Source organism: Beta vulgaris, chromosome 5 (assembly GCF_026745355.1).
Source record: "Beta vulgaris subsp. vulgaris cultivar EL10 chromosome 5, EL10.2, whole genome shotgun sequence".
NCBI lineage: Eukaryota > Viridiplantae > Streptophyta > Magnoliopsida > Caryophyllales > Amaranthaceae > Beta > Beta vulgaris.
The window spans coordinates 33,187,134-33,259,222 of NC_079206.1; the positions used below are offsets into that span (position 1 = coordinate 33,187,134).

Genomic DNA, 72,089 nt, shown 5'->3' on the forward strand with positions numbered 1-72,089 from the left:
GCAGCAATATGGAATCAAAAGGAAATTTTTTGAAAAAAAGTTGACTATTTGACCAGAAATATTGCTGCGGTTTTTGGGAAAAACCGCAGCAATATATTAAAATAATATTTTAATATATTATTGCGGTTTTTATGAACAACCGCAGCAATATCATTAAAAAATATTAAAAACAAAAGTATATATAAAACATGCGGGTCACTAGTAGGGTTTTTATTAGCGTCCTCTCGCCTCTCCTCTAACCCTCAGCATCCTCTCTCCTCTAACCCTCAGCGTCCTCTCGCCTCTCCTCACTCCTCTCTCCTCTCTCCTCACCTCTCCGGTCGTTTCTCTCAACCCTCACTCTCTCCTCTCAAACCCTCACTCTCTCTCGCTCCAGATCTACTCATCGCCACCCTCGATTTATTCGTTCACTCCCGCAACAAATCTACCCTCTCGCTCCAGTTCGTTCACTCTCCTCGTCGGTCCAGTTCGTTCACTCTCCTCGTCGCTCCAGTTCGCAACAAACCACTTGATGTTAAATATGATTTGTTCGTCCACCCTCGATTTGTTCGTCTTCTTTCTCAACGAGTTCAGATCTGGGTCGCTCTCGGTTGGTTAGTTGTCGGCGACAACTCTTCGCACGCGCATCGAAGTTTCTGTTGGTGGCCGGCGACAAGGACGACGTGCGGATGGTGGCCGGCTTTTTAAATTTATTTTGTTTCCTTTATTTCTTGGATTTGTTTGATTTTAACACTCGTTTTTTGGGTTTCATACTTTCTGTTTTTTAGCTTTCATTCGTTTTTTGGGTTCTGTATTTTTTTTTTCCTTTTTCCGTTTCTTTCGTTGTTTTAGATTTGTGGAATTTTTATTTTAGGATTTTTTAATATAGTTTTTGTTTTTTTTCTTTTAGTAATAGTCATTGTAATTAAAATTTAAGTTGTCATAAGATCTAATAAACAAATTTATTTTCATCCTTCATTTTGAGATATTGTGCACATTGAACTTGCGTAAATTCATATGCGTATTTTGTGAATAATGGATTGGTTTGTTGTCTGATTTTAATTTTTCATATGGGATTGCAAAATGTCAAAAAAAAAAAATTTTTTTTTGGTTACCAAGACCTATTGCTGCGGTTTTGGGCCCAAAACCGCAACAATAGTTTGACATATTGCTGCGGTTTTGGCCCAAAACCGCAGCAATACTCTATGTTAAATATGTAATACATAAAAATATTGCTGCGGTTTGGCCTAAAAAACCGCAGCAATATTGGTATATATTGCTGCGGTTTAAAACCGCAGCAATATTATTAATACCTATTGCTGCCCCCTTAATTGCTGCGCGCCCAAAACCGCAGCAATATGGCACTTTTTAACCGCAGCAAATAGCATTTATTCTACTAGTGTTCTGTAAATTATGAACATTATAGTGTTCGTCTTTCTAGTCTAAATTATTTTATGCTTGTGTTACCTTTTTTTGGGATATATTACATGTGCTAATTATAATTTTGGTCTTATTTTTCAACTTTTGAAGGTACTCAAAAATAATAATAAAAGTCCAACAGATCAAGAACAAGAGGACACTACTTGAGGCTTCAAATTGACTACCATCATTGTTTTGCTAGATCTTAGTATTATTAGTTAGTTTTGTAAGGCTACATGCAACTACATTTTTAGTGTGTTTTAATTTTGTGGTATTTTTAGTAACATATTAGTTATGAAGTATTATTGATGAACGTGTGTAGGAATTTTAATTGTGCGAACTACGTTTATGATTTATGATTACATATTGTTCGAAGTATTTTTATGTAATCTTCAAGCTTCATTGTTGACTTTATATTCTAAATTACTATATATTATATTATTACTGTATTATTATATATAATTATTTGTTAATTAATTATGAAAAAAGTACCAAAAGAGTCCATACAAAATCTAGACGCTTTTCCTTGTCAAGAACTTATGACAAATATAAGATTAATTTTCCAGCCAAATTTCTCTCAACACTAAAAAGCGTCGTGACTAATTATAGTCGACAAAAAGCGTCTCGAATTAGGACACTTTAAAGCGTCTATAAATTAATTGATGGCACCCCACTAACCAATGTGGCGACGGCTATACGGGTAAGGGAGACGCTTTTTGGTGATGCCAATGGCGACGCTTTTTGGTGACGCGAATTGCCGACTGATTCTGCTCGACGCTTTTTGGCAGCGTCGACAGCAAATTTCGCGACGCTTTTAAGCGTTGCCAAATGGGTTAAAAAGTGTCACGATAACACTCCTTTTGTAGTAGTGACTCTGTGCATTAGACTTAAGAAATTAATTGTAACCCCCCATAATTTTAAAGGATTTTATAAATATATTTTAGTATTTATATATTTATATTTAGTATTTATATATTTATATTTAAACATAAGTTAGTTTTAAATGATTTGATTATTTAAAGAAGGTTGACTATTTTAAAAGTCAAAAGGATTTAAGAAAGTTAAAAATATTTTATTTAGGCATGTTTTGAAAAAGGTTTGAAATACGAATTTGATTTGGAAAAGAAGTCTAAGTGGGCTTGAGAAACCCAAATTCTAAGTAGATTAGGGGAAAGGAGTTGCATTGATGTTAGGAGTTCTAATTTTTTTTATCCTATTCATCATCAAGATTTGTTTATTATTGTTAGATTGAAGTTTTAATCATTAAAGTATGGATTTTTAGGGTGTTAATTATTAGAAAACCATAGTAGTATGTTGTATATGAGATTGTTTTAAATTATGAATTTAAGCATATTTACATATGTTTAAAGAGGATTTTATGATTTTATAAGTTGCTGAAATTTCTTTTTTTTTTTGGACAAAGGGGGAAAAACCAGAAATTACAAACTAATAGTGGTGAATTACGAACAAGTTCTAGCACATTGTTGAGTTATATCATGCGCTCCTTGAAGTTGTTGGCGATTCAACTTTAAGAGAAAATGTAACACCCCGACCCATACGGAGTCGAGTATATTGTCACCAATGCGCATCCAGGGCCAACAACTGTCCTCAATAACCAACACAAGTTCTTCCGGCGCATTTTGTCCTCACTCATGCGCACCCTGAGAAACTTCCCAGGAGGTCACCCATCCCTGAACTACTCCCAGCCAAGCACGCTTAATTGTGGAGTAACTAAGGAAATAAGCTCCCTAAAAGAAAGATGCATCCTGTTAGAATGAGTAGCTTGCTAAATCCCTTTAAAGCAATCATGAGGGGTATTACATACACCCCCACTTGAGAACAGCAACGCCCTCGTTGCGCTTGAGGACTCCACATATTCGACCACAACGACCTGTGGGTCGCCCCCAGCCTGGAAACTGATGGCCGGAAACTCCAGATATTTGGTCTTGACTACCTCTGGGTCGTTCCATATGACAATGCAGCCCCAGAATCCTCCCCCACTAGGCGCTTGAGGACTCCTAATATTCAGCATGACGGCCTTAGGGTCGCCCCAACACACGGTCGTAACCTGGCTCTGATACCATTTGTAACACCCCGACCCATACGGAGTCGAGTATATTGTCACCAATGCGCATCCAGGGCCAACAACTGTCCTCAATAACCAACACAAGTTCTTCCGACGCATTTTGTCCTCACTCATGCGCACCCTGAGAAACTTCCCAAGAGGTCACCCATCCCTGAACTACTCCCAGCCAAGCACGCTTAACTGTGGAGTAACTAAGGAAATAAGCTCCCTAAAAGAAAGATGCATCCTGTTAGAATGAGTAGCTTGCTAAATCCCTTTAAAGCAATCATGAGGGGTATTACAGAAAACACCATGAAAAGGATAATGATTCTTTCTTGATCGTGTTGATAGTCGAGAAGAGCGATGTTGGCACCGCTAAGGAGGACTGTAGCGTAGAAATAAGTGTTGGTTATTCCTCCTTAATTGGAAAAGATTTAATTAGAAAAGAACAAGAGAAATAAAAGGAGAGAAAAAGAAGGAGAGAAGTGAGAAATAAAGAAACATTTATTGGCAAATGTTTTGCGATAATTTGCATCATTATTCTTAGTAATAGGGTGAGTATAAATATGTAATCAGATTGATAGTTAATAGATTCAGAAAATTATAACATTGTAAGATAGTTCATATTTATTGAGAAACATTACATTTTGAGTTATACCATCGAATATTAGTTTATATTTTATAAACACTTTGTGAGTTGTTTTATTATATCATAGAGATATAATTGTTAGCCTATTTTGTTTATACATAGAAGAGAAACGAATATTATTCCGCTGCAAGATTATTTGTGATCTTTCCCAACAGTCTGGTATCAGAGCCGGATACGTACATACACATTGTATGAAACAAAATGGAAGATTCGATGGTTAGCATATCGGGAATGATTAAATTGACGTCGTCCAACTATTCCATGTGGAAGTCTCGAATGGAGGATATCCTTTATTGTAAGGATTTGTATAAACCCATCGAGGAAGAAAATAAACCGGAAAATAAAACCGAAGATGCATGGAAATTGGATAATCGAAAGGCAGTCGGGTTGATAAGACAACATATTGATCAAAGCATTTTTCAACATGTTGCTAATGATACAAATGCCTATAAGCTTTGGAAAAAGCTTGAGTCAATGTATGAGAGGAAGACAGCTTTAAATAAAGCTACATTGGTGAGAAGGTTGGTTCGTCTTCTATACAAAGAAGGTAAAAATATGGCTGAACACATGAATGAATTTCAAGGCATTGTTAATCAACTAACAAATGTTAGCATGACAATTGAAGATGAAGTCCAAGCCTTATTACTCCTTAGCTCATTACCCGATAGCTGGGAAACTCTTGTTATCTCGTTGAGTAATTCAGCTCCGAATGGTAAACTCACTCTTGACATGGTGAAAGATAGCTTGTTTAATGAAGAAGCTAGAAGGAAAGAATTTGCCTCCACAAATAATCAAACTGAAGCACACATTGTTGAAAGTCGAGGGAGACCAATTTTTAGAAGCTCCCAAAGTCAAGATAAATCGAGAGGCAGATCGAAATCCAAGAAGAGGTTCACTTGCTTTTATTGTCATAAGGCAGGACATAAGCAAAGTGAATGTAGAATATGGAAGCGGGACATGAGGTCAAAGAATGACAAGAGTAGTGATAATGAAGACAAGAAAAATGTCATGGCTACAGCAGTTGGTGACGAAGTTTATTTTGTAGGTGATGACTCATGTTATAACCTTACAAATGAAGATTGTAGTTGGGTGATTGATACAGGTGCTTCATATCATCTAACTGCAAACAAAATTACTTCACATCTTACACTAGCGGCAATCTTGGCTTTGTGAGGATGGGAAATAATGGATCCTCCAAAATTATTGGTATTGGAGATGTTTGTTTGGAAACCAATACAGGTTGTAAGCTTACACTACACGATGTCAGACATGTTCCAGATATTCGGCTGAATTTGATTTCAGCTGGTAAACTTGACGATGAAGGGTATGCAAATCACTTTTCAAATGGAAAGTGGAAATTGTCAAAAGGCTCGCTGATTGTTGCTCATGGAAAGAAGCAACAAACCCTTTATGTCACAAGTGGGAAGCTCAGCTCACAGTTGAATGTAGCTGAAGAATGTTCGACCGAGTGGCATAAGCGACTCGGACATAGAGTGAGAAGGGATTGCAAATCCTCACTCGAAAGCAACTCCTTCCATTGAAGGATGTTAATTTGAAATCATGTGTTGATTGTTGGCAGGAAAACAACATAGAGTTTCATTTCGAAGAAATCCACCATCTAGAAGACCCCGGGTTCTAGATTTGGTTCATACAGACGTTTGTTCTATGACAGAGAAATCTCTTGGTGGTGCATCATATTTTGTTACATTCATTGATGACCATTCCAGGAAAGTGTGGGTCTTTCTTTTAAAAAGTAAAGACCAAGTCTTTGACGCGTTTAAGGAGTTTCATGCAAAAGTAGAAAGGAAATTGGCATAAATTGAAATGTGTGCGATCCGATAATGGTGGTGAATATAGAGGTCCATTTGAAGAATATTGCAGGAAGTATGGGATAAAGCTTGAGAAAACTGTCCCAAAAACACCTCAACAAAATGGTCTTGCTGAGAGAGAATGAATCGAACGATCACGGAGAAAGTTCGTTCGATGTTATCACACGCAAAGTTACCCAAATCTTTTTGGGGGGAGGCAGTAATGACTGCAGTTCATTTGATTAATCTTTCTCCTTCAGTTCCCCTTGATGGTGATGTTCCACAAATGATATGGTCTGGGAGAAAAGTTTACTATGAAAGTTTAAAGGTGTTTGGTTGTAGAGCCTTCGTCCACATCCCGAGGGATGAAAGATCAAAACTTGATAGCAAGACAAAACAATGTATTTTTCTTGGCTATCCCGAAGATGAGTTCGGTTATAGGCTATGGAGTCCTACTGAAAGAAAGATAGTCAGAAGTAGAGATGTTGTCTTCTTTGAAGATCAAACCATTGAAGACACACAAAAAGTGGGAAAATCAACAACATCCCATGAAGAATCACCTATAATCATGAATCCAAGTCCTTCTCAGGATATTATTAATGATCACGGGGGAGAAGTACACCAAGAAGATCAACCTCAACATATAGATGATGACGAGGATGAAAATAATGAGAATGTGGAACAAATGACACAACAAGAGAGTCAACCACTACAATTAAGAAGGTCTAGCAGAGATAGACGACTTCCAGAAAGACTTGCTAGTGGTGAGTATCAATTGCTTACTGAAGGGGGAGAGCCAGAGTCTTATGAAGAGGCTATAAGAGATAACCACCATAAAGAGTGGATGCAAGCCATGCAAGATGAGATAAAATCCTTGCATGAGAATCATACATTTAATTTGGTACAATTACCAAATGGTCGACGAGCACTCAAAAATAAGTGGGTGTTCAGATTGAAGACTGAACAAAATAATCCGCAACCAAGATACAAAGCAAGGTTGGTTGTGAAGGGGTTCAGTCAAAAGAAAGGTATTGACTTTGAAGAGATATTCTCACCAGTGGTGAAAATGTCGTCAATACGAGTTGTTCTAGGGATGGCAGCATGCATGGATTTAGAAATTGAACAGCTAGATGTGAAAACAGCCTTCCTACATGGGGATTTGGAAGAAGAAATATATATGGAACAACCTGAGGGATTTCAGGTTAAGGGAAAAGAGCACATGGTATGTCGTTTAAATAAGAGCTTGTATGGTTTAAAACAAGCTCCACGCCAGTGGTATCGAAAATTTGAATCCTTTATGAAGGACCATAACCACCACAAGACGACATCAGATCATTGTGTGTTCATTAAAAGATTTACAGACGGAGATTTTATCATTTTACTCCTCTATGTTGATGATATGTTAATCATTGGTCATGATACTAATAAAATCGCCAATTTGAAAAAGGCGATGAATAAGTTCTTTGCCATGAAAGACTTAGGACCAGCAAAACAAATACTTGGCATGAAAATCTCCCGTGACAGGAAAAATAAAAGGTTATGGTTGTCACAGGAAAGATATATAGAGAAACTACTTGAGAGGTTTCATATGCATAAGGCTAAGCCGGTGAGCTCTCCACTTGCAGGTCATTTTAAATTAAGCTCTCAACAATGTCCTACAAGTGATAAAGAAAAAGAAGAGATGGATAAAGTTCCTTATGCATCTGCAGTTGGCAGTTTGATGTATGCTATGGTTTGTACAAGACCAGACATTGCCTATTCAGTAGGTGTTGTTAGTAGGTTTCTCTCTAATCCAGGAAAAGAACACTGGGAAGCGGTGAAATGGATATTAAGGTATCTACGTGGCACGTCAGAAATGTGTCTATGCTTTGGTCAAGGAGATCCTGTGTTAAAAGGATACACAGATGCAGATATGGCAAATGATATTGATTCGCGAAAGTCAGTGTCAGGTTATATGATGACTTTTGCAGGGGGAGCTATATCATGGCAATCAAGATTACAAAAATGTGTTGCTTTATCAACAACAGAAGCTGAGTATATTGCTGTGACAGAAGCTTGCAAAGAGTTGTTGTGGATGAAGAATTTCCTACAAGAGTTAGGAATTATACAAGAAAATTATATACTTTATTGTGACAGTCAAAGTGCTATTCATCTGGGGAAAAATCCCACCTTTCATGCTCGTTCTAAACATATAGACGTAAGGTATCATTGGATACGAGAGGTCTTTGAAGCCAAGCTATTGCATTTGGAAAAGATCCATACTGACCACAATGGCTCAGATATGATGACCAAAATATTGACCGTTCAAAAGCTTGATGTATGTCGAGGGGAAGCGGGTTTATCAAAAATTTATAATAAGTCGGAAGGGGGAGATTTTGTTGGTTATTCCTCCTTAATTGGAAAAGATTTAATTAGAAAAGAACAAGAGAAATAAAAGGAGAGAAAAAGAAGGAGAGAAGTGAGAAATAAAGAAACATTTATTGGCAAATGTTTTGCGATAATTTGCATCATTAGTTTCTTAGTAATAGGGTGAGTATAAATATGTAATCAGATTGATAGTTGATAGATTCAGAAAATTATAACATTGTAAGATAGTTCATATTTATTGAGAAACATTACATTTTGAGTTATACCATCGAATATTAGTTTATATTTTATAAACACTTTGTGAGTTGTTTTATTATATCATAGAGATATAATTGTTAGCCTATTTTGTTTATACATAGAAGAGAAAACGAATATTATTCCGCTGCAAGATTATTTGTGATCTTTCCCAACAATAAGGTTTGAGTAGTCAGCGAGAAAGGTAATATGTTGCAAGTTTTGCCTGTGGGCCCACTGTAGAGCTTGAAGAAACGTCTGGCTTTCTGCATGGAGTGCTGAACTAGCTAAACCACATATGCCACCTCCCTTTGCTATAAACTGCAAGGAAGAAGAGGTGAAGTGAATATTCCAAGCACCACCCATCACCTTTGTTTCTTTCTTCCATGTTGCATCAAAGATGATTACATATGTGGGCTCCTAGACTAAGCTTTCCCTAGATGAACCCCAAGAAAACCTGGCGGAGAATGCAAATCTTGTTTCGGTGGATGAAGGAACCTGAGATTATTAAAGCACGGTAAAGTTGCAAGTTGAGAGTACTTGAGTAATATCCTGAAGTTGTCTTAAAACACAGGTCATATCAGGGTCTATACTCTGAAATAGGCGTTCATTGCGATGCAGCCATAAGCTCCAAAGGGTCCAAATAAACCTCTTTAGGTTTGAAACCTGCGTATCATCCTTGCTATTAAAAAGCTGGATATGTGTAGCAACCCAATCAGAGCAATGTATTGGGCTACCATGTTGAATTTGAAAAGGAAGAGTGATCTGTTGCCAGGTTCTTTGAGCTATGGGACACACTTGAAAAAGGTGATGTAAAGTTTTAGTTTCTTGATGGCAAATATCACACGAAAGATTAAAAGGGACCTTTCGTTTAACCAGCTGCTCTTTGTAGGTAATCTATCAAGCAAGATTCTCCAGAGAAAGTATTTCCATTTTGGCAAGGTATGGAGATGCCATAGAATCTTATAAACCTTTATATTCACTTCCCTTAGACGACTAGAAGAATGAGTAGACACTAGTAGAAAAAGGACGATTTGCGTCGGACCCTGGACCCCTATTTGCGTCGGACTTGGGTCCGACGGCACAGGTCACGACGCAAATGACCTGAAATTGATCTGCGTCGTATGCGAAAACGACACAGATTAGTTAGCTATTTGCGTCGCACATTGTATACGGTGCGACGCAGATGGCTACCCCAGCCCAACACCAAGTTCAAAGGGTAATGTGCGTCGCACATTGCCTAGGGTGCGACGCAGATGAGTGATTTGCGTCGCACCTTCCTGCGTCGCACCTTGGGCTACGTGCGATGCAAATTGCAATTTTTTTTAAAAATTTTTTTTTTAATTAAAAAAACTTGGAATGAAGGTGAACTTTTCGAGTGCAATAATACTGAATAATATTAGGAGAGGTCGATGAAACGAACAAAGAAATTAATTTCGTGAACCATAATTTAAGTTAGTGGACATGAATATTGCAATTGAAAGGACGAAAATCTCAAAATGAAAATTATACAAATCATCAAAATAAAATAAAATAAATTAACCAAAAAAATTAAATCACTTGTACATCCAGTATAGAATGAAAAAATCTGGAATAATATGAATTGTTCAGCGAAATCCTAAAAAAATCGAAATATAAAAAAATCTGGAAATCCTACGCTAAAACAATAGAAATATAAAAATCTGAAAATACTGAAACAACCGAAATGTAAGATCTTGTCTGCAATTTCTTCTCTTCCTCCTTCAGATCTGAAAATTCAATGAATTTCATTATAATGTATACGAGAAATTAAAAAGAAAAAAACCAAAAATTTATCTTTAGCAAAACTGCGTCTTAGAGTTCAAAAATTTATCAGATCTTGGAAAATGACAAAAAATAAGAGAATTACCGGAGTTAGAGGATAAAATTCCTCCTCAATTTCGATGCGTCTCCTCCTTCATCGTTGTGTCACCGAAAATTGTTGAGCAATCTCGGTGTTGAGACGGTTGTTCTTCAATTCTCTTTCTTGAATTTGAGAAAATAGACGGCGAGAACAAAGTCGCCGGAGTCGTCGGTGTTTGTGTTGTCGTGTCAGTGCGAACGGATCGAGTTTGGGAGGCATGAGAAACGAACGGAACTCGAGTTTAGGGGGCCTGAGAAACGAACGGATCTAGGGTTGAGAGTGAAGGCTGAGAGCGAAGGTTGAGAGTGAAGGCCGAGAGTGAAGGTTGAGAGTGAGCGGAGTGAGAAAGTGAGGGGCAAGATCTAGGGTTTTAGAGGCCAAGTGAGAGTGCGGTTGAAATGGGCCTTTTATGTTGTGAGGCCATATGCGTCGCACTTTGAACCCATGCGACGCACCATCATTTTTTTTTATTTTGGTCATTAATTCACCCAACACATCTGCGTCGCATGGAGCTCTTCGTCCGACGCAAATCATCCTTTTGCAATGCACCTTCATAACGTGTGATGCACATTGGTTCAATAATCTCTCCAACTGGTGCGGTATATGCATCGCACCTTCGCGACAAGCGACGCACATTGTTAATTTGCGTCGCATGTGAGGAGGGTGTGACGCATATACCGCGCACCTGCTGGAGAGATTTTTGTGATTTGCGTCGCACAGCTTCCCAAATGCGAAGCAAACCCCAACTGTGCGTCGTTTCCGTTTCCATGCAACGCAATTGAGGGGACGCAAATCATCCTTTTTCTACTAGTGAGAGTTTTGCTGTTGCAGCAAACATGCATAAGCTGTTTTAGTTGTAAATTGACCAGAAGGGTGATGAGTCCAAACCATAAAATCATCCCTTGATTGGTAGGGGAGTTTCGTTGAGAGCACATCTTTAGCATCTTTGAAAGAGAAAAAGGACCTGACCAAAGCTGTTTTCCATACTTTGTTTTCCACATCTATAAAATCTCTAACACGAGAGTGTGCTATATGACGTAGAGAAACTGAACTTTTCGCGATTGGAACTTGCCCATATAACCAAGCAGTAGAAAAAGTTTTTAAGGAAACCCTATTTCCAAGCTTCTAAGAACAATTTTTAAATAATGAACCTTCTGCCATCTGAAGACCTTTAAAGCCCCAAGATCTATTTGCTCCTAACTCGCGAACATACGAGCCAGTAGATAAAGATAATGGCTTGATAGAGCGGTAGAAAGTAGACAACAAATAATTTGGTTTGGTATGCATATAACAAACTATTTTCATAAGGTATGTTTGATTGAGAACATGGAGGGACCGAACTCCAAAACCGCCTAACCCTTTTGGTAAATGAACTTGTTCTTGTTTAACCCAATGAATACTTGATCTATCATTATTTGACCATAAGAAAGCCATTATCATAGAGTCAAGGCGGTTCGTTATCGATATAGGAATAACAAAAACATATAAGATGTGGGAAATCATAGCTATTATAATTGTGTTGATGAGAATCACCTTAGTTGGCATAGAAAGAAACATAATATTCCAACTTAGTAGTTTCTGCGAAAGTTGCTGGAATTTCATAAAAGACTTTATTAATGGAGTTTTAAGAACTTTAATTACTAGTATGGTTATGCTAGGAATTAAAAGTAATTGAAGTTTTGATAGTAAAGTCAACTTTTGAATATGTTTAAAGGGGATTTTAAATATTTTAAAGTTGTTGTATTTTTATTTAAGAGTATTGATTTTAGTTTATATTGATTTCTAGGCAGATAATACTCTATAGGGGACTTTTAAGGAATTAAAAGTGGTCTGTCAACTAGTTTACACAAGATACGTAAATACATGTGTGCTATGTGATTAGTATCATGATTTGAGAAGAAAAAGTTATAGTATCATGTATAGGAACTTTATAAGTTCATATGTGATTTCTAGTATGATTGAATTTTACATGTTTTATGCCTCTGTGCAAGAATGTTAATTATGAGATATATTATGAGTTAAAGATTGTTATGTTTGTATGGAATTATTGATGCAAGCATGTGGATGGGAAATTTATTGTTAAATTCACATAGGAGAATTAATATTATTGAGATTGAATCATGTTTATTCATGTGTTCCTTTCAAGTATTGATTTCACTACTTTATAAGGATTGTGGGCCTTATCTGGTAAGTTGACAAGCTATGCCTTTGAAAGGTAAGATTGATTGTTGGCTAGGTTCAACCAAATAAGAAAGATTGAGATTAAAAAAAAGTAATCTTGGGTTGTAAGTTATGTGATCACTTATTAAATCCTAAGATAAAAGAAGTTCAGTTGTGAATGTTTGATTTGTATTTCAGTGTTGCTTGTATGTGTGTCATAACAAGTAATTATTTGTAAATAACGTAAAGTGTAACGAGGATAGTTATAGACTTTAGACTGGTGCACATCTAGAGTTGGACATTAGGAGTTGGGGTACATGGTGAGCGAGCCATGGCTTTTTACGGAAGATGGATTGGTCACCATCCTTATTACAGTTAGCAAAGGTTCCTCGGTATCGCAAGTCATTCTAGAATACGTGGTAGCTCCCGTATTTCGTCTTCTTAGTGAAGGCATTAGTACATAAGACAACTCAAGTTCAATAACTATTCCATTAAAGTAATAAAAAGATGTTTAGAGTTTAGTTTAGTATAAGTTATCTGCAGAATGTTATATGATTATATTATTATTTATCCCTGTATGTTATTTATTTAGTATCATGTTAGGAATGCTTATGTATTAGTATGTAGTACTCAGCTTTGCTGATTACGTGTTTTGTTTGTGATTATGATCATGGCTTTGCCTTTTGATCCTGTGATGACCCAATTTTAGTGAGTAGATTCTTTAAAGCGTTGTATGTGCATCATTGGGAATCTGGGAATGGAGAGAATGTGTAATCTAGTATACCTTATTTTGCATTAGTAGGAACGTACTTTAATAAGTTGTTTGAATAGAAATATTTAGAATGTTTGATTTGAAAGTACTTATTTATTTATTTATGATAATAAAGTTAAGGTTTAGTTATATATTTTCCGCTGTAAAATCTCTATTATATAAGGCAACACATGGGGGACACCAAAAAATAGAAAAAGGAAAATAAGAAAAAGAAAGAAAGAGGATAACTAACTGTTTCATTTGAACGAAAAAAGGGGGGAAAGTAGGACATTTAAACTCAACATCAGTTTTTTGAGAACATAAAATGTAAAGATAGTTTTTCTATCCAATTAATTTTATTTTTTCTACTTTATTTGTTATCACGCGTTCGCACGCATTGCGTGCATGTAAGACTAGTTCTGAATAAGCCGATACGTTATCACACGGACGATAATGCTTTGGTAATTCTCTAAGTTTTATATTAAAATATATTTTTGAAAAGAGAGAATTATCGGGGTATTACATTAATAGCCTGCGCACAAGACATAAACTTTTTCACCTCCGCCATTTTTTTCAGGCCTCCCCTACGAGGTGAAATGTAACAGCCCTAGTTTTTAAAACAACTTTAAGTTAGACTAATTATATTTTTGAAGTATAATTATGTATATTAAAATTTGCTTTGAGAAGTCGATGTTATTTTGTTTAGCTTAAAAATCTGATTTTTTGGAGCATAATTGTAGATTCACTAATTTACCCTTAGTTGTTTTTCTCAAAATAATAAAGTAAAATATGAAGGAACAAAAATGGGTCAAAAACTTCTTATTTCTCCTCTTCGTGTCATTTCAAGGAGTTGCCACCAAAGCTAATTATTGTCAAATTCTCAAATTAAAATCCTTTGAACTCTATGAAATATAATTAGCTAAACTTCCATCTTTCCTAGAAACTAACCCAAAAAAAATGTGTTGGTGAAGTTGAAACCACAACACTCATCGTCTCTCTTCTCCATTTTCATCATAGTGCTACCGACTTCTTTGCTCAGAATTGTCAGCTTGCAGCTGGTTTTGGGGAATATATGTTGCATGAAAGTTGTAGATCTCTTCGAATTAATGAATTTAGACCCAAAAATCACCTAATACGGAGTTGTGAGCTAGAAGATACACCCTTTGCAAGTTTAGTACTTTGTGTTGCGCTGCTGCCCAGTTTTCTCTATCCCTCAAGCCTGTTCGTCGTCGCTGCTGCTACTCTTCATCTCTCCTAAATTTTTGTTAGTCTATTGGTGCTATTGTTCTTTAGCACTTAATGGAGGTATAATCAAAATTTTGAATTTGTTTCTAATAGTTTTTAAGAATTGAAATTTGAAATATGGTTTGAGATTATAGTAAAATCAATTTGTGAATCTCTGTATCATGCTTCCACAATTGTTCTCTATTTTGAGTTGAAGGAATTTATAAAATTCATAAATCAAACACTTGTATTTCGTTTACAAGCTTTATAAATTACTTATGTTATAAATTCTAATATTTGAATATGATTTGGACTTATATCTATGGTTGCAAAGAAATCAATTTTAGAATATGTGAGGAAAGAGGAGATTTCAAGTAAGCTTGGGAAAATTATTATAATTGGGTAGGAGGACTAGTATATGAAGATTAATTGTGGTATTGTTAAACTTATTGTGAATAGAGAAGGTAGAGTAATTGAGTGAATGAATTACAAAAATCTGTCTATTGGATTAGTTTGAAAGGGAAATGAATTTTCATAAGGAAGTTTAATCAGATTGGAGAATAATTATTAATGATAATTATTGTTTTGTGGTGAACTATGTAGAGTTCAAGATTGAGTTGGTGATCAAATATCGGGATCTCGGAGGTTTGGTAATAGAGAATTGGTTTGCGATTCAGGCAACCTTTATGTTCAGCAAAATCTATTTATATGCCCGTGTATGCGTTATATTGAATTTTAAATATCATATATCTTTTATGGTCATGGCCATGGTTATAGATGCATTTACATGTGTGAGTTATGAAATTATATTGATTAATATAAATTATGTTTGGCTTAGTTATTGAAATTGTTCGAAAATATTTGTGTTCTTGGAATATGATTTGAGTATGATAATGAGAAAATGATTTCGATTTTTTTTTTAGTTGGCTTAGCTTATGAACTGAAATGAAAAGTGGGCAAGGTACAAGTGGAGAAAAATGACGAAGATATAAGTTCAGTTAAGACCAGAAAAGGTCGAATATTATGTTATGTTATGTTATGTTATGTTATGAGCCTGTACTTGCCAACGTTTTGTGTTAAGTGATTGAGCTATGCCATCGATATATTTAAAAGATGAATTTTTTTCCGAATAATTACCAAGTTGTTTCTTATATGAAAAAGGGTTGCGAACCAAAACCGTTTTGACGGGCTGAAGTAATGTTACTGAGTTTTTCGCTCATTTTAGTTTTTGTTTGTCTTGTATTTTCCTCTGTAATGTGCATATGTATGTTCGAGTTTCGGAATGAATCAAGAGAAAGAATTTTCAAGTACAAGATGGAAATCAAATTAGTGATTCGAATTTATATTTAGAATATAAATTGTTGAGTACCAAGTTCTCATTTGATGTTTAAGTATTCTATTGTTTTTGAGAATAAAATATTCTTCGCTTGGGATGTAGCAAAGTAATCTATAGTATGATATTTGGGTTTCAAGTTATTTTGTTGTGGACCCTGACCCACAGGTCCAGGATCGTATAAAAAGGGTTTTGTTCCGCTGCAAGATAATATAATTCGAGGTTATTAAGTGTTAAATGTGATTAATGAACGTTAAGTGTGATTAGGTAGCAACTCGGAAGTGCGGGCTGTTACATGAAACCTTAAGCCATGGCCCCCATTGTTTTTCACCCCTCGTTCCTCCTCCTCCTCCGTAGTTAAACAATCTCTCTCCATATGGCGTAGTTTGCCACACGCATTACAAAAAATAGGTAACCTCTCGTACTTCACTTCAATCACCACAATCCTCCCATTGCTACTCTGTATTTTAATTATACCTCGAAGAGGTTTTGTGATGTTCATCAGTATTCGGATACATGCAGATTTGTCCCACATAACTCCATTTGATTCAACCTCCATATAACTCGTCCAAGGTTATCTTCTATCATACGAATATGGTTCACAGATCGAGAATCAAGGGGTAGGTTGTATAATCTTACCTAAAAAGGGCACCAATCCAATACAATCTCCAACGACTGCAAGCCTCCTTCAATTACATCCATCGCAACCGGTTGTTGGTAGAAGGTCCATGGGAGACCCTCCAAAACCTTCACCTATCACGCTTCTTAGCAAATTGAATCACAAATAGTCCGTTTTCAATTGTGCAAAACAAATTATCTTTTGCAATCACCCAGATTTGATTCATCGTACGTTTAAAAGCCTCGAAATTATAAGCTCTCATAGTCATAACCTTACCCACAACTAGGGGTGATAATAATGAGCCTAACAAGCTCGCGAGCAGGTCGGGCTCGACTCGGTCAAAGCTCGACTAGTTGAAGCTCGGCTAGACCTCGGGCTCGGAACGAGAATTTAACGAGCCGAGCCAAGCTAGGAAAAGGTCGGCTCGTAAAGCTCGTGAAAACCTCAATTATTATTTTTATACTAAAAAAATATTTTATATTAAAAAATATTTTATATTAAAAAATTATTTATATATTAAAAGATTATTTATATATATTAAAAATTATATTAAGTATTTCTTTTAAGATATTAACTAAGGTATACAATAGAAAAAAGATAAAAAGAAAAGGTAAAAACAATTATAAAGAAAAAGAAAACAAAAAAGATATATAGAGCTGAGCCTCAGCCTAATCGAGCGCACGAGCCGAGCTCGAGTCGAGCTCGAGCCGAAAATTCTAATCACGAGCTCGAGCCGAGTCGAGCCCATGAAAAGTTAAACGAGCTCGGGCCGAGCTCGGTGAGCTCACGAGCCAAGGCGAGCCCATGAAAAGTTAAACGAGCTTGTACCGATTCCCAGTGCTATCCGAGCTTGACTCGCTCGATAAATACCCCTACCTACGACAACAAGCTCCATGCTAGGGTTAGCGTCATCGGTTCTAATGTCATCAAGGGGAACAATACTATCTTCGTCCTTAGTTATTTTCAAGGCCGAACATCGAACAACAATTTCATCATCCATATTGGAAAATTCAGTGAAAGATCCTTCACCAATCACCAAGAACCCGTAACTTACCTCGAGAGACAAAAGATTCGCAAAATAAGACCGGTACCCTGAAATCCTAGTTTTTGCGTAGGAAAAAGACTCTCGCTAATTTCCTATATATCAAACAATTAAATATTTGTTGTTTTCATCCAAGTTTAAATAAACGTTTACACACGAAGCAGAAAGAATATATCCTTTCTCGTAGCCAACGGCTACTGGTTTGGTAAGTAATCATAATTCATAAGCATCCCATTCACCTCAGATTTTACAAGAAGCTGATAGTGCTACTACTATTTACTTGGAAGCCGAGCCGGTACTATAAATATCCTTCTCTCTCTCTCTCTCTTCTCTTTTCTCCCCCCTCAGTCAGTGAGTCAAACGGCGGGAAAACGGAAGTGTTTTTGGCGAAAATCTGAAATCTCAACCCCCTTTCAAAAACCAACACACACCCAAATCCCGCATTTTCAAAACCCTAAAATTTGAGAGAGAAGTTTCTCTCTCTTCTCCTCTTTCATGGCGTTTTCTGCCTCGCAAACCTTAATTCAGGAGAACTGCCATGAACAACACCTCCAACAACAACAACAACAACATCATCATCATCAACAACAACAACAACAGTTGCCAGATTTACGGAAATTGGCAACTGCTGAAGAAGATATCGACAATCATTACGCTGGAACTCCGATTAAGTTTCTCCCTCTTTGCCATGTTTACTCCGCTACTTCGCCATGCGTCAGTGCTAGCGGTTCCTCCAATGTGGTCTCGAAGAAGGTTCGAGCTCGTAAATTAACCCTAATTGACGGCTGTCTTGACGATCACCAGCATGATGATGATGAGGAGGAGGAGAAGAGAGGAGTGGGGGAGGAACTTAAGAGTGAGCCTCAATCAGATTCACGGAAGGTGATTCGGGTTTACTCTCGGCGGGTGAAGAAGAAGCCTGTTCAGGAGGGGGAGGGAATTGCTGTGAAAGCGGAGCCGGTTGAGGAGGAAGGTTTTGTTGGGGATGTATTGGTTGGTTTTCCTAATAAAAGAAGGCGGGTTGGCTGTTCAGAGCTTCTCAAATTGGGCGTGGATTCCAGTGTTTTGAGTAGGCTTAATGGCCCCAGATTGCGAGAATCGCGATTTCAGTATAATGTTAATGCTACCAAATCTGTTGTCAAGAAAAAGAAGCAGAATTCTTCTGTTAATCACAAGAATCAAGATGACTGGCGGCTTAAAAAATGGTTCCAGTATGTTGTTTCTTCTTTTACTAATTCCGGCTTTTGATTATATTGTGTAAGCATTTTTATTTTGTTGATGTTTTTGTATTATGCCCCAGGTTAGCTTTTGATGGTGTTGATCCTATGGCATTTATTGGTTTAGAATGTCAGGCAAGTTAGACTATCTTTCTATTTAATGTTTTTGTATGAATTGATGAATTGAAATAAATAAACTTGATGATCATCTAACTGCAGGTTTACTGGCCATTGGACGATGTTTGGTATGGAGGTTCTATTACTGGCTATGATGCCGAATCTAACAAGCACAAAGTATGGTTTTTAAACTCATTTTCCTTTCACAGTGAAAGTGTTTTTCATAAAGGTTGAAGTTTTTTGTAATATACATATAAATCTTTAAATGCAGCTTAAGTATGAGGACAATGATGAGGAAGAACTGATATTGTCATTTGAACAAATTAAATTTCATATATCTGGAGAGGAAATGATGAACTTAAATTTCAAAGGAAAAGAAATAAAGGATGATGATGATCCGGATTACAGTCAGTTGATGGGACTAGCTGCTACTGTGGATGAGAGTCGAGAGCTTGAGCCTGGGGATATCATTTGGGCAAAACTTACGGGTAAGTTACTGAGATCTTTTAGATCGTATGAGCTAATTGGAAAATGGCTAGCTAATTGACTTTTATCTCATCATGGATCTTGTATCTATCTATTATTGCAAATGACTGAAGCATTCTGTTGAAGTTAAAGAGAAGAGCTTTCATATGAATGTCATTGCTGTTATTTGTTATTTATTGCTGTAAAACCTCTTACGTACACGGTTTTATCTGTTAGAGTCTTAATTAAATTCAGAAAGGCAAGCCAGTTCACCTTACCTGCATGCAGTATCAAGTAGCTGCTGCTGCTCCCCTTCTAATGAAAATATGCAATCTTATCATTCAACTCTTTGGAAAATTACTATCCTGTGCTAATGTATTCTCTTTCAGGTCATGCCATGTGGCCGGCAATCATTATGGACGAATCACTTGTTAGTGACCGCAAAGGATTGAATAAGTGCTCAGGAAGAAGATCAATTCCTGTGCAATTCTTTGGAACTCATGACTTTGCAAGGTTGGCTTATGCTATTACTTTAATGATGAGAATGTAGCGTATATATTGTTCTTGCTGTTAAACGTTGCTAATAACTTCTTGTGACAATCAGAATACAGGTTAAACAGACAGTATCTTTCGTGAAAGGACTCTTTTCGTGTTTTCATTTGAAGTGCAAGTCCTCACGTTTTATTCGAAGCTTGAAAGAAGCAAAAATGTAAGTTTTCTGCAAGTTCTCATCTCTTTCATTTCTGGGGTAAGGATCAGGGATTTGATTCCCTTTTCCTCTCCAAGGGCTTCTATAATGGGGGATGGCATTGCTTTTACAGCTTATCAGGGACAAATTTTCTTTGTTATTTAACCTTTTCCATTTACGTGCATTATCTGTCTATATCGTGTACACTTTGCTCCATTTTGGTTTATGGGATATAACGTTGACTAATAGGTGTACGATTTGCCTTATTTGTATTGCAGCTTGATTCCACGGTGAATTGATTAAAATGACCTCATTAATGAGTAACAATTCTATTTATTTTGCAATTATCTCATCTCATTCCTTCCCTTGTGGTTGTTAGAAATGCATTTATTGCCCCTTTTGAATTACAAGCTCATTCTTTGAAAAGCTTGTGCTATTTCCTTTTTTGATAGAGGTCGTAATATGCTAAATTTTGCTCAGTCGTACATTCTATTTGAGTTTACAAAGCCTATTTTTCTTGATCTTGATTAGATTAATGGTAGACAGGGTGAGCCTTGTGAAAAAATGCGCTTCTGTCCTATAGAAGCTCTTCAATCTTGTTGATTCCTAATAGATTTGTAAAATTATTGGTTCCGCTCCATAATTTCATAATTTTTTAAATTAGAAGTTTCAGTTTATTTGAAAGGAAGTTTGTGAGTAAAGAGATCATATATGCAGATTTGGCATTCCTCTGCTAGGGTTTTGTCTATAGTGTGCCATGATGCTGTACGTGTCATTTAAAAATATGTTGCTCCTTGTAGATTCCCTTTGTCTTTGAATTGAGTGAGGTGATTTGAATTTATAACTTTCCTATTCAGCTGGAACCTATGGTTACTTTGTCGCTCGAGATGCGACAAGTATTTCACAACGGTACCCTTTTTCTTCTGCATGTTTAGCTGCTTTGCTCTTGTGAGGGTGTGCCTTTATTCTTATTTAAATATCGGTCTACATCTTAGATAGAGACTCCTGTATTATCTTTTCCAAGCTGGAGAACATCCTGTGACGAGAAAGCTCTTTGTTTGTAGAATAGCTTTTCAGCTAATTAATTTTTTTTCTTATCTTATAACAAGAAGCTTGAATATTTTGAGCTGCAATATGCTGGCTTTGATTTCTGACTTCACACTGTTCAGAACTTGTTTTTCATAGTTTTGTTCTGCCTTGTCATTGTATCATATTCAGAATCTCTACCACATAGCCTATTGCTCACATCTGATGAGACATGTAGTTATTGTACTGAGCTCACAGACATGTTGTTCTATCAGGTACTTGAGCGAGCAGAAACTTCCTAAAAGCATGCTGAACATGCAACATGTATCCACTGATGTTCAAACTGTTGATTCGGATGAAGCTTCAATGAGGGATGATGTAATTACTGAACCTCATAGATTAAGTTTTGAGAGAAATGGGTCTATCTGGCTGCATCTGTGTTGGTTTTCCTTCTTATCTAGAGCCATGGAAATGTGGAGATGTACATATTAGATTTTTGATGAACAACTTTTCTGTACAATTGAAATGTAGATATTAGAATTTTGATGAACAACTTTTCTGTATATTGGAATGTAGATATTATAATTTCCATTAAGCAGAAATTGTTCATAGCAGGATTAGTATGTTATTTTCTTGGATCATACTTTTCTCTCAAGGATTTCATTTGGAAATGCCATGAATTTTTTTTTTTGCATACAATTGTTTATGTTGCTGTGGTTCGTTATTGTTTGGACGCAATATTTTCAATGGCGTAATTTAAGTTATGTTTTTGGCAGGAATTGTCGTACTCAAAAGGGCCAATTAAACTCATTTCACGCAGATCGTTGTCTGATAGATACCAAAACATGCCCAGTGGTCACTGGGGTATCAATATTAATTGGAAAGATCTTGATAGATGCAATGTGTGCCACATGGATGAGGTGAACAATATATCACATTTTCCCCCAAAGTTGTATGCAATCTTTGAAGATAGCCATCTGTTTCTGCATATCTCTTTCTCTCTGTCTGCGTGTCTTTCCATCAGCCCATCTGTCCTTATCAGGAACTAGATTGTCTCTAAAGATTCCTATCAGTGCAGTGCATAGTTTGGTTTTATAATATATCGTTCATTATCATCTATCCTTTGAGTTTATTTATCTGACTCAATATGGTATTCTGCTGTTGTATTCTTTTCAGGAGTATGAGAACAACTTGTTCCTGCAGTGTGATAAATGCAGAATGATGGTGAGCACACATTACATTATTGCATATCCTTTTGAGGTTCCACCCCTCTTATAGTGATCTTACTAGTGTATGTATACTTGGGACAAAGTCATCATGTTAATTTTTATGTCCTTTCTCTTGTTCCAACTGAGGGTGTGCCTGTTCCTAGAATTCAAATCGAAAGTGGACATATTTTATTTTCTATAGGTTTGGGGGCTGATTTCTAGGCTAAATTTTACTTTCACGCAGTTTCCTACAGTTCATTCTCCTCCTTGCCTCACCTCACTATGGTGGCATGACACCTATCTATTGCTCCTACGCTACCGCCTCTAAATTCTGCAATCCTTTCGAGATTCTCATATTCTTTTTGTACTTCTAGATCTAGTGAGCGCTGTCGAGGCATTGCCAACCCTCATCAAGGATATTCACGAAGTTTTGCAAATTAACTGAAATTACAACATCTAGAAAAGCAGCAAAATAAATTCAGGGAAAATGTTGATACTGGAAAGATAAATATAGTCTATAAATATGATTATGTAGTCTATGAATATGTCAAAAATTCAGAATCACCCCTTCAAAAAAAAAATTCTCAGGTGCATGTTCCTCCTGTAATTATTGTTGAAACTGCTGCTATATTGCTTGGTCTAAATGAAGCAGGAGCAATAAGATATTAAGATCTTTGAATGGATCTCGCTCCTAACCAGAATGGATCTCATCAGTGGCTGGATAGATCTGCTGGTGCTGGGAGCAGTGGTGTTGCTCGCAATGTTTCATCAGAACTCCAGGCTACTGAGACAGGGAGAGAGCTAGAGAACCAATTTGATTCTGGTTGTGGTCAACTGTGGTTTTGGTGTTTGATCGTTGATGGTCTACGCCAATAGTGGCATCAGACTCATGGTTTGTAAGTTTGATATGGTAATGGGCACAAAGGGGAGATGATTGAGAGGGGATAAGGGATGGGGGGAGTTTCACTTTGGAGAGGTTAGGGGTTAGGGCCAATAACCTCCTGTTACAGGGTGTATGGATTACCCTTCCCCATAATTTTTACCCCATTTCCAACCAAAAACAGTTCCATGATTTACCCCTAATTTATTTTCCCCTTTATGTTCTCATTCTAGGCACACTCTAATTAAAATCTCTATTTTTCTTTATTAACATTTATCACTTCTTGGAGGGATGCCAACTATTTAATTATATGATACTGTATGCTTGTTTCCCAGGTTCATGCCAGGTGCTATGGGGAGGAGTCTGTCGATGGTAGACTTTGGCTGTGTAACTTGTGTCGAGTTGGAGCACCTGAATCCACTCCGGCCTGTCGTCTTTGCCCTGTTGTAGGTACATATTGCTGCGGTGATATGCGTACATGCAAACATGTCTATCACATATTAATCTTCTAATTGATATTCCTAGGTGGAGCTATGAAGCCCACAACTGATGGTCATTGGGCTCATCTAGCTTGTGCTATCTGGATTCCTGGTTGGTTTGTGCACTGCGCGATTTGTTCTTTGGACTTGCCTTTTTTCACTTTTTGACTATAGTCAAATTCTTGCAGAAACGTGCTTAGCTGATATAAAGAGAATGGAGCCAATAGATGGTCTGAGCAGAATTCATAAGGTAGTGTTTAATCGTATCTTTGTTTTTTTTTTTTTTTTTTTTTTCCTGAAAGGAATCTGTTTATTATAGTATGGTTGCCCATGGATGGATGTAATACTTTCCAGTGCTAACTTCTTTGAGGCATCTTTCACTTAGGACCGCTGGAAGCTGTTATGTAGTATTTGTCATGTCCCATATGGAGCATGCATCCAGGTAAACTTGGTTTCTGCTGTATACTATATATCTTTCCAAAATTTTATTAAGGATTTGTCTTTGGCTTCAATTTCTGATTCTGTTATTAAATTTGGCAAGTACCTTTTCTTTGTTTTATATATTTTATTTTGGAACAATTCGAGAATGTGAGATCTGATACAGCTACAAGATAGCAGAACTATGTGCTCTATTCTTGTTATGCCACTGTAAGGAATTGGTAGGGCTGTTTTGGCTCCGTATATTTCACGTTGGTTTTAGCATGGAAAAGTAGTATCATTTTGCAACCCTTGTATCTGTGACTTAGAGCTTAGGTGACTCTGAAACAAGTTCAAATAATCCACTGGTAAAGCACAGCTATCACTTAGTCTGGCTGCTGCATAATTTGTGTCTGCACACTGCTTACCCTGGGGAAGATAATTTTGCAAACAGGCTAGTGAAATTAGAGTTGAAGAACTTAGTGTCAACTTTAGTTTCAATTGGTTATCTTGAATAGTTGTTAACTACTGAAGTAGGAGAAGAGAGTGGGAGAAAAAGGAATATGGCTATGCGTTGCTGAAATCCTTGTCTTGAAAAACAATATGACAATTGGTCAGGAACTGACAGATACTTCCAGCTCCTGTAGGGGTGCACCTGAACTATTGTTTTAAGCAAAATTTTTACCTGCCAAGGCTTTTTTTGTAAATATGTCAGTATCAGTATGCTTCTGAAAGGGATTTCGCACGCATGGGAGGAGAAAATTAAGGGTTTCAGTGTGGAGCATTTTCAGCTAGATTATGATGCTAGTAGGAGAATAAAAAGTAAACTTTCAGGCAGCCAGCATGAAAGTTGTCTCTGAGGTTTTGCCTGACTTCTTTTGTGCATGCAGGTTCTTTTTTCTTCTTTTTAAAATTTTATGTGTCACTTTTTGACAATTTAGAGAAACTGGAAAAATTGCGAGTGCCTGATTAATATGCAGGACACGTCTTGTCCTCTGATTTTGTATCTGTGCTTTACCATTGCTTAGGATTAGCTAAGCTTCCTTAGTCAATTCTTGTTTTCCCTATTCTGTCTTGGTCAATATCTCTGGCAAAGGAATAAACTCTGTACCTTTTTTCGTCATGTGATTTCAGTGTTCTAACAGCACTTGTCGTGTTGCCTATCATCCACTCTGTGCACGTGTTTCTGGCTATTGTGTTGAGGTACATGTTATTTTGTTAGTTTTAGTGTTTGCATTGTGAATTTCTCTCAAAAGCCTCCTTTGGATTTTTTATTTACATTATAATTAATTTTAACGTCAGAAAATTTATGCTTGTATAGCTGGAAGATGAAGACAGACTTCATCTCATTTCACTAGATGAAGACGAGGAAGAACAGTGTATTCGCTTACTTTCCTTCTGCACGAAACATAAGCAGCCATCTAATGATCGTCCGATTGTGGATGAGGGAAATGGAAAAAAATCTCGTCAGAATTCAAGCTATATCCCGCCATCGAATGAATCTGGCTGTGCACGTTGTGGTAGGTAAAGGTTATGGTATATCTGGTTACTGGAAAATTGTTTATGTTTGTAAAACACACCTTATTGTTTTATTCATCATCCTTTGATTTATGCATAGACGGGAGCTCGTCGTATCTGAATTTTTTTAAAGTGATTTTATGAATGAAATGCAATAGTTTTAGTGACAAATATGTTCTGTGTCGCATCCCTCAGAGTTTAGACTAACTTTACAAGTCGCAAGTGTTTTTATATTCTTGAAAAGTGTTCAAACTAATGTAATGCTCAACATCTTTTGCTATGTGTTTGTGGTGTATATGCATTGAGTTAATTTTCTTTTCTTTGTAACTATAATACTTTAGTGTATTTCCTGCATATATTATCATGTCAAGGTTGTTATCATTATCTGCTTTCTGACTTTTTTATGTGATCACGAACAGAGCCTTATGATTATTCTGCCAGAAGAGGACGTAAAGAACCGGCCGCAGCATCAGCAAAACGTTTATTTTTAGAGAATATGCCACACCTTGTTGGTTGTTATTATGTGCATGATTCCATGTCTCGCACCTCCGAGGAGGACAATGTGGATACTGGCTCTAAGTTTTCTTCAGCAATTCAAAGTGGATCGTCAAACCAGGAAGCTCTGCCAAGCATACTTTCGATGGCTGATAAATATAGATACATGAGGGAGACTACTAGGAAACGATTAGCATTTGGTAAGGACTTGCAAGTTGCAGGCATACAGCCTTCATAGTTTATTTTGAACGAAGAATAAGACAACAAAGACCAACTAAAGGCTGGCATGCATGCTAAAATGTATCCTTGAGTTATTCAGTTAAGTGTCATCGATGTGTTGATACCATGCACAGTAAATGTGAGAAACCTGGATGACTTGCAAAGTTGCCATATACGATACACAGGCATCTACAAACTTAGAATGTAAAGGCATACAAGGTATGCTTAAATCAAGCAAAGTTGTGCGACAGGTTTCATAAATCTTGCGAATAGATAATGTATACATGAATATCAATCTACAAGCTAAATGAAACTTTTTCCCAACAGAACACTAATAAGTGGGTGGAAGTTTTTAAAATGTACTTTTTTTCCCTAATCGTACTGCTGTTTTCATTTTTAGTTGAATATTGGTTCTCACAACATCTTCCTAGATATACATATACTTAATTATGTATGTATGTATGTATCTATATATGTATGTATGTGCATATATGTATATAGATGTATGTATGTATGTATTTATTTATGTGTGTGTATGTATGTATATGCATCTGCATGTTTGCGTAACTTGAGAGTATTATGTGTGTAATAATTTTTTTTTTCGGTAGGTAAATCTAGAATACATGGATTTGGGATCTTTGCGAAGCAGCCACATAAAGCTGGAGATATGGTAAACTTTTTCTTATGTTTGAGCATCTCAACTTCTATAAATGTCTTGCAAGAGAATGTAGTCACTTGCTTTGTTTGATTCAGGTTATTGAATATACTGGCGAAGTTGTTAGACCTCCGGTGGCTGATCGAAGAGAACACTTAATATACAATTCATTAGTTGTAAGTCAAATTGAACATTTACTTGTGTTCTTGTGTTAGTTCAAAAAGATGGTCATTATCATTGATACTTGTTGGCATTCTAGTCGGTATATCATCGATAATGTGTTATCACTAGTCTATTATTTCTCTTCTATGATCTAAATTCCCAGCTTCTATTGCCGTTTTCTTTTGTTATGCTTTATGTCTATATAGACATTTTATCTTTTAAATATGGTAAGACCAGCTTTGACTTGGTCTGGTATCGTTTTGCAGGGTGCTGGAACTTATATGTTCAGGATTGATGATGAGCGTGTTATTGATGCTACGCGGGCAGGAAGTATTGCTCATTTGATCAACCATTCATGTGAAGTAATTATTCTGTCTCTATTTATATCTTTTGTTGTCCAGTTCACGAGATCTCTTTTTCTCATTTCCTTAGCTTAAATTTTTTCTACTAAACTCCATATATTCTTCAGGAACACCCACGTCAATAGTGACATGAAAGTACAAATTGAACTAGTTAAATTGTTAAAGTAATGTTGTATGATTTTTATAATTGATAAGATTATTTGTCTATTCCATTACTCCTATGCTGTGAAATATCACTGCAGTTCAGATCACCGACATTTCTTTTGTCTGTGATTGGTCTGTGAGAATTACCTTTGCGCTTAGTGTTCAATAATTTTGTTGCTGTCGCCACTTGCTGACTCAGGCATGATTGGTAACACTACATTGTTCTTTATGGTCAACAAGGGATGGTACAAGAAAATGATAGTATCTACATTGATAACGCTTTATGTTTGAGCTTTGTAAAGGTTGAACATGTCTTGTTCATCAAGCGCGGTGAAAGTTATTTATTGTGTTTTTGTTTGGAATCAGTCATACCAAAGACTGTTTGAGATATGTAACTCTATTTCGTATTTTGTGCAGCCAAACTGTTACTCTAGATTTATAACTGTTAGTGGTGATGTACACATTATAATTTTTGCCAAAAGAGATATTAAACAATGGGAGGAACTGACTTATGACTACAGGTTTGACTTTTGAGCTTGGTCTTTTTGCATTCTTTCCAGTTGTTGGCAGCTGATAAGCTTAAGTTTTCATGTTATAGGTTCCTTTCCATAGATGAACAACTTTCATGTTATTGTGGATCCGAAAGATGTCGAGGGGTAGTTAACGATATTGAAGCTGAACAGCAGGCTGCTAAGCTCTATGTTCCTCGCAGTGAGCTGATTGATTGGAGGGGAGAATAAGAGCTGTAAGTAAATGCACATATCAGGCTCTCTTTCATCACTATTTAGTCATATTGTTCTTAGATTGACTGCGGACAGTGTTTATATTTCTCTATTTTTCGTTGAAATTTAGGTTTTAATTTATGAAGATGTTTTTCGTTGATTTTTCTGTGTGGGGGAAGGGGAGTTGGGTGATGGGGTTGGGGGAGAGATCTTGTTGGATTGGCTTGGGATGTATGTAAACCTTTTGTTCCTTTGCTCACTGTATTTCTCAGCTGCTATATGTGAGTTTTTGTGCTACTGCATATGATCTTTACCTGCAATAATCTTTGGGTTGCACCATAGTTTGAAATGTGTGCCGTGGTGAGTATCGAGTTCAGGCACAAAGAAAATAACACTAGAAACTTAGCTGCAGCAATCTACAACGGGCGCAAAGCATGGTGTAAAAAAAAGGCTGGGTCGTTTCACCATATTCTAAAGGTTTCCAAAGCTACCAAACTGATACTACTCGCATTGTAAAGCTGTAGAAAAACGCATCTGAGGTGGGTTCAAGGGGTATCTTATGGTTTGAGCCGATATTTAGCGGTACAACAACCGTATAGTCCCCGTTACCGCATCACCGTGACCGTTACCACGATCGTGACAGAATCCGCATTTTTCGAACTATGTCGCAAGGTGGCATGCTTCCAACCCCTTCCGGCAAGGCGCAAGGCACGATGCCTTTGCCGCTTATTGCAAACACGATAGAGGGAAAGGAGATCTGAGTTTAGCATTTTAAAAGAATCTAATTTCCTGTAAATAGAACTTACCCCGGATTAAGATTCAAATTCAACCAAGATCCCTCATTGAATTTCAAAAAGGTGTTTTGATTTGTATCATCAATTAGAAAGCAAAATACCCTAAATTGTGAAGTTTGATGTCTTTTGACAATTGGAGGTCGACAGTTATGACAGACTGCCGATTTGTGTTTCCCCACGGTTACTGGTGCTACAACTTTTGGCAGGTCTGTCCTGCTTCCTCTCTCTTCTGTTCTTCCTCTTCGATCCACTTTGTATAGTGCTGAAGCTAAATTCTGTTTGCTTCTTTGTCTTTCTCTGTTGCCGATATTATTTTATTCTCTTTTTTTTCCCTCTCTGTGGTCTCCGTGACAAGCTTTCACATGAAAGGAAGTCAATAACCCTCCTATTCTGTTTTTTCTTTCCACTTAGTAGGTCCCTTTCAATTCGATATGGATCGTTAGCAGTGTAGTGTCAGCATGTGGGCTGTGGGTCATGGCTAAAGTTATAATTTTATGAAGGTTTGTCTTTTAACTTATCTTTTTTGGTTTCAGTTTCCCAATATTTGGGACTAATTTACTGAAATACTACAATTCAAAGAGAAAAAAAAGAAAGTAACGTTGTGCCTTGCCTACAAGATATGTGCATCTTCGCCCTGTACTTTATATCCAGGCTTGAGGGACCCTTTGCGTCTCCATGCACCTTGCGTCTTTTGGATATAAAGGTTACACAAACACTCCATGTGAGTGTCATGTTTTATTGCCTGACACATATTTGACACCAACAAATGTCTAACATGCCCAAATTCTTACGACACTTATTTATGTTTGACAACATCCTTTTTCCCTAGAAGTCTAAAATGTTTGATAGTAAATGATTGTCTAAATGATTAAGTAAGGTAATGGTAGAAAAAGATTAAAAGGTCATGAAGGCCATGAATATAAACGTAAAATAAAAAATGATATGTATTTTGATCCTTATCATGACTTTGATATAATTAGAAATACATTATCCTTGGTCTATTATTTTTCACAAAAGTGGGTGGTAAGAATTCGAAAACTAATTAGAAAAATTAGTGATTTTAATATTTCTTCTTTAGTAATTTAGTAAAATTATAAAGTTTTTTCATATATATTTTTTGTGCATGTGTCTTTTTATTCATGATCACGTTTTTCTTTGCGTTGTCTTGCCTATTTTTGTATTCATCTCTATGCAACCTAGCATAAGGTGTACGGTGATACTATTGTTTTAAGGAAATGCTGGTTGGTAAGTATTTTAAACCACCAAAAAGTATAGTTGAAGTTCTAGATAGAAATTTATGGCTAAATGAGGAACTTTTTATGATTTGTAGAAGATGGTTAATTTCATTGAACCTATATATATAAAACTATATGACCTTAGAATCAGGCAAACATACTCTACGACAGTACGACTTTCTCCACTAAAAGTTGATATGTAAGACAATAGATATCCCCTTTTTAGTATTGGTTATGACGAGTGTTACCTAATTTACCCCTACCCCCTCAAATCATGTTTCAGTTTGCCCGTTCCAAAACGCGATTCAGTTACGCGCCAAATCGGTGGGGAAGTCTACCTATATTGACGAAATTGGCATTCCGGATCAAGAGAGAGGAAGGAGAGCAACTGTTAGGCTTAGTTTTAAAAAGCGCGTCCAAGGCGCGCCTAGGCGGCAGGCAGACCTAGGTGACGCCCAAAACGCATCCCAAGAGTGAGGCGAGGCGAACCACGACATGCGCTAGGAGGCGAGCACCTTGAACCGCCTTCGCAAAGGCGCAAGGCGAAGGCGGCCGCTTTCAATAGAGGAGCGCAGGAGAAGGGTGGTAAAGAGTAGATTTGAGTTTAAAAGTTGGAAAAAACCTAAAATTCTTTCAATTTTAACTTACCTTGCCTTTGATTTTTTAGTTTCGGGCAAAAGCCATTTGCGAATTGCATGATATCTCGTCAAAATCGAACCCCAATTAAAACCCCTAATATTTGGGTACGAACCCTAATTTTTAGGGAAGAACCCTAACTCATAACCTAAAATCAATTGATGGTCACCAAGCCGGAAGTGACATAGGACCACGGCGAGCCACCCTTGGAAGTCTGACATCTTATCTCCGGTGAAAATTCAGGTTAGTCTTTCTCTCTTCTTCGATCTTCTCTTCCTCGGTCTTCTCTTTGATCTTCTCTACTTATCTCTTCGATCTTTTTTCTTCCTTTGATCTTTTCCGGCGAGCTTCCTTATGTTTCTCCAATCTTCTTATCTTTCTATGCTTTTTCTCATTCTTCTTTGTGAAGCTTTCGAGGCTTCTGGCCTTCTGATTCTGGTCTATAATAGGGCTATTACATGGTCAAGTGACCAAGTCACGTGATATCTTTCAACTTTTTTTCTTTTTCTCTCCTCCTTTTTCCCTCTTTCCTTCTCCTTTCCTTAATTTTTTGCTTCTATTCTTCTTACCTATGGCTAGTTTTTAATTTCTTTTTAAATACTAGCCCCTCAACTTCATTGGTATGTTGTAAATAAGCAATCATAAATTTTACAACAGCTTTTTTTTTTTTTTTTAAAAAAAATTACAGTAGCTTATGTATATTTTAATCATTGTGTTCTTTTGAGTATAAAAATGTTCTATTATTAATTATATAAGTTTTTGACACCAAAGGTGCACTTTCGCTGTGCTCCTTTCTCTGCCTCGCGCTTTGTGCCTTGTTGCGCCTTTCGCCTTATAAAACTAAGTTGTTAGGTTTTGAGAAACCCTAGATCTGAAAATTAGGCACCAGACTAAGAGAAGGAGAATTAGACTTTGGGGTTTTTGGTCGCCGACGTGATGCGAGCCCACCGACTTATTGATGGAGTGCATACGTTGTTGCAGAGAAAGGGAGAGAGAAGGCTCAAACTCTATCTCGGTTGCAGAGAGAAGGAGAGAGATGCGAGAGTGAGAAACATAAAACCAGTGGGGAAGGGGTAAGGGTTGAAGGGACGTAACTTTTTTAATTACTACATTTACAGTTGGCAGCATCTTGTGACAGCTTTATTTTTCTGTTTACTATGTAGTGTTAGTTTCAAAAAAATAGATTTAACCAAAAAAGTAAAATTCGAATAGCTGAAGGTAATCAATATACTAAGCTTATTCGAAATTCTTTTATATTTTTTAAAAAAGAATATTTTTGATGAATCAATGTATTAATTAATATATTGGCCCATATTATGTTCCAACGAATTATGTTCCCAAAATGCGTACCAAAAAAAATCCTCTCGCGACCCTAATTCTCTCAACTCTCAAATGGTGTTCCCGTGCCTGTTACGCAATCCGAGGCGTTCCATGTATTAGGTAACACTAGGTATGACTTAAATGGGACTGAAGATTTCTTAGTGTTAGGGAGTGCCTAAGTTACAGCAGTCTTTGTATCTTGATTAGCCTTTTCTTATCGTTATGGATGTGGCTGGGACTATTTGTGTGTAGTTTCATCTCGGAAGAGAAATTGGATATTTTCAGGAGTAAAACTGGTAATAAACAGTAAACAAGAAGAATAGGCATCTTCGATGCTCTATGTGGGTGATGATGCTGACGTAGCCTCTCAGGGGAGTGAAATGTCTGGTATTGCTGTATGTAGCTTGAGTATCTTTTTCTTGATCCTGTGGACATTACTTGGTCCACATATGTTGGGCTATCTTTAAATTTTAGAACAGGATGATGAGCTTTTTTGAAGAAAAAAAGTGCAAAAGTTTTTATTTTATTAATGAATGGCCTATTCCTTTGTTGGTTGTGAGAGTGTTGGCTATTGCCTTTTTAGATGCCTTGCGTGTCAGCTTTCACATGGGCCAGTCAATGTGGTTTCAGGATTGAAATGACGAACAGGTTTGAATGATCTGTGCTGGGCTGTTACATTGTCGTCCAATATTGAAAGATGAGAAAATGCCCAAAACTTCTGTTTGTTATAGGTTAAAGAATACTGTTTGGGAGGATAACAAGGATAGATAATCTTTCTCTTATAGGACCAATATTTCTCTTTATGGATTATCTATATAATTGTAGCATTGTGATTGCCAATTAAGCTGCAGAATTCGGGGGGTTACAAGGATAGATAATATTTTTCACCTACCAGGAAACCCAAGACTTCAAGCAACAATAGTACATTACAGTTGAGAGACCGTATAATCATTTTTTAGTGAGAGCTGCACTTGATGTTTCTCACAGAAGCTATTGTGGATTTTTTATCATAGATTGTGAAGATGATTTTCTTTTGAGAATTTGTAATGGCATACTCCTCTTACAGGATAAACATAAAAGGCTGACAGAATTAGGAATGGATGAAGGTTGTGGGCCGCATTCCTCAAACATGGGATCTGGTTTTCCTTTGCCTTCAGCTATAGTTTGTCCTTGGTTTGTTTATTTGCATTATGTACGCAGTCACAACGTGGGAGCACGGGTTCCCCTCCTTATCCAGGTGAGTGAAATGGCCAGAGTTCTTCTGTCTCATATATGCTGCTGATATAACTGTGATTTGACTCGGACACTCGGTATACATACTCTAAAGGCAACTCCTTATGGAAACAGCACTCTTGTACTGTTTTCCAGAATAGCAATTAAGTAGTGAAAGCCTGAAAGGAACAAGAACCTCCTTGACATTTTTCCTTTCTGGGTCGTCATTTTTTATTGACATTAAGTAGTCATTTCATTCTTATTTGACAAGCAGTCATTTCATTTTTTATTTGACATCAAGTAGTCATTTTATATTTTATTTGACATAGATAAGGTATACATACTCTAAAGGCAAAGTTTTTGACGAATTTTAAAGGAAGAAAAGAGGCATTTTGGTCCATGTCTGATCCACTTCCTTTCATTCCGCTTCTTGGTCCTCAGTTTGAAAGTTTTTGATCTTCAATCCAAATCGGTTCAGTAAGGTCTCCGGCTGCTGAACACCCTTTGCTGAAAATATCTTTTTGCATCTAAGGTGCTCCCTTGGTTCCCTGTGTGCTTAATCCATACCTCCAAAGGCAAATTCTTACGTGCATAGGAGCTGAAAGCAGTACCTTAGCCTAGAAATGAAACAAAAACAACTAAACAGGGCTGAAAATCACAAAATATCCCCGACATCAATAGGTCATGAAAAATGGGTCAAACCAAGGTAAAGATGGTACATTATAGAGGAGAAAAGGGTTCAAACAAAGGAGAGCCCATTTTTGAGCTTATCATATTTGTTTTAAATCTCAGCTACAAGGAAAATGAGATCGTAGGATATGTATGATGTGCTGTTAACACTATCAATGGAGAGTGATTTTTTTAGTAGAGCTTGTTGGCTATTGCCATTTCCAGTAAAGTGGCTGGCTTTTTGTTTATCTTGCGTATAGTAGCTTGATTCGTAAGTTAGTAGTGGTTCGTCTGTGCGTTCATGGCTGCCCAATAGTTAGTAGCATCTCAAGCATCTTCTTCCGTCTAAACTAACTCCTACTCTTGGTTTATGTCAGATTTTGTTGTAACAAGATTATGCTTTGAAAATAACATCACAGCTGATACATCTTCTACTTCCCTTGTGCAGAAGACCCCTACTGTCAATTGCTGCCCCTCTGAGATTCTTACTGTTGGAGACAGCATATCTCTTCCCTACAATTCGCTCTCATCTCAGACTGCCTTCCTTCTCTTGTTTTTGGGAAGAAGAGCTACGTTTCTTCTTCAGCTTTCTCATTGTTAAACACAGAGGAAGTGTTTGAGCTTCTCATGCTTGAAGCTTTTTCTGGATTTTCTTGTCCCCTCGGATTTTCTTCCTTATGTCTTCTAGTTAGCTTCATGGGGTCCATGAGCATAGCTTTGTATTTACATAGACCATACATGTTTCGGATCTTTCATTCGTTAGTTCCAGCCTTACCATATTTTCATGTGCTTCAAAAAAAAAATAGTACTAATCTTTTGCATCTCTTTTTCTTTTATGTTCTCTCTTTGGCACTTATCCTTGGCACTTTTTTGGGATGTTTAGTGCGTCCTCATTCTCCCATTGATGTTTTTGTGACTTGATAATAAAGGATGATGAAAGGTTAGATCGGACATGAGTTTGCTGGAATTAGGTATTGCACTTTGAAACAGAGAAGTAGACAGATATTTGAAGCTTGGGCTTGCTCAAATCATTAGTTCCAGTTCCTTATTCTTGTTATTGTAAAGATGAATTCAAGGGTGAGGTGCTTGATTATGTAAACTTCTCATGGCTTAAGAGCATGCGTTATCTTCTCTGAAGCACGGGTACGCTCCTGCAGGCTCGAATCGCGTACCCTGGTACAGGTGCGTTACGACTACGGCCAAAATGCGTCCACAGAAACGAACTTGGTGCGGCTAGAAGCTACTTGGTACAGCTAGGTCAATTCTGTGTACGTCTTGAGTACGTATCGGGTCAAGGAGAGACGTACCCAGCCTTGTTTAGCGACTTTTAGAGAACTAAAAGTCACATGTAGGGTTTAAAGTTTGTTCCCCAATTTGATTTTTGCCTCTCACGCCCCCCATCACTGCTGGGTCGTTAGCGCCACCGGTTAGTCTTAGTTTGTCTCCTCACCTCTTTCTCTCTCTTTCCTATTTCTTCTCTTCCTTTTTCTTTTTTTAATTGCTTAAAATGCCCTATTTTTTGGTTTTAATTTGATGACCCTTGTTTTTTTGTTTGTTTAGCTAATGCATTATGCTTTATTAGTACTAAGTCTAGAAGGCAGTAAAGCACATGAAAGAGGACATGGCGGAGTACAGGCGTCCAACACTTTTTATCTATAAATAAAGCTGTAGTGCTTGTTTCCTTAAAAAAAAAGCTGTAGTGCTTGTTGTGCTAGACTGCAGACTGCAGACTGCAGACTGCAGACTGCAGACTGCAGACTGCAGACTGCAGACTGCAGACTGCAATGGTGCAACCCTGTGTATATCTCTTATTCACTTATCTAGGGAAGCCAACTAACATTATTACTGTTACCCTAAACCCTTCTTTCTTAACCTAAATTAACCTGATATACTTTTTACTTATATTCTAGGAAGAAGGCTGATCAATTTATGTTTTTACATGTATGTCGTTTATTTATTGTAATAATGTTCATTACGTATTACATATGTATACTTCCTCTGTTCTATAATAATTGCAACATAACCCATTGACACATTTTTTAAGACACCAATGTGATGAGGAGAGAGAGATAAAAATTAGGACACATGTGATAGGAAAGAGATAAAGAGAAGATATTACTAAATAAGGAAATGTTGCACTTAATATGAAACTTCCTAATAAGGGAAATGTTACAATTAAAAAAAGAACGGAGAAAGTATATATTTTGCCAAATCTAAGTCTTATCTATTTTCAAAATTTTTGATTTGAATGTTTTTGGTCCCCGTACCCATACTCGTATCTGACTGGCTGTCCCCTCTCTATATGTTGGTGCTACTATGTTATCTTAACCCTCCTTTTGTATGTGCGACACTTGCTCAGTGTCTTTCTTTTTAGGAAATCATGGGAGGTAACTTTGACGTTTGGGCCATTTTCTAGAATGATCATCACATTTGCATGCCTTTTTTAGGGTTGAACGTGGAAAATGTCATTGAACTTGACGGACAACTAACAACATATAATGATTAATTATTTTTTTTATAGAAAAAAGTGAACAAATCCATTTTTCTTTCTTCTTTTTCCCCCTCTCTTCTCTCTCTCGGATTCTTTAACCACCACTCTCTCACTCTTTACTTAGATTCCGAGCCTCAATCTCAACAAAGACTATGCAAAGCATAATAACCCTGATTTTTCTTCTCTTCTTTCTCTCTAATCCCTTTGTTGTCTTTAGCCTCATGCATTTGTCCCTCTTTGGCGCTCTGTCATCGGTTGGCCATGGCTAACAACCACCCCTTCTTTCTCTTCTTACCATGTGCGATGTTTTCAACCCCACCCCTTTTCTTCTTTAATCGTACATTTCTGAACTTTCTTTTTTTTATGATTTTGGCTAGGGAAAAAACAATCACTTGAGTAGAAAATATATTCCGGCATAAATTTCTGAGATAGGAAGTAATTGTGCTAGTACTCCTGTCTCATACTCATATTTGCGGTAGTTATGTTGTTAAAATATTTGCTGTGGTTAGCATTTATTTTATGAAGTTCAAGTATTGTTTGAATTTACATGAAGTTGGAGTGAAAGGAGGAGAGTGAGTGAGAATGAGAAGGATAATTTGCCTTAACTTTGAAGTTGCTTAGATCGGTGAGAGTTTTGATGAAGGGAGAGAGAGATTGGCTTGAAGTGCAGTGAGAGAGAGAGAGAGATGAGGGGGGGGGGAGATTAAGATAGAGAGCCTAAAATATTAATTGATTAATATATATTTCAGTTTCAAAATATTGAATAAAGTACAAGGTTAGACGTGAGGGTTGTTTTACAAAACGGCCTAACTGGCAAGGATACCTCGTTTGATTTCCCTTTTTTCTCGAAGTATTTTTAATTATTCATCCAAAAAAGACATTATCTCACAAGACCCTAACATTTAGGTCATTTTCGCATATGACTCTTACTTTTTCTCCCTTATCGCAGATAACCCTAAATCTGTAAACTCTCGTTAAATTTGAAAGAGAACTAAACGATGTTAACTACTTGGAAAATTCTGGTAACTCAGAACCATGGCTTTTTCTCTGTGGTAGCCAAACTTAATTTTAATTCTCAATGGTGACCTTGTATTTATGGTTATACTTGAAAAAGTAGTATTTAATAGCCACTTGTTATAAAGAGTAGGTGAAACAGTTGTTTATAAACTAATTAAGGTTCTATAGACTAGAAATCTAGAATGACTGTACCAAGATAGTTGATGCTTGTTGGAGCCATCTCTAGTGTTGTGGAAAAAAGCATAGAGTTGTATTAGAGAATTCGTTAATTATATTAGATTACATGGTTATGTGAAATGCAAATTAAGGGTAGATGAATGGTAAATTATTGCACATCTTTTTCTTTTTATCTATTTATTAATTTATATGATTTAAGATAAGGAATACACGTTAGCTTTTGGAGTAGAGGTTGTGTTTCTAATTGGATTCAACTACAATTCCCTTTGTCCCCTTTTGTTTGCTCAGGTGGGACTAAAATTACTTGATTGGGAGGGTATAAAATTTGTGTAACCAATGTTGTGAATGCAAGAGTTAATTGGTGGACGTACATCGTCATTTTTAGTACAAGGTATTATATCGTGTACGTGCTAAGGTTAAAAGTGGGTCAAATAAATATGGGTGACAAAGAGGTCATGACTTAGTGTTATGGGCCTTTGAGGCGAGTGGAGAACAGAGGTGGGTTTAGATTTTGTTTTGGGAAAGCTAATACTTGTGTTGAGACATGTAGTTTAATGTGATAAGTTGTAGTATGATTATTAAATATATTTTATTAAAAAGTAGATGTGATAGGTGTTCTGACATTTTTTATTGAAGGGGAGCGAAAGTTGGCTATATTTTGAATTTTTAGAGATAGAGTAGGGGCCAAAAGGGTGTTAGAAAACTAATATATTAATAGCAGAACCTTTAGTTTCAAATAGCAGGCGTGCCAAAACGCATCCAACTAGTTAGGCAAAGTGACGCGCAAGAGGCGACATTAAGCTCACACTTTTAGCATGAGCCCTGGGAGCACTTTTGTGTTTGAGGCGGGAGAGGGTACATCAGAGGTGGAAATTTCAAAAAAGAAAAAAAGAATAATTTCTTCAAAATAAACCATAACATGCTTTGAAGAATCTTATTTGAAGAAAACCTCGAGTTTAATTGAATTCAGTTGCTTCAATCTAGAACCTAAATTGAAATTCCCAAATTTGAAAAAACTCTAGTTTGCGAGTGGACAACAATTGGTTGTCGCTTCGTTAACCATGAGAGAAGACACTCGCGAGTAGCTTAGTTCTAATTAAAGCGCGCCTAAGGTGCGAGGCGACAACAAGAACACTTTTACTAACCCATGCAAGGGGAAGTATGTTAGGGCCACGCGTGGCCGCCTTTTGTTAAAAATCGAAAGAAAGAGAAGATGTGAGTGTAAAACATAAAAAAATCCTCCATGAAGTTTTGTGTAGTTTTTAAGATGTAAATTCAGCCAAAAATCCTCCATGAAGTTGCTTCATTTTAACCCCCAATTGAAAGCTCTAATATTAGGAAAACCCTAATATGGGGGTTGTGAGGCATACGGGAAACCGTTGCGTATGAAAGAGTTTGTCGACGATCAATCTCCGATGGTGCACTAGATTTGGCGGCATTCGTTGTTGGTGAAGCTTTCCAGTGAGTTCTCTCCTTGTCTTCTTCCTATGTCTTGCTCGCCTCTCCCTCCTTAACCTTCCTTTCTTTCAATTCTCTCGCTTCATCGTTTCATTTTGTCAACTTCTCATTCATTTCCATCCATCTATCTTTCTTTTCGATTTTTGATCTTTGATTTGGAGGTATCATTATCTTTTATCTGCAATCGTATTTGATCAAAGTCTGTTCTTTAACATCAATGGGTCTTTGCCCATGGAACCCATGAAGCCGCCTTAAACTGAACACATGGAATACAACGTGAGAAGGCCCAAGTTCTGGGTGATTGAAGATGGACGTGACAAGGCCCAAGTTTTGTTTGGGTTCCTATTTATTTTTGTTTTATTTCAAAGCTTAAAATAAAGCCTAGTGATTACTTGTAACACTTAGGCAAGTAGGCGTGTGATTGCACCAGATATTAGGCTTATCATTTGCTGGTTTCACAAGTTCTAACAGAAAATTGATTGTAGCATCAAGTAGGGCATGAATTAAGGGAGTTTGTGACTCCTAAAAACTGCCAAAGTTAGATAATTTTGCTAGGGCTTCGTGAGTGTTTTGTGCTGCTTCATTCCTCTATATGAGGAGAGCAAATGATGAATAAAAGGAGATTTGAAGTTAAATGACAAAAATGTTTCTTCATGAAACTTTCTTTTGAGTGTGTCTCAAAAAATGCCTATTACAACTTAGTGTATCTTGGTTGTTTAGGATTGATAAACTAAATTGAGTGTGTCTTGTTTAGTTGTATCAAGATCTTATAGTTCTTTGAGTGTGTCTTGAGAGCTATAGTTAAATTTATAGTTTTTCTCTATCCGTTTTAATTCAGCAACAAGAGCAAAATTATTAAAATCAATCTAACCTAAATGAAGTGAGGAAGTGAGGGTTGCACTTGGATCACAACCACATATTTGTTTGCGAATGCCTATCAAAATAGGTAGTCATGTTTATAATGTGCAATTTTGCTCAGCCCACGATGGTCTTGGCTTTCATATGGGAAGGTCGCAGTGGGTTTTGCGGGTCGGGCCCGATTGTGCTGCGGCAAATTGGATTGGATTTTCCTCTTTTTTTTGTCAACCATATTAGTTCTAATTTTAAATGTTACATAATAAGCTTTGAAATTAATTTAAAACTATAAAATTAGTGTTTAAACATTAATAAATATAATCTGTTTCTTTCGAAGTTATAGTTTCATTGAAAATGAAAATCATGAGTTGATGAATAATGTATTCATGTTAATTAAATAACATTTATTATGTAATTTACTTTGTAACATTAGTTTTTATTTTAACTTTCATTGCTTACTGAAAGTTTTATTTAAAATTAAGACGCATATGCATCCTTCAATCATTAAGGAATGAAAGCCAATGTAATTCTCATTATTAAGTAATGGTTAAAGTGGTAAAAAATAAGTTGCTTACGTATCCTAAAGGAATCAATGCCACACATAGTTCTCATGCGTCACGGATCACGCAACGTCGTCTTCTTCACCGTCAAGAGCAATGGGTTCATAATAGGGATGGCAACGGGTCATCCTCATCATCGTCCTCTATTTTCATATTGATTTGTTCCAGCATGTGACCGAGCTTCAAATATCATTTGCATCCAAGGGTCATCCTCATCGTCGTCCTCTATTTTCATGTGTTCTCTTCTCCGCTTCATCTGAATCTTTTTGCAAACGCAGATCTTTTTTCATCGATTACTCGTTGAAGTAGGGACAACAAGAATATCCCTGCCATCCTTGCCAATATAGGAAAATTACTAGGGCCAGAAAGTTGTTTCCACCACTTAAGAATATCAAAATCACTATGAATGTCATATTGGTAAGCATAATATTCATCGAATTCTTTGAAAGGAAATGATAATGATGATGTTTGGTTTCGTAGCACATGCCCGGGATTGTAAACCATTGCATAATTATCATAAAGTGCCTATGATCTAAAGCATGTATGTTTGCAACGTTGAACATAAGACTCAACATCATAATCAATACCTAAATAATTATAATCAAACTCAAGCAATTGCTTCAAACCTCCGGCTTTGACCCCAAGGTCAAGAATAACAGCTAAGCCATATGTTATAGGGAACTTTCTAAAGTACTTGTACCATTTTACCTTCATAGAGTATGAGTTGATAATACATAATACCTATGTTACTCCAACACGGATACGGGTGTTGTATCCAAGTAGGGATCGGAGGATCCGACACCCTACTCCAAAATTTTGGCCGATACGGCGACACGGTCAAGAAGGTGTCTTGACTAATATTCTAGACACGTCTATCATTGAAAGTGTCGGAAATAATTTCTCGACACTTTATTTTGATAAAAAAGTAATTTTAAAATTATCTCTTTTTGAAAATTAATAATTTTATTAAACACTCACAGTATATAGTATACAAAAAGTGAAAAAAAAAGAGTGAATTTTTAAAAAGGAGAAGAATGAAGAGGAACAAATGTCACGTGGGAAGGGAGTAGTTAGGAAAGATTTTTTTTTTTTAAAAAAAGAACTCATAAGTCATAAGGATTTAATAATAAAAGTGAAATTGACTAAAAAGAGTTGTAACTATTATGTTCAGCTTTTTTACAGCTGTCATGCACCTCACATTTGTTTTATTTTTGTTGCACCGTACCCCAAGTCCCAAAGACAAAAGCATTAAACTTATCATCTTCCCATCACGCCATCTTCTATCTCTCTTCTCCCTCTCTCTGGTTCTTCTTTTAACCAGTAATGTCATAACCTTTCCGGCGAGTTTTTCTGGCAAAATTTAACTAAACTAGACTGCTATGACCGATATCATGCCCTAAATTACAAATTCTGAAGGCAAGTGCAATGAATTAAGTAATTGTTTCCCTTTTTTTCTTTGCGTTTCTTTCTCACTCTTCCCAAATGGGTGTCTGATGGTCGACACTTTTCTGATACACGTATCAACACCCATTTCCAGGCGTGTTGCGTGTCGTGTCGAATCGACACGCGACACGCGAGGTAGAACATGGTGTCCGAGTAACGTAGCATAATACCACTATTAATTTTAATAACAGAGTTATGCATTCCAAGATTCCAAGATTCCAAGATAATATAAAGCATATTGGGCTAGTACACATAAGAAAGAAAACAATTATAGCATCAACAAAAGCTTGCAACACATGACGAATGAGAGTTGCATTGGTCTAATGTTCATAAGTAAGCAAGGCCTCAAGAGACTCTTGTGATTCATTGTAAAGAATTGTCTAACACATCACGATACTCTAAAGCTTTGTTTGTAACTTATTGGTTGAACTCCAACGAGTTGGGTATCAATTGACCATCATCTCTTCTTTAGGCCTCTTTACTTACATAAGGCCATATAACGTCTTTGAAAATTCCGTGCACAAATAAGGGTGGTAATTCATTCATACCCTTTTGGATAGACAAGTTCACAATATATGCATATGTGCACAATAACGAACATGGTGTGGTGTGGTCTAGTCTGGTCCGTGGGCTAGGTTGGTCTATGGGTTGGGTTGGGTGGTGGTCGGCTGTTCTCCAAGCAGACGTTTATAGGCTTGGCCATTTTCCAGCCCATGGCCCACCCACCAAGTTAATTAGCCTCATGGGCTTGGATCAGGATAGTTAATGGCCAAGCCCCCATGGCCCGTGAGGCGAACTTATAGGTCTGCATTGTTGGCCATCTCTACTTTCATATGGTTAAGTTACCCGGAGGGGAGAAAAACTATCTAAGTCTTCCCAAAGGTCTTTTATCCTTTCCTTTCCCACCCCATGATTCAAAAAAAAAGGAAAAAAAGAAAGGAAGAGTAAAGAAACACGTCTTCCTCTTTCTTTATTAACTTCGTCGGAGTAATAACCGGTAGTAGAGCCATAGCGATGGACAATTACACATGACTATACCTTTAGAGCAAAAGCCCTAACATCTCAAGAAATAATTGAAGATGTTTCCTCTTTGTAAAAACATTACTCAAACCCTAGATCTCAAAATTCAATGGCATATGGAGCAAATCTCTTAATCTATCTCCTTCTCTATCTTCAGCAGGTGGTTTTGCCTAGTCCGGTAACATAGTTATTTTGTTGTTATTTGGCTTTGCTCTATTTTTATGCGTTAATTTTACTTGCATATATAGGTTACTATTCTTTTTATATAAAAAATCCTTAATACCCTTTTGCAATATGCTTAAAGCACACTTATTTTTGATATATTACTCAATGCGTCCCATATTAGTTGCAACGGTTTGACCGACTCTATTCTCAATGCGCAACTTTAAAATATCTAATTATCTATTAGTAGAAAAATTATGAATAGTTAAAATTATACAGTGAGATATTTTTTATAACATCTTATATATTATCATTTGTATTAATATATTACTCCATCTGTCACGTAATATAGTGCTTACATTACTTTTTGGATGTCCTAAAATATTGTGCCTATTTTTATATTTATCAATTTATTTAGACTAAATTATCCTAAATTTTTACACAGTTTTTCTAAAATACCCCTACCTTTCTTTTAAAATGCGCGCCATTATTTTTAGCTGTATACCATTTCATAGAACATTTATTGCGTATTAACTTTTTTTCAAAGGAAAAAGAAAATAAAGAAGTACTCCTTTCATTGAATATTTCATTGAATATTTTCGTTTGAAAAATCCTACTACTTGCTTCATTCTCCTTAATTCTCGTGAAAAAAAGAAATATATATTATAGGACGAAGGGAGTATTTAGAACATAATGGTCAAAGTGTGACATTTGGATAGTGTAAAAGTGATTCAATGAACTAATTGGGGTAAATTGTGTACATAATTATTTATTCTAGATACCTAAGTGAATAACCTATGGGATACCCTCGCATAGGACCTGGATAAAGGCTTGCACTTTGAAGGAAGGGACAAGTGTAAGGGAAATCCCATTCCAAGTGTCCTTCACTTTGTGGGATTCGACCCCTGCTGTTAAGGTTATGAGGTGGAATCCTCACCAACTGAGTCAAGCCAAGCTTGGTAGTAAGTATATAATATTACCTTTACTTTATGTGTGTGCTTAATTATAATAAGAGGCATATATACTCACTCACATACTGAAATATGTGCAATTTAGGGTGAAGTCAAGAAAATTGACTTGATCCAAAACTCACCATAAAATTGCGTTGAAATTGGTACTAAACACAATTTTATGACATGTTCTCGGAAATCGACCTCATGTGATAGCATAATATTAGTGGGTTTAGGAACTCTTGATGGATTGATTCGTGGGGTTAAATACTTTCATTTTATATGAGGTAATGGAAAATTTATTGCTTCCTCCGTCCCACGTTACTCTTTTCACTTTCCAATTTCCAATTTCCAATTTCATCCGTCCTACATCAGTACATTACTCATTACACCTTTGTCTTTTTACATGGCCCACTATTATTTTAACTTTTCTACTTTTTCAAGTGTTACCCATGAATCTCTCTTTTCCAAATAAAATAATTACGCGAATTATTTCTACCTATTTAACAAAGTAACACCTTATCTAATAAGTGTAAGGTAGAAGCAGTGTTATTATTGACATAAGAGATACATAGAGGTGAATGTGGTTACCGTTTTCCTATAACTATGTTAGAGATAGTTTTTGATTTGAAAGCAATCATAGAAAACAAAAAAAGAATATCATGATATGGATTCACATGGTTTAGTAGGAGTGGAAGTTCAATGTTTGGTTTGGACTTAGGCCTAGTCCAATTCGATGCGAACAAAATTTGGATTTTAATTCTCCAACCCAAATCCAATCCAGTTGGAGTTGAGTCCAAACCAATCCAATCCGAATTTTTTGACGATAGTCTGATTTCGATATGAAATATCCAATTGTTGAAAACATAATTTTTCGATGAAATAAATTAGGCACGAGCATCAAAATAAGTAATTGGATGTGAGCATCAAAATAATGTTTTCGATAGTAATTGGATGTTAGCCGCTTAGATTTTGAGGGAAAGGGAAAGGCAGTCGATCATTTGATTTCGAAAAAAAAAAAAGAATATGTTATTCCCAATTCTAATTATACAATTCAAGGTCTATCTACTATTTGGTTATTTTGGATCTAATCACCCTCAATCCGATCCGATCCGATCCAAAAATCCAATTTTTTAAATAACTTGAACCGAATCCAATCAAAACATAGTTTGAGTCCAATTCGAATTACGATTTTGGTTTGGATTGGATTTCGGTTTTTATCCGGATAACTTTCACCCCTATGGCTCACCCAATATCTGGCTAGTCCACGGTCACGGCGTAGATCTTATTAGTTTTCAAGGAAAGAGTACATACTTGAAAGGAGGCTCTACTCATTTACCCATCAAAGGAACTCTACCACTTGGGAATAGTATTAGTTTATAATTTATTACCTACTTCCTAGTTTATAATGTTCGATTTTATTTTCTTGGCTAGCTGAACAAAAAATCGACTATGTATATGTTGCATTCTTCTTTTGATTAGCTACTAGGAGTGCTAGTCGAGTTAAGCAACTCACAAGTAACTCGAACTCGACTCAAAATCCTAACAAGCACGAGTTGAGTAAGGGCTTAATGAGTAACGAGCATGAGTCGACCAGAGTTAAGTGGCTTTGAAGTCGAGTAGATCTCTATACATGATCGATTTGCTCGATTAGCACTTGATATGGGAATAGTAATAATTATATGGAATTCTAGTTCTGTTAGGATTCTATGTAATTTAGGGTTTTAATTTCAGTTTATTTTAATTAAGTGTGTAAATGATAAAGGAATCCTATTATATTTAGGAGTCTAATTCCTTATCATTGAGTCAAAGTAGGATTTTAATTTTCCTAATTATATTCTGATTAGGCGTGTGAAATAATTAGTTAAAGATAGGATAATTATTTATCTTGATCCTTAAGATAAAGATAAATAAGTTTAGTTGTTTTTCTAATTCAATTAGGTTTAGGAAAATCTTGTACTATATAAGGGATTTTCGGCCATAATGAATGAGAGAGATTGAGTTTGAGTTATTTTGAGTTTCAGGAGAGAATCCAAAACCCTTGTTTTTACAAGTGAATCTAAAACCCTAGTTGAACCGTGAGCTGAAATACACCTGGGTTCATCATATCTTGTTACTAGATAATTAAAAATACAAAAAAAATACAAACTTTCATAAACACAATCCACTAAACTACATCAAGAGCCCAAACTAAGTGAATTCTTCATCAAGATTCACATTAATTGGTGTGGCTGCTGCTACTTCACCCCCATATCCGTCGCTGCTGATCAAACCACCCACGCACACCCTCGTCTGCGTTCTGTTCTGCTACCAGTTCGGTAAATCTGTTCGTGTGGCTCCGTTACACGTCGGAATTTCGATTTTCTTGGTTCGTTGGAAAGCTAACAAAGAGATCTATCTCGTGTTAAAATTTGAGCCTCTTTGGACCAGTAACGGAGTCGCAGCAATCAAATACATCTGCGTCAACTTTCTGTCGCCCAGTTTGTCACGACTGTCTTGCGACGGCGCGTGAAATCGCGTCCCTTATCCGAATTTGATGATTTTTGTCTCGTTGGACTCGTAACATCTTGAAGTTTGTTGTGTCAAAATTTCATACTGTTCTGACATGTATTGAGTTCTGTGCAGCGTTAAACGTACAGCCGTGCTGCTGCCCTTCGATCACCTCGCCTGTTACCATGCCCGATACTCTAACCGATATGCTCGCTGCCATTCAGGCTACGACCGCCAAGATCAGTGCTCAACTGGCTGTTCTGGATATGAATGTCTCCACCTTGCGACATGCTACAAAGGTACGTTGTTTGAAGTGCCAAGGACTAGGTCATGAAGAATATCAATGCCCCAACGAAGAATATGTGACTAAGGAAGAATATATCGTGTTCGTCAAGCAATTGCTGGCCGATGAGAAGGTAAATTCGGATGCTTTAGTTCATATAGTTCCTTCCGAGACCACGCCCATCCAGCAGGAACCTTTGCCTTGCACCACTCCCCATGACTTTCAACGTAACTTATCGATGGATTCTTTGGTTTGTCCCACGCCCAAAGGTATGATCTTTGCTGCCCCAAGTACGCTCAAGGCTCCACCGACGTGTTTGCTACCACCATATGACGCTACTCGTAGTAATTTTAGTTATCCTTCGGTTAGTCTTGGTCACGCATCTCAACGAGTATCATATCTTCTACTGTTGTTGTCCAGCCGTGAACTTCTTTTGATGGATCATGGATTTCGCGCATGGATGATTCCTTGGCTACAACAAAACTTGAGGACAAGTTTTTTTCTAGAAGGGGAGTTTGATATGGGAATAGTAATAATTATATGGAATTTTAGTTCTGTTAGGATTCTATGTAATTTAGGGTTTTAATTTCAGTTTATTTTAATTAAGTGTGTAAATGATAAAGGAATCCTATTATATTTAGGAGTCTAATTCCTTATCATTGAGTCAAAGTAGGAGTTTTAATTTTCCTAATTATATTCTGATTAGGCGTGTGAAATAATTAGTTAAAGATAGGATAATTATTTATCTTGATCCTTAAGATAAAGATAAATAAGTTTAGTTGTTTTTCTAATTCAATTAGGTTTAGGAAAATCTTGTACTATATAAGGGATTTTCGGCCATAATGAATGAGAGATTGAGTTTGAGTTATTTTGAGTTTCAGGAGAGAATCCAAAACCCTTGTTTTACAAGTGAATCTAAAACCCTAGTTGAACCGTGAGCTGAAATACACCTGGGTTCATCATATCTTGTTACTAGATAATTAAAAATACAAAAAAAATACAAACTTTCATAAACACAATCCACTAAACTACATCAAGAGCCCAAACTAAGTGAATTCTTCATCAAGATTCACATCAGCACTCCCAATTATACCTCATAATGATTGTCAAATAGAGGAAAATTTGGAGAAACAACCTTATAGAACACTTTCTGTGAGAACCTACCCTCCTGGAAAGAAAACTTCCTATGATAAACTACCTTATATGGCTTTCTTGCTGCAAAAAGCGGTGGGTTGATCAAATACCTTTTGCATGAATTTTTTTTTGATGCCTTATTCTGGTTCTTCTCCTTCTGAGTCTACTACATATTGCCGCCTCCTCACTTCTCTTCCTCCCTGTATCATGAGATACTCTATCTCTCTCACTTATGGGATAAATTCATTAATGTAGTACTTTGAGAGACAAATTGTCCTGTTTGTTAAACGGAGGTTGAATTAATAATTTACCCATTATCTGATTGTGATTCAGCACAGGAGGTCTGGTCGCATAACTCAGTTTCTAGGTTTGGTATTGGAGCCACCTGTAACCTCCTTTTATGAGCATTCTGTCTGGCCAGTGCATAACGTTGATAAGAATGATCTCAGCTTGTTAAACAAGTGGGTCCTTGAGCAAAATGCTCTGAATCCAACCCAACAAGCTAGTGGCTTTCTTTGGATGCTGGACTAGTATAATACGTATGTTGCGCTTAATTTGGTCCCAGGACAAATGCGCCAACTCTAAAGCCACTTGCTGATGTCTGCAGACTACAAAAGTGACAGTAGTGCTCATACTTAAACGGTGGGTTATTGATCTTCGAGTTGTGATAAGAGATGAGGAAGGTGGGATTTTTGCTATTGCTGTAAGAAGATTTGTACAAGGTGGATCGCAAAAGCAGTGGCTACAGAGCATGATGTTTAGGTTGCAACAGGGTTTAGATTCTCAAAGATCATCCCGAAATATGACGCAGTCAATGTGATTAAGAATATCAAACATGATGCTATTAGGTTAAACTGTTCAACCCCTGATTCGTAATATTGAGAGGATATTGAACGTAGTAGGCTTCTTTCTGAATCATATTGCACCCATGTCAAATGGGGGTAATGTGGTAGTTGATCTTGTAGCTAGATGAGACCGATATTGACTCGGGGATAGTTTGTACTAGTTCCTCCCCTCAAAGACTGTCGCTGAGGGGGAATTAGATTTGATCTAATAGAATTCTCTGTCCCATAATTTCTCTAAGAAAAAATCCCTTTCAATTTTATGCATAAGTATATTACTGATATTGGACTTTTGATATTTAAAATAGCAATGTCAGTATAATGACACCCATTCTGGATAAGTATACCAAGCTTAGCTTGGCTCACTTGGTAGGAATTTCACCTCATGATCTCAAGGTAGCTTAGAGGTTATTCATCTTACCAAAAAAAAAAAAAAATCCAGGTAAGTATAACAAATACAAGGATCTATGATCTACATGGTGCATTCTTTTGAGGAATTTAACATCACATTGAAACTTTGATGCAGTAACTAATTCACACAATCAGTATTTCACGAAATCTTCAATAAAAATCTCAGCATGAGGAAACACATACAGGTTTTACATGGAAAAATCTTACTGATAAGGAAGACGAGTGGGGTAGAATAGGCAGGAAAATTGAAGGGAAAAGGACTAGAGGGAGGAATAAAGATTAATCAACGCTGAAAACAATGGTCAACCCATCAGAATCTGTCAAGTGGCAACTTTTTACAATAAAAAGTCATAAAATGTAGTTTGTCACAATTTTTGTTTGGTAAGGTAGTTTGTCGTAAAAAAACTGTGTTTAACAAGGTTTCTGAGAGTTTTTTAGAAAGTAAATGATCACTTTGGGATGTTCTCTGGCTCGCTCGATGTCCATTGATGCACTGTAGATATATAAACTTTTACTTGTTCTTGCTTTAAATTTTTGTAATGCTTAATGATGTAGGTGCTCTTTTTGCATTTAGTTGTTCGATTACCCAAAAGAATTACATGCTGTTTGTGCCATCTGTGTTAAGAGTGAATTACTAGTATTACTATGAATTGGTCATGTGTAGGAAGCATCAGTGATTCCTTCAGAAATTTGAGTGGGTTTCTAGTTGGTTCAGCCGTTCAGCTCACTGTCCAGTACTCCATTGCCTGCTACAAATAGGGCAAGACTATGTGGTTAACTCATATTTTGTGCATTCAGTTCATCGAATTTGTAGCTTGACAGCAATTGCAGCATTGTCATTTTTGAAATTTAATGTAATTGGACTACTTGTTCATCTATCTCTTGTCTGGTGCTTTCTTTTTTAAGTTTCCTTATACGAGCAAATTGATATCCAGTTCATCGACTTATAATATGTGGTTATGTGTTTCTTTTTGGTTTCTTGCAGCACCCTCAGTTATATTCCTGTAGTTGAAAAATGTTTCCAATTTTGCGTATGGACATGGAGTAATGCAAGGAAGGAGTACCCTGCTGCAGAATTTGTAAGTTCTATTACTGATAGCATTGGGGCTTTATCATTGGATGGGGCAACTCTTTGTACAGTATTAGCTGCTTCTTCAAGACGCTGACAATTATTCTTCTGCTGCAGATGTTTCTTGTGCTTCAGACTTGCTCTATGCCTAATATTTGATGATTTATTCAGGAGAGATTTTAACAATATGACCGGAATGTGTTTTGCGTTCAAAATATATGGTGTGAACTTGCTTTAACTTTTTCTGTTATTACAATAATGTGTTAAATTAGAAGGGAATGTGGAAGAGTGTAGGTGTACATGTGAAATGGCAAACTTTTTTTTTTTTTTTTTTTTTTTTTTTTTTTTTTTTTTTTTTTGTAACTCTTGTAAAAATGACGCCTTATAATATTTATTTATTTGTAAGAAACCATTTTATATAACAGTTTTAGATGTTATTCTCTTTAGATTTGCTCTTTGGTATTTTCCGCTTAATCCCCCAAGGTTGGGCCTCTCTGGATTCAACTCTCGTTGAGTTCGCTCTTGGGATTTTTTACTTAACCCCTCAAATGAGCATCTGTTTCGTAGGTTAGATTCTTAGTTCTTTTGCTCTTGGGCCTTTCTCCTTAATCCCTTAAGATGAGTATTGACCTCTTCATATGAAATCTTATTATCAATCATGAACCCTAATTATCCTTCTCCATTATCCTTGCAGTTTTTTACCTTTTTTTCATTCGATAGTATTGATATCTCTAATTTTCTCAATCACTCAAAATTTCTTCTTACATTAACTTTTACTTGTAAAAAAAAAAAACACAGTTTTTTCACTAGTTATCCTTGGATTTTATGAAAATTCACAAGGTACTCTCGTGTTTTTCAACAATTCATTTGGTGTGTCCCTAAGGTTTCAATTAAATACATGGCTTTCCCCTATTGTTAAGCTTTCGCTACAAACTTTATTCACCACTTATCCCTCTGGTTTGTGAGATGTAGGATTCGATGATTTCCACTTGTATTTCATTAATCTCTCCACCACCGCCCGCTACAACCCATCATCACCACCACACCTCCTATTTCACTTTTACTCATATTTGATATTTGCCAATGTTTCTACTCCTATTTCATTTCGATTGAGTTTTCGATTTGCTTAAAAAATCAATGAGAAAAAAAATGAAATTTTAACTCCTAAAGCAATCACTAATTGAATTAGAATTTAGAAATAGTTCCTTGATCATATGAAAAGAAATTATAATAACTAATGAGTATATAGCTGATAAGCACAATGTTCATATGATTCCAAAAACATACACATGTTATCGCTCATCCAAACGATTTAGGAATATCAATATGACACTTGCAAATAGCATGTGGGAAACATCAACAATAGCAATAACAGCTGCCACTGGCAACATCATAAGTCATAACAAAACACATCGAAATAGGGACAACAACATCAGCACAGCTCCGGTGAGACAAAGCAACGACGCTGATCAGTAGACGACTATCAGATGCAGCAAGAACACTACATAACAAAAAAGAAGTATGGAGAGAGAAATTGTAACACCCTGTAATTTTCACCCTTTATTTTTGGTGTTTGTTTATATTAAAATGATTTTTGTGTAAAAATAAATAATTTGTTATTTTGGAACGTGTTGTGAAAATGTTTATATTTTTTTAGATGTTGTGATATATTTATGTATTTTTTTTTAAAGGTTAGTTATTTATTTCAAAAGTTATATTATTAAGATGCGGTGTTGTTGCGTAGCGTTTTTGTATCACTAATGGACCGACTTGGGTGATGAAATGTTGCATCACATGTGGCGTGTCATATTGGCAGAAAATCAGCAAGTATGGTGTGGAGGATGAAGAGTTTTGGTGCTCATTAAGCTAACCTATGAATCTCTTGTAACCTCTAAGTTAGGAAATTCGTGCGTAACAACTCCTCTTCTTCTCTCTTCCGCATTTTCGGCTATTTCTGCACCCTTATCTTGTTTGTATCATATCTCCATCGTCTCTTATCAGAATTGGATGTGTGAGCAGTCAAAATTCATCTATTCTGAAAGATCTTGCTCATAGTGTAATTTGTTTTTGAACAAAGTGAAATACGCATCTTCAGTTTTCATTTCAAATAGACGACTCATCTGGTTTTCTTGGAGTTTTTGGGAGCAATGCTATTCTCTTTTTTCTTTGCCATTTTAGTATTATTTTCCACCTAAAATCCAGGTAACTAGCATCTCTTCTAGCACATTAGGATTAGAGCAGTGATTTTGGCATTGTTAGGATTTATGTTAATAGGCTACAAATCATGTTATTATGCTTAGGATTATGTTAGGATGCTATTAGAATTATTTTTGTTATTTTTATTCATGTTAGTATCATGTTAGGATTGTATAAATGTTATTATTCATGTCTATTGTTACGCTTGTGATGTTATATGTATTTCTTTATCATGAAAGTATTAGGAGTTTATGAAAAATTGGTAGCATGATGTTAGGGTTATCATGAAAGTATCTCTTTTTACATCGGAATTGTGCTTATGACCATTCGTTGGAAAGCTATTCGGATAACCTTTATCATACAGTTAGGATCTCATAAAAATATTGTGTATGCTAAAAGTTATGTCTATTTGAAGTTGCTGCTTATGTTTAAAATTATTTCAAAAGGCGTTATTTGTTGTGTTGAAGTATGTTTAGCCTTGTTTTGAGGTGAAATCTTGTTATGGAGTTTTTTTTAAGAAATGTTGCATGTTTTATTTATTTATTTCATTTTGATTATTACTTTATTTATAATTACTATTACTTTGGAAAGAATAAATATTGTTGAATTGAGATTATTGGGTTGCGATCCTAGTCTCTTCTGATTTTAGGTGTAAGGCCTTAAGGACAACCTTATTAATTTTTTTTGAGGGTTAATTGATGAATAAATTATAGTATTTATTTATGGAACTATTTTATTGAGATTAAGATATCCGGTGGGGTAGGTGTAGTCCCCGGTGAAGAACATGCCAACCGCCTAGGTTGCGATTTAGGGGTATTACCTGGGTTAATTGTTGTCGTCCGAGAGGTTGTGAAGTACTGAGCTGAGTACTATCCTGCATGGGGAGTTTGGCCACTCTTAGACACAAACAGTAGGGAACGTAAGCCCATAGGCTGTCTGGAGATTTCGATCTGATAAACCTTAGGAAGTGGGTTGCGATCCACTGGCGTTTTGCTCCTTCTCAAAACCTATTATATTATTATATTTAATTATTTTTGAGGCTTATGCTATGGATCTTGTATGACTATCCCAAGTTCATTATTGTTGATTTACTTATTGTTACTAGTAGCATGGTTTTATATAGAAACATTTATTTTTAATTTTACTTAAAATTGCTATTTGGATCCTATATTGGGCAGGGAGAGCTGTTAGTTACTCCTCACTGATTGTGGATATTTGTTGTATATTTTGCAGGTTTTGTTGATGGGTATTTTGTTTGATTTTGGGCTCGGGTTGAGATGCGAGAAATAATCTATTAGGCGTTTTAGTTCTAGACTTCTTTTTAGTTGGAGATAGTTTTCTCATTTCGATTTTAATCTAAGTAATTAATTTATTTATAGTATTTATTTAAGTTTGTTTGTATCACTTAGTTATTTAAAAGCATTTCTTGTAGTAGTGACATTCCCAGAAGACGATGTTTCTGCCATCGTTCTATAACACTGTTATTATTTCTTTCTTTTCGCTTTGAAATTATGGGGTGTACAGTTGGTATCACAGGAAAACCTTCTTAAACTCTTGAAAAAGAGTTGCTAATGATTCTTTGAAATTATTAGTTAGCTTAGGAGATAAAATCTATTTAGAATTAAGTTTTGTAGTTTTGCTATAATGAGAGAAAGATGAGTAGAATAAGTAAGAGGAAGCCTTATGGAATGTGGTGTACTCTCATGCTTGTGGAGCATATATAATATGAATAGTTACTTGTTTATTGGTAGAATTAGTCTATCAAGTTTCTAATCTTATTTGCAGGGCCTCTTATATGTAAATTTTTTTATCAGAGTTGCGCAGCAAAAGCAATGTAATTTATAGCCCTGAGGTTATAGGTCGATTTGCGCGTTTAAATTGTTTTGTGCTTTCCAATTTAAAAATAAACTTTAACTATTTTAATATAGTCACGTGTGTTGCATTGCATTTATTTTATTTGCTGGTTGCTTGATGGTTTATGTTATTATGTGCAACGGTATATACTTTTTGTTCTTTTCCAATTAAGTGGTGTTTTTATGTGAGTACTACGTATCTGTTTTATTATTTACAAAACTTTCAAGTTTGAGTTTATATTCCAAATTTTATTTTAGATCTTTTCTCTTAATAAATTACATACTTATATAAGAGTTATATTGTGGTATTCAAATTTTGTTATTGTTAATATTTTGACATACTCTTTTGAAAAAACATTAATTTCAATTATTTTATAATGGTTTGGAAAAAAAGAAAGGGGTTTTGAAATTGTCTTTTAAGATATTCTTCAAATTTCTCTTATACCGTCTTTGAACATCTATATTTATAAATATCTTCCTTTTAATATTTTTTTTTTGTTTTTCATGCTAATTCTTGTTCAACCTTTAATTTTGGTAATAAGATTTCATAGTATTCCAAAGTAAAAGTACCCTAATGAGTTATTATGGGTTACAGATTGAAATGTTGATGTAAACTATTTTGTTTTAATTAGCATTCAACAACTTTTACTTTACTTACTAATTTACTTTTCTTATTAGCATTATTTTTCAAACTCAAATACGTGAACAAATCTCGTTTACTATTTGTTGTTTCATATCCAAATATTTAGTGGTTGCTCATTTCATAACAAAGTTTTGTTTTATTTCTTTACTTGTTATTTAATTATCTAACTTTTATTTTGTTTTATATTCTTTGAAAATGAAATTTATATACTCAGTCTAAATTTTAAACTTGTTTGAGTTGATATCAAGTCATAATGGGTGATTCCTTTGACTTGTATGTCAATTTGATAAATCTAAATTTTAAACTTGTTTGAGTTGATATTAAGTCATAATGGGTGATTCCTTTGACTTGTATGTCAATTTGATAAGTTGACACATTTTATCTATTTTGATTTATTTTCTTTTTTGAGTTGATATTAAGTTTATATTGGGTGATTCCGGTAAACTTTAATGTCGATTTGATATGAAGGCTTTCAAATATCGTTTTGTTGATACTAGGTTGCATGGGGTGGTTCCTTGCATATCTGTGTCGACTTGGAAAATTTTATAATTGTTGTTTGTAATTTAATACTTTATAGCCTATTTATTATTAGTGTTTCCTCGTTGTGAAATTTATTTTAAAGTTTTCAATTTCTTTTGTGAACTTTAAATTTCGTATATATGTTTAGGAGGCGTACGCTCTTATAACATATGTCATGACTTGTGTCGTAAGTGCTATTTAATAAAGCAACTAGCTACTCTTTATTAAAATGTTCTTATCTCTTTAAGTGGAGTATAAGCCTGTGTGGTTACCTCTATTTAAATTGGTTTGGCTATCAATCTACGAACTTTTGCTTCTTCGTTTCCTTTCTAAAAATATTTATGTATGATAATATTTATTCTTTTATAATTTTACGTAAATATTTATTCTTGCTTCTTTGCAAAATTACCTATAGTTATTGTGCTAATGTTTCTACCTTAAACTTTCTATTTGTCTTTGGTTCTTCCACATTTTATAAATGATGGTTGTTACCATGCTTCCTTACTATACGACTCTTTTTGATTTTCCAAAATAAAATGTATATTATTTGAGTTATCAAATTTTATACCCGCAAAGTTGTTTAGTTCTTAACTAATATCCATCAATTTCTGTTTTCTTAATGTTCTTTATTTAGAGTATTTTCTTTTCATCTCTTGGTTGTTTTGAAGTTTCGAGGACGAAACTCTTTTAAGGGGGAGTAATTGTAAGACCCCGTAATTTTCACCCTTTATTTTTTGGTGTTTGTTTATATTAAGATGATATTTTTTCGTAAAAATAAATAATTTATTATTTAAATTATTTTGGAACGTGTTGTGAAAATGTGTATATATTTTTATATGTTGTGATATATTTATGTATATTTATTTTTAAAGGTTAGTTATTTATTTTATAAGTTATGTTAGTTTCGTTATTTATTTAGGCGTTTAGGATGCGGTGTTGTCGTGTAGCGTTTTTGTATCATTGATGGATCGACTTGGTGATGAAATGTTGCATCACATGTGGTGTGTCATGCTGGCCGAAAATCAGCAATCATGGTGTGGAGGATGAAAAGTTTTGGTGCTCATTAAGCTAACCTTTCAATCTCTTGTAACCCCCTCATTTAATCCCCCCATTAACCCACCTTAATGCACCCTTAAACCTTTGCTCAATAATATGTTCAATCACATTATTTTTCGGCACTCAAAAACTAAAATCCCCCCCCCCCTCACGTCACTCTTAGAGAGAATGAGAAAGAGTCTTTCTTCCTTCTCACATTTTCGATCATTTCTGCACACCCATCTTGTTTACCTCATATCTCCTTCGTTTCTTATCGGAATTGGACGTGTGAGCAGTCTAAATTCATCTACTCGGAGAGGTATTGCTCGTGGTGTCATCAGTTTTTGAAGATAATTGAGGAATTGGTCGCAATTTCCGTTTCAAGCAGACGAGTCATCCAGTTTTCTTGGAGTTTTCGGGAGCCATGTTATTCTCTTCTTTCTCCGCCGTTCTAGTATTATTTTCCACCTAAATCCAGGTAACTAGCATCTCTTCTAGCACATTAGGATTAGAGTAGTGATTTTGGTACTGTTAGGATTTATGTTAGTAGGCTAGAAATCATGTTATTAGGCTTAGGAGTATGTTAGGATGCTATTAGAATTGTTCTTATTATTTCTATTCATGTTAGTATCATGTTAGGATTGTATAAATGTTATTCTTCATGCCTATTCTTACGCTTGTGAGCTATTTCACGACCCGCGATCAGTTTGGACAGTGTATGTTCAAAGTGTCATATCTCACTCGTTTTACATCGGAATCGATCTTATGACCATTCACTGGAAAGCTATTGAGATAACCTTTCTTATACATTTAGAATCTCATAAAAATATTGGGTATGCTAAAAGTCATGTCTATTTGAAGTTGCTGCTTATGTTTAAAATCATTTCAAAGGGCGTAATTTGTTGTGTTGAAGCATGTTTAGACTTATTTTGAGGTGAAATCTTGTTATGGAGTTTTTTTTTAAAGAATTGTTGCATGTTTTATTTATTTATTTCATTATGATTATGATTATTATTTATAATTATTATTACTTTGGGAAGAATAAATATTGTTGAATTGAGATTATTGGGTTGCGATCCTAGTCTCTTCTGATTTTAGGTGTAAGGTCTTAAGGGCAACCTTATTAATTTTTTTTGATGGTTAATTGATGAATAAATTATAGTATTTATTTATGGAACTATTTTATTGAGATTAAGATATCCGATGGGATAGATGTAGTCCCCAGTGAAGAACATGCCAACCACCTAGGTTGCGATTTAGGGGTATTACCTGGGTTAAGTGTTGTCGTCTGAGAGGTTGGGAAGTACTGAGCTGGGTATTATCCTGCATCGGGCGTTTGGCCATTCTTAGACACATGTAGTAGGGAACGTAAGCCCATAGGCTGCCTGGGGATTTCGATCTGACAAACCTTAGGAAGTGGGTTGCGATCCACTAGTGTTCTGCTCTTTCTTAAAACCTATTATATTATTTTGTTTAATTATTTTAGAAGCTTATGCTATGGATCTTGTATGACTATCTTAAGTTCATTATTGTTGATTTACTTATTGTTATTAGAAGCATGTTGTTGTATAGTAATATTTTTTTTAACTTTACTAAAAATTGCTATTTAGATCCTATATTAGGTTGGAGAGCTGTTAGTTACTCTCCACTGATTGTGGATATTTGTTGTATATTTTGCAGGTTTTGTTGATGGAGATTTTGTTTGATATTGGGCTCGGGTTGAGATGCGAGAAATAATCTATTAGGTGTTTTAGTTCTAGACTTCTTTTTAGTTGGAGATAGTTTTCTCATTTCGATTTTAGTCTAAGTAATTAATTTATTTATAATATTTATTTAAGTTTGTTTGTATCACTTAGTTATTTAAAAGCATTTCTTGTAGTAGTGACATTCCCAGAAGACGATGTTTCCGCCATCGTCCTATAATACTATTATTATCTCTTTCTTTTTCGCTTTGAAATTCTGGGGTGTTATAGTTTCCGCCATCGTCCTATAATACTATTATTTTTTCTCTCTTTTTCGCTTTGAAATTCCGGGGTGTTACAGAGACGTGAGTAACAACCCACACTAGAGGAGAGAGAAAATGGGCAACAACAATTACGACCCAAACTTGAGGAGAGGGAAAACGCCAGAGCGCGGCAACAACGGATTCAAGGTGAGCATTCACTGGTGGAGGCAAGTACAAAAGACGGCACTACAGGAAGGTGAAGTGGCCGGAAATTTAGTTGAAATTGGAAGAAGACAAGACGCATGAAAGCAACAATTTGGGTTTTGGGGTTCCTTTTATCTTGTTGAAGATGGATGAAAAGTTGAAAATAAAACAAGGATGTGGTGACACCTTCAATTGAGACGAAGAGGGAGAGATAACACATATGAGAGGTTTAGTGTTTTTAATTTGAAGGAGAGTGGGTTGGAAAGAGAGAGACAAGATGTTGAAGAGGGATGAGAGAGAAAGAAGCATGTGGCTTCCATGGAAGCTCGAGTAAAAGGAAAAAAGAAAAAGGAAAGAGATGAGATAAAAGAATAAATTAATTAGGGTTATTTTTTTTGAGGGGAAAAGCATACTACCATTACTCCTTTGATAATGAATCCATCAAGACATAAGGAGCCTCCTCCATTGAAGAGTGGTTCTCCCAAACTTGTTCGACACCAAAAGGGATTAGTTTAGCTAGATTATGAGTTACATTATTACCGTCACATTTGACAGTTGACCAACTAATGGAAGAAAAATCAACACAGAAAAATAAGATATTATGGAGTACAAGATCTAAATCAAATAGATAGATAGCATGCTTGGAGAGACATTTATCACCAACTGACAATTCGATTCCACAATGAGGTGTTGGATACCAAATCTCTTGCCTAGGCGTATGACCATCTCTATAGCCTTTGCTTCAGCCACTTCAACTGACCAGTGAGCTCGCATTGTTCGGGTCGTCGCAAAGACAACTTTCCCACTAGAATCTCGTGCAATAGCCCCAAGACCGACCTATCCATCAGTTGCTAGAGATGTAACACCCTGATAATGTAATCCCCCGTAAATTTATGGATTCACTAGTGAAAAATATGCAAGGCCTGCGTTTTTGGCCAACAACCCTTGATGTAGCAGCCTTCAGCCAAAAAGAAGGGCTGCGGTTTCTGACCATAGTCCTTCTTCAGGAAGGGCTACGGTTTAGGGAGAAAAACCGCAGCCCTTCACTTTTAGAAGGGTTGCGGTTTAATAAAAAACGCAACCCTTCATTATCAAAAGGGCTCCATTTTTTCATAAACCGCAACCCTTCAAATATAAAAGGGCTGCGATTTATGCCCAAAATTGCAACCCTTTTTATTTTTTAAATAAGAAACAATACCCACATGCCACACCCTGGTGTCCCCAGCACCCCCTTCCCACACCCACCTTCCCACCTCCCCACACCCCTGCCGACCTCCCCACCCCCATGCGCACCTCCCCACATGCCTGCCCACCCACATACCACCCATAGACCACCTCCCACACCCCACCCTACCCCACCCTACCCCACCCCTGACCTCCCATAACCCACCCACCCCTTCCCACCCACCTTCCAACCCATAGACCACCTGCCCACCCTCTTCCCACCTCCCACACCCCTCTGTCCACCTCCCACAACCCCTGCACACCCACCTCCCCACCCTCTGCCCACTTCCTAGCCCAACCCATCACCCACCGTGGCAACCCCCGCTCCCCACCAAACACCTCCCTTCAAAAAAATATAACCGAAATGCAATAAAAATACAAATTGTAAATAACTTTGAAATATATAAAAATATTGTACAAAGTGTACATAGAATTGATAAAAGTGTACATATATTAGGAAAATAATATTGCAAAAATAATCCTCCTAAAATTTTCATAAGCAATCGTCACAAAGGTAAGTCGCCAACTTTTACCGAACTTCATTTAATTCCTCCATGGTGAAGCGCTTCAAACTCCTATTCATATAAACCTTGCAAAACAACCAAGGAATATAACACATACTATATGAATTCAATCATTTACCGTGGTTAATGATTCTAAAAATTACATAGACCTTCCCGAAATTCAACCAACAATAAATTGAAGGTTAAAAATCTACACAATAGTAATATTATACCTTATATAGTCATATTCATAAAATAATTGGAGTTAAATGACTCAAAAACTAATACTTGGACGTGAAAAGGCCAAAATAGGCCTAAAATCACATTTACGTTCCCGAAATTTGACCAACAACTAATACAAGCCTAAAAATCTAGACAATAGTTATATTATACCTCATATTATCATTTTCAAAAATAATTTGGGGTTAAATGACTCGAGAAATAGAAATAAGACGCGAATAAGCCAAAATAGGCCTAAAATCATGTTTACGTTCCCGAAATTCGACCAACAACAAATGCGAGCCTAAAAATCTACACACTAGTTATATTATACCTCATATTATCATGATAATAAATAATATGGGGTTAAATGACTCAAAATCTAATAATTGGACGTGAAAATGCCAAAATAGGCCTTAAATGACCTTTGTTGCGAATTTGTGCTACTTTGGTTTCTAAAGCAATTAACTATTACCCATAGATCTAATCTAAACTACCATAATATATATACTAGTAAGTTACAAACCGTTTGAAGATCATCAATGTTAGTGCAATGGTTGACGATATCGAATATGAACCTCATCACGTAATAACCACATGCAAGTCCATCATCTTATTGCCGTCACTTTAAATTTCACCAAAACATGCATCCAAAGACATTCATGTTAGATGTGTATAAGTATGTAGCGAAAAATGATGTTTCTATATATATGGACAAGCAAATTACTCATATTACCTCGACTGATATCCAACAGGAGCTTTTGCTATTGCAAGTCTTCGTCCAATAGTTTTCTTCATCACACTACATCAATACATCATTATAAGATCATGTAATATTAATAAGTACGTATATATTTAGTTTCAGTAATATTAATAAGTACGTATATACACTACCTACTTAACAATGATTTGAGTAGTAAGAACCGTGTTGTGGTAGACTTGGTTAGTTGACAAAGATATCGCAACCAGTGTCCAATGAGCTCTACAACGACAAGGAAACATAGTATTAATCATAGAACAATTAAAACTTAATTATCGAATAAATAGAAGTAAAGCGGGTTTAACAAACATACCTTTTAAAATACGGTAAAAGGATGATCTAATGAATTCCTAAACGAGATGATGCTTTGAAACTCATTTCGATGTAGTCTTTCACTTCGACTTTGTTTTTCAAGTAATTTTCATCTCGTAATATGTTTGGCCATAACCAACCAAACATATATGGGCCACTTGATCTAATCAATTCGTTGTATAATAACATGAGAAATGATATTGATTACTAGTAAACTTACTTATTATGAAAGTTGAATTGAAAACTAATTAAACATATACTTATTACGTATTACCTCATGAAAGTTTATATCATGGAGACAAATAACTCTTACCCACATAAGAATTCTTTGATATCGACCTTAGAAATGAAGGTCGATGACTCCTCAAAGTAGTGGAATTATTGCGCCCCAAAACAACCTCTATTGCACTATTATCGGGTAAATCGTTAGCGCACCCATGCAACCAAAAGCATGAAAGAGTGAGGCTTCACAAAACATTTGCCTTCACCTTCTTATCATGTGAACCGACCTTTCTCGAAACCTAGTTATTAATCTAAAGTAAAGATATTACTAACTATATATCATACGAAATAGAAAACCAAAAGTCGCATATATATATATATATATATATATATATAATATATATATATTATATATATATATATATATATAGTATGTCTATCATTGTACCTCATTTGAAAACCACACCAATGAACTCGGCTATATAACATAACTGGCAACTGCATGGCTCAGCAAATGCAGATCAACTTCTGGTTGTGGTAGCGGAAGAGTAACTCTTCAAAACCAGTGACAATTTCATTGATGATGACCACATAGTATGTTATCGTCAACTAATTGGTTATGCAAGCGTACTCGGTCACTTAGGGGATGTGCATGGCCATATGCTACCAGAATGAATCTATCAAGACCATCCCCTCGAGCTAAGAGTTCGCTTGCGGTCTCCTCCTTTGAAAAAAATCCATTTATATTAGTTCATTGAAAACATCCATTGAAAAAAGTAAAATAGTTGTTTATAATTAATAAAGCAAATGGATGAAGTGATTACCTTCAAATCGGGTACTGGAGGTGGATCGGATAAAGGTATCATCTAATTATCGGATGCTCGTGGATCACCGGTCAGCTGTGGAATAATGACACTACTTCCCTTCTGCAATACGGAAGTCGGTAAACCATTTTCTCCAAAATGGCGTTGAAGTTATGTGTCATGACTCAATAAATTGAAGTTATGGTTAAAGGACTCAAAATCTATGAATTGGACGCGAGATGGCCAAAACAGGCCTAAAATCACATTTGACGTTCTCGAAATTCAACCAACAATAAATTGAAGGTAAAAAATCTACATACTACTTATATTATATCTTACATAGTCATAGTAAAAAAGAAATTGGGGTTAAATGACTCAAAATCAATGAATTGGATGTGAAATGGCCTAAATAGGCCTAAAATCACATTTATGTTCCCAAAATTCATATAATTTGAAGATGTGGACATGATTATTTTAAATATTTACATTCTACCTCATATTATCATATTCAACACAAAATCGTGTATACATCACTTGGAATATAAGCAAAAGAACATTTTTTGTCTACTTACAATGACGTTGGCTATCTGTTATGTACTAGGATCAGTCAAGACTCTTTTCCCCTTTGAATCAACCCCATGCATCGAACACAGCCAATCGAGGACTCTATCTGGTTGACGAGCTTGTGTAACTGTGGTGGTTGACCTAGTCTACGTTGTCATTGTCAACCCCATTGAGACAATATTTACTTTTATTAATAAAGAAGTATTATTATTTTTGGTTAAAGTCTTCCGCTGCAAGTTATTTTTGTTAGTAGTTGGTTGCCGAAAGCGTGTTAGTCACATGGCGGCAATACTCCTAAATTACTCAAATATTATTTACAAAATTATTTATTTAAAAGCGAGTAATTTTGGGGTGTTACAAAGTGGTATCAAAGGTCCAGGTCTTGAAAAGATAAAAGTTGAAATTGATGGGTGGACGTAAGATAGGCATATAGAGTTTCACATTTGCATTCTAACTTGTTTTTGTTAAGCTTAATTGTTTTATTCGATTTGTATAGATGCATCTTGCTAGTAACACAAAAAGGTATATATATATATATATATATATATATATATATATATATATATATATATATTATATATATATATATAATATATATATATATATATATATATATATTCTTTTTATATTTTTTTTATTTGGAAAGATGAAGGGTGTAGATACATTAGGGTGACAAGCTCTATCTAGGATTAGGGAGGCTCTCCCCGACGTTGTGGGTAACTTCCTTACTTGGGAGCTATAATCACCTTGGCTATTCTATATCTTGAAATTTAGTACACTTCAATAATTTTAAAATAAATATTTTAAACCATATTGTTGCATTTAGTAATCTTGGATCATGTATTTTTTTACGTTAACATATATTAATATTACTTTTATGATGTTGTTCTTGTTATATTTCAATTCTTTTGCTTTTATATGATTGTTGTTGTAAGTTAAGGATAAAATTTATGTTATTCCCTATGTATGGGATAAGTAACGAGTCATGTTGCATTGACAAGCAAATAGTAGTATTATGTGTATTTTTTTGTACCTCTCGAAAAACTAAGGCCATTCTGATTATATGTCCATTGATGAGCTAGAGAATGTTATGAAGACAGACTATGTACCAGAGTTTGAAGTCTTCAGTAATCTAGACATATATAGTTTTGTTTTGGCCATGAAGCAGCCTAATTGTCTTAAGAATATTTTAATCACTCAAATATTTTAGTATTTGTTATGTATAAGGCCTAATATTTGGCCATGATATATAAAGTATGCGATTGCTATATTTTTTATTAGTTATACTTACATGTTTATTGAATTGTTTGGTAGTTACACAACTATTATCTGAATGTTAGTTGAGATTTATCCTCAAACACCCTCATATCTAGCAGAATGGCGGAAAGAAGGAGAAAGAGTATGAGTTCTATGGTTAGAAAGCTAGCAAAGATAACTGAAAACATCACTCAGGTGATAGCTAATCAAGAAATCAAGTACAGTGAGATTGATAGTTTTGGTGTGGTCTTTAAGAGGGTAGCAGCAGTCAAACCTCCGACTTACATTTGGAAGGAGGACTCGACTAGCTTAGAGAACTGGATCCGAGAATTCAATAAGCTTTTTGATGCCATAGTGTATCCTGAAAACCTTAGAGTTAATAATGTTGTTTATTATTTGAGAGATGAAGCAAACTTATGGTGGAAACAAAGCAAATATGATCTTTTAGAGGATCCGGATGTTGGGTGGAACAAGTTTAAAGATGCCTTGAGGACTAAGTTTTATCCTCCGTACTTAAGGATGCAAAAGGTTATGGAGTTCACCAATCTAAGAATGGGGTCTATGTCTGTTAATGAGTATTATAGCAAATTTTTGGAGTTAATAAGATTTGCACATGAGATAGTACCATCTGAGACTTTGAAGACCCAAAGGTTTGAGCAAGGGTTAACCTTAACTCTCCAAAGTAAGCTGGGAGGTGAATAACTTTTGAGACTCTTGATGACATTTATGGTAGAGTTGCTCACTTATATGGGATTAAAGGAAGAGAGCCTGAAGGGTCCTCCACCGGGGAAAAGAGGATGCATAACAACAATGGGAATCAACAAAATGGAGATAAGAAGCCTAAGCCCAATGGTGGATTCAACAAAACTGAGAAAGACAATAGGTACCCTAGACGGAAGCTTAATGAAAACCAAAGGAATGGGACTTTTTTCTGCAAAATGTGTGATAAGAACCACCCTAGAAAGGATTGTGAGGGCAGCTTGGTGACATGCTATTATTGTCAGCAATTGGGGCACCGGGAGTATAAGTGCTTTAGAGAAGTTGTTGGAGAACCTACATTCAAACCTGACCTGAGTAGTGAGGACCCTCATAATGATCAACAAAAGTTAGCTTCTTCCAATGCTGGTGTTAAACCAGGGATGGGGAATCAGTCTAAAGGCAGAGTTTTCGTCATGAACTGTCGTGAGGCTTAGTTAGTTTATGAGGTAGTAGTTGGAACTTTTTCATTAATTTCCTGTCTGTCAAAGTGTTATTTGATTCAGGAGGATCTCATTCATTTGTTTCTAGCACTTTAGTAGAAAAGCTCCAGTTAAGCAGTCCAATGTCTATTTCATTAGAAATTGCATTGCCATCAGGGGAGATGTTTAATTGTACTAGGTTGCATAGTCAAGTACCTTTAGTGATAGTTGGGGTGAACTTTTCATCCGACTTAGTTGAGTTTGACTTGTCATACCTTGATGTAGTTTTGGGGATGGATTGGTTGGGAAGATTCAAGGCTCAGATTGATTGTGAGGCCCAGAAGGTGTCCTTAGTCGGTCCTAAGAAAGAAAGGGTGACTTATAGGAAGCTTGGGAAGGAGAAGAGAATAAACATAGTGTCTGCAATGAGAATTAAATCTTATGTGAAGGAGTGTCCGTTATTCTTATGTGGAGTTCAGAGGATTGAAAAAGAAGATGGGAATAGGGAGATCTCGGTCGTATATGAGTTTCCTGAAGAGATACCGGGTGTGCCACCGGTTAGGAATCTTGAGTTCATCATAGACTTAATATCAGGAATCGGACCTATTTCAAAGGCTCTGTATTGAATGGCTCTAGCTGAGATGAATGAGTTAAAAGTTCAGTTGGAGGAGTTGTTGGAAAATGGGTGTATAAGACCCAGTTCGTCTCCTTAGGGTGCACCTGTATTGTTCATGAAAAAAGAAAGATGGTAATTTGAGGTTGTGAATTGATTATCGGGAGCTGGACAATGTGACGATCAAGAATAGGTATCCACTTCCGAGTATAGAGATTTATTTTATCAGTTGAAAGGAGCGGGGATTTTCTCGAAGATAGATTTGAGGTCAGTTTATTACCAATTGTGGATTGTTGAGGGTGATATTTCTAAGACTGCGTTTAGGACGTGTATGGTCACTATGAGCTCCAAGTGATGCCATTTGGTCTGACTAATGCACCTGCAATGTTCATGGATTTGATGCATAGGATTTTCATGCCATACTTGGAAAAATATGTGGTTGTGTTTATCGATGATATTTTGATATATTCGAAGGATATGAGCAGTCATGAGCTGCATTTGAGGGAATTTTTTTTCCACCATAACAGAGCATAAGTTGTATGCCAAGCTCTCTAAGTGTGAGTTATGGTTGGATGAGGTTGCATTTTTAGGACATGTTATCTCAAAGGAAGGAGTTTCAGTGGATCCTGCTAAGATTGAAGCGGTGCGCGAGTGGCCAACACCGAAGACGGTGTTTGATATAAGGAGTTTCCTTGGGTTAGCTGGTTGCTATCGAAGATACGTAAAGGATTTCTCGAAGATCATGAGATGAATGACTAGCCTGATGAAGGAAGAATGTAAGTTTGTCTAGACTCTAGAGTGTGAGGAAGCTTTTTCGGCGTTGAAGGAAAGGTTGACTACAACACCTATTTTGGCTCTACCTGATGAAAGTCAGTAGTATGATGTATAAAGTGATGCTTAGAAATTTGGGTTAGGGTGTGTATTGTTGCAGAACCAGAAGGTCATCGCTTATGCTTCGAGGCAGTTAAGGAGGTGAATTATCCAACCCATGATCTTGAATGAGTTGTAATAGTGTTTTCTTTGAAGATATGGCGACATTACTTGTATAGGGTAGCGTGTAAATTGTAGATGGATCATAAGAGTTTAAAGTATATTTTCACTCAGAAAGGGGTTGAACCTGAGGCGGAGGAAGTGGTTTGAGTTGATCAAGGATTATGAATTGGAAATCCAGTATCATGAAGGGATGGCTAATGTTGTTACTGATGCATTGAGTCCAAAGTTGAGTCATTCAATTAATGCAATGGTGTTGCCAAGCCAGTTATGTGTAGATTTTGAAAAAACTGTTATTGGAGGTACTTGAAGAAGGAGGTGTTGAATTTTTTTTTGGATTCTTTGTCAGTTCAACCCTTGATCTATGATGAGATTAGGGAGCGTTAATAAAAGGATGAAAAGTTAGAAAATATTCGAGAGAAGATCTAGGATGGTTAGGTATTGGATTTCTAGATAGCTGGTGATTGAAGTATCTAGTTCAAGGGGAGGTGGTGCATACCAAGTAGTAGAGTAGAGTTGAAGTGTAAATTAATGGAAGAAGCTCATAGCTCACCTTATTCTGTATACTCAGGTGGTGATAAGTTGTATAAGGACATGAATCAAACGTTATGGTGGCCAAACATGAAGCGAGAGGTAACAGAGTTAGTGGCTAAGTGTCTTACACGCCAAAAGGTCAAGTTTAAGCATAAGAGGCCGATGTGGTATATAATTTTTTACTGTCTTAATTAACGGTCTGAATCCCACGAAAGTCTCTCATTGGACTTTGAGTTTTACAAAACTTGGAAGTCGCCACCCTATTAACATCTGAATATGGACAAATTTATTCAATAAATCGTTTTAAAATCAATTTCAAGAAAAATCATTTAAAACGATGATGACTTCATTTGGATAAGGCTTTTTGGAAAATTGGTCTTTTATACCCTAAGATAGGGTTCGAGGTTTAGGTTAAGAGGTGCGAACGTTTGGGACTCGTCTCCTCTTCCGTTCTAAAGAACGGGCTCTTAGTAAATGCGTTATTTTCCATATAAAAGTAATCATGGCTATTAAAAAGAAAGAAAATCACATAATTTGCACATATACACATTAACCATTTTATTTAGGACCAATATATCATTTGTGCATGGTAGGTTTGAGCACTGAAGTTGCACTACGTACCAATCATTGCGGGATCGGAATCCACTCATGGATCAAAACTACCGTAGTTCGAGCATATGTCTCACCCTAAATGGCCAATTCCACTGGGGAAAGAAGAGGAGGGAAAAGATTATGAATAACTCTCCTTTACAATTAAACAAATCTATTTAAAATGAGGTAATCACTCCAATTAGTGATTGAAATGAGATTAAGATAATCACCTTATTAGTGATTAAATATGAAGGATTAAGATAATCACCTTAATTAGTGATTAATAAGGAAAGAAATAAGTAATCACCCTAATTAGTGATTATTCAAGGAAAGATAATCACCTTGATTAGTGATTAACAATGAAGGTTAGGAAATAATCACTCTAATTGATGATTATTGAGGTTTAAGATAATCACTCTAATTAGTGATTAAATATAATCAAAGGTTTAGCTAATCACCCTAATTGGTGGTTAACCAGGGTTTAAGATTTTTTTTTTGAAAGAGAAATTTCCTTAATTGAAGGCCAAATGGCATCTACAATAGGTATTAAAGTAAAACAAGATACAATTAAACAAGACTAAATCAAATTCGTCTTCGAAGAAACTACAATGAACCAGATCGAACAATACAACACAACCCTCTTGTATTTGTTGAATCAAGCAGCTATTGATGAGGAAGTCTATTATTCTGATATAGTTTGGGAAGAACATTCTTGATCGAGTCAAGTTGACCGCATCCGAGATTCCAATACCTTCATGTTGAGTCTCGAACTTCAACCAATGAGAATAATTTCTCATACCTAAAAACAAAAGAACCATACTCACAACTCCCATAAGGGAGAAGGAGATTTCCAAAACAGAAACTAAAAACCCCATAATAGGGTTTGAGAAACTCATAAAGAGAGACTAATTTATTGAACAAAACAAGAAAATGAATTAAAAACTGGAAATAAAAGGGGAAAAGGGGCTTACCATGGATGAAAACATCCATGGCAGCCCCTAATTGATGAAGAAAGGGTAGGGGAGGCTAGGGTTTGAGAGAGAGAGAAAAAGAGAGAGGAGGCTAGGGTTTGAGCTTTGAATATGTAATCGTGATTAACCAGGGTTTAAGATAATCACCCTAATTAGTGATTAAATGAGGAAAATAATTGTCCTAATTAATGATTATTAGGGTTTGAAATAATCACTCTAATTAGTGATTAAATGAGAAGAATAATCTTCTTAATTAACGATTATTAGGGTTTAAGATAATCACTCTAACTAGTGATTAAATGAGAAGAATAATTGTCTTAATTAACAATATTAGGGTTTAAGATAATCACTCTAATTAGTGATAAAATGAAAAGATAATCGTCCTAATTGACGAGTATTAGGGTTTAAAGTAATCCCTCCAATTAGTGATTAAAAGAAGTTTGTGTCAAGCACTCTAATTAGCGAATAATCGGGGATTGAAATAACCACCTTAATAGTGATCATGTTAATGATTTTCGAGCGGTCTTAAAAGATTTGCTTTCTAATTGAAGGCTTTTGAGAAATAAATTTAATTGAAGATTATTAATTTATTTGGAGAAAAATGATCAATTTGAGACTGAATTTGGAAATTTGTGTTTGACTAATTGGAATTTGGCCATTTAGAGTGAGGCACGTGAAACAACCTAAAATCAATTTGGAGATCATAATTACCAATCTAATTATGTAAAATTATATGATTAATCCATTTGAATATGGAGAATACATTACTAAGAATGTCAGATGGATCATCATACAATTTAACTTAGTTAGATTTGCAATTTTTTCTCTTAATTGAGATTAGGTCATTTGATTCATATACTATGATATATTGGCCCAACATGCAATATAAGTATCATTGGTTGCTCATTTTATTATAAGGAGTTGTGGAATTATTTATGAAAATTATGCATAAACATCTCCATGTTTTTTTTATTAGTTGAGTGATGCAATAACTATTTACAAAGAAACTATTATTACAACAATATGTACAAAAACTATGATCTATAAAAATCTTCAATCGTGATTTTCACCATAATGCTCCTTGATCTTCACCTCCTTCAATGGGCTTTGGAATTCATGTTTGTTTATATACTTCGGAAAATTAAAGATTAATTAACCTCTTTGATTTTGATTTCTTATGACAATTTTTATTCATTTTTATTTACATGATAAAAATGATTCATTTTAAGATAAACTTAAGGAATTCATGATTTTTTATTCACATTTTCGTATGAAAAGAAAACATTTTTAGTGAAAGTTGAGTTAATCACTTTATTTCATTTTCCAGATTGCCTTTTTGTTCTTGTACCGACTTACAAAATCATAACTTTGTGTACAAAGTGTTAAAATGAACATATGATACATCTATGGATAGATCAGTGAGTTATTTATGTTGTATCAAAATTTCACAAATTTTTAGTGACCACTTGAATTATAGTGAATTTTATACTCAAACTCGTCAAAACAATACCGTTATTCAACTTGTTCTTTGAGATCCAACTTATTGAACTTATTTTGAAGTGAATTTGACACTTTGAGGAACTAGACTGGAAATTTTCACTTGAATTAGACACTCTTAAGACCATTTTATTTATTTTCTTAACTGAAGAGAAAATCGGTTTTCTGGAATTTAGTGATTTACATAAACGTTTTTGTAAAAATGATTATATAAAATTCATATGAACATGATTTTTATGTTTTTGAAAAGCTACTGATGTTTTCATCAAACTTGATGTTTTTAGTTTCATCTAAATGATTTTAGTTTTAACTTTAGTGACAGAACAAGCTTAGGTGGTACTGAACGAAATCAGTTTCGCACAACAAACTTGTATGATTTTTAATTATTTACAAAAAATTTGCTTTTTAGAAATTCTAAATCCCAGTTTCTGGAAACATCTTGCAATTAATAGGAAAAAAAATTAAATCTTACAAACTATTCTGATAATACAGACGAAAAATGGAATGAAGTACGAAACTAAAACTGATTATACTTACTTCATCACATTTTCATTTTTTTATGGAGATGTTTATGCACAACTATCTTATTTTTTTTTTATGAAATCAATTTTTATGATTAATAAAAACTTGATTAAGGAAGATCACGTAATCACATTATTTCCTAAGAGTCACCATATTAGAGATGACTATTCTAGGTGGGGTGATTTAAGGTTGGGAACCGATTAGGATTTCCACATACCCAAATCACTCTAAAGATTAAAAAATGATAAGAAGAAAATAAGAAAAGAGTTAGTAGATGATTAAGAAGATAGTCAAAATAACAAGAACTTCAACTTTACCTTGCTAGCTCAATGATGCACTTCCCGTTTTTGCAAATTTTTCTATCTTTCTTTTTTTTGTGATTTTTCTTAATTTCTAAGTG

At 35.7% G+C, this 72,089-nt stretch overlaps 2 protein-coding genes across 13 annotated transcripts in view; both read left to right on the top strand.

Moving 5' to 3' along the window:
* The window catches only part of LOC104893768 (tubulin beta-1 chain-like), a 3,424-nt gene extending 1,678 nt beyond the window's left edge, over positions 1-1,746 (top strand). The window contains exon 4 of the mRNA XM_048644602.2: positions 1,510-1,746. Within this exon, the coding sequence (XP_048500559.2) occupies positions 1,510-1,566 (57 nt within the window). The 3' untranslated portion in view covers positions 1,567-1,746. The remainder of the gene's footprint in view (positions 1-1,509) is intronic.
* Positions 1,747-17,763: 16,017 nt separating this feature from the next.
* On the top strand, positions 17,764-50,880 carry LOC104893769 (histone-lysine N-methyltransferase ATX2). Of its 12 annotated transcripts, none has more exons than XR_008969450.1 (24): positions 17,764-18,743; positions 18,833-18,884; positions 18,969-19,043; positions 19,138-19,354; positions 19,721-19,844; positions 19,936-20,040; positions 21,321-21,423; positions 21,822-21,965; positions 22,222-22,269; positions 23,469-23,583; positions 23,659-23,724; positions 23,801-23,862; positions 23,998-24,054; positions 25,164-25,232; positions 25,351-25,549; positions 25,967-26,242; positions 26,870-26,931; positions 27,015-27,092; positions 27,345-27,440; positions 28,002-28,105; positions 28,183-28,329; positions 29,512-29,600; positions 50,451-50,544; positions 50,652-50,880. XR_008969450.1 is itself a non-coding variant. In XM_057395102.1 (22 exons), the coding sequence occupies exons 1-21, from the start codon at positions 18,028-18,030 to the stop codon at positions 28,322-28,324; spliced, it is 2,910 nt and encodes a 969-aa protein (XP_057251085.1). In that variant the 5' UTR covers positions 17,764-18,027; the 3' UTR covers positions 28,325-28,329; positions 34,621-35,123. The 12 variants fall into 12 exon arrangements, 1 of the variants encoding a protein (XP_057251085.1); XR_008969451.1 differs by having other exon boundaries at positions 29,515-29,600; XR_008969452.1 differs by lacking the exon at positions 29,512-29,600 and adding an exon at positions 32,922-33,022.
* Positions 50,881-72,089: the final 21,209 nt, after the last annotated feature.

What these genes read in the sequence shown, in the direction of transcription:
- LOC104893769 (XM_057395102.1), top strand. Translation starts at nt 18,028, where the DNA reads ATGGCGTTTTCTGCCTCGCAAACCTTAATTCAGGAGAACTGCCATGAA. An exon ending in ATGTGTGCCACATGGATGAG is followed by an intron (nt 21,966 to 22,221) that starts GTGAACAATATA and finishes TATTCTTTTCAG; the next exon opens with GAGTATGAGAACAACTTGTT. An exon ending in TGATCAACCATTCATGTGAA is followed by an intron (nt 27,441 to 28,001) that starts GTAATTATTCTG and finishes TATTTTGTGCAG; the next exon opens with CCAAACTGTTACTCTAGATT.